Raw genomic sequence first — 67,899 nt, 5'->3', positions numbered from 1 at the left:
CTGCAGCTCCTCAGTCTGCCTTCCTAACCTCCCTAGTCTGGTCTGTACCTTCCTAACCTCATGTCCTCTTGCAGGTAAAAGCCACTGCCACTCCCCTGCCTCCTGCAATCCTGCTATCTCCTGCGCGTTCATGGAATGCCCTCTCCTCCCATCCACCTGCCTGAATCTTGCTCATCCCCTTGAAGCTCGTCTCCTTCTGGAAAACGCCCTGGTGGGCCTGAGCCCTGTGCTGGCTGGGCCTCAGGCCAATGCAGCCTGGTGTTGGCAGGTGCCTCTGAGGTCTTTCCCTGCTGGTTCCTACATCGCCTTGGCCAGGTGAAGCACACAGTAGGTGCTCTGTTCATGGCATGGTATGGGCAAGCCCCAACAGGGCAGCACTCAGCCTCTGCTTGTGGACAGCTCTGGGCTGGGGGTCAAGGTGGGGCTTCTGGGAAAACACAATGAGTCACTTTTGCACCATGAACAGATCCAATGTTGGTGCATGGGAACAGAGCACCAACAAACAAGGGAGACCTCAGGGGCTCAGGTCCACGCCAGCGTTCACCTCCTATTGCTGGGTCTGACGCTGGAAGGTTCGGGATGCCCCAGCCCTGGGTATGTCCTGCAGAGCAGAATGAAGGAATGTGTCCTTGGTCCAGCTTTCCTTCTGCTTCTAATGGCTCAAAGGACTTCAGCCTGGGCCCCACCCTGGTCTAGCATATGTGTTCTTTCGAAAGGTGTGGCCCAGACTTTGTCCCTGGCAACTGGAGCCTGCCCAGGGCTGGTCCCTCCAGCCCCACCTCATGCAGTCTTGAGTTCTCCCCACCCAGGACCAGCCCTGGCCTGACCACACCTCAAGTCCTGGGAGCCAGGACAGCAGTTTCTTGAGACAAGAATTGCCATGGTGGGGCAGGGAGGGAGGATGGGTTTGCAGGAAGGTAATGCTGTGGTTTAAGCCACTCTCTGACCCCTTTCTATCTGGAGGTTCCCCCTGCCTACTAGCGGGGCTCTCATGCAATCCAGCCTGGCTCACTGTCTTCCTCAATACTCACCCACACCCCCAGGGCTGGCTAGTGGCATCAGTGACCTCTAAGGGCTCGGCCCTCCACCAAGAAGAATGGTTCCTGAACACTGGGGTATGATCCTAGAACTGGGCCTAGGGGGATCCAGAGGCAGGTAAAGTGCAGGGACTACTTCCAGAAGCACCAGTGCTGGTTGGGGACAGATGGCAACCAGGGCCTGGGACTTCAGAGCGGACAAAGAGGGACAGGGAGGACTCCCTGGAGAGGGTGTGCTGGGCAGGAGACCTGAAGGGAAGTGGCTGAGGGAGTGCCTCAGGGTCTGCCCCACCAGATCACAAATGGTCTCCATAACCCAGAAGTCTTAATGTATTCAGGCACCTGCAGGCTAGTAGCAGGCAGCCTTTGGGCCCCTCAAAGGATGCTGGAGAGGTAGTATCCAGAAGGTGGCCATCAGGAAGTTACTTGAGGCAAGAAAGCTGTTTTGAGCCTTACTCTGGGCACACTTTGTTCCAGATATGGATGGTTACCCATGTTATTTCATTTCCTCTCCAGATGATTCTGTGAAGCAGGTACACCTCATTTTATAGATGAGGGCCAGAGAGAGAAGGGACACAGCCAGTAAGGGGTGAAGTTCATTTGGAATCCACCCACTCTCCATCCCATCTTCTGACAAAGCTGAGGGGAAGGGCAGGGGCCGGCTTGCTTATGTTTCATTGATCCAGCTGCAGGGGCAGCATTCCGGAAACAGAACGAGGTCTGAGCAGTGCGGCTCTCATGGGTGCAGCCTCTGCCAGGTCTGTGCTCCCAGGGGCACAGTGTCTCCGTGTGTCGTTCGGAGGGTCTTTCCTCCCCTGCAGCCCCCTTCCCTCTTCTCCTCAGTGAGAATCCCAGCTTGCAGCCATCTCGTCCTCAGGGCTGGCCCCAGGTCTGTGCTCTGAGGACCACGAATAGGGTCCAGATACGGTCGCTTCTGGACCTCAGGGGTATCCCCTGAGCCAGCAGGTGGCCTGGGAGGGTAGGGGACCACAGGGAAGAGCCTGTGCCCGAGGTGCTGGGACACCCAGCCCAACCCCAGGTGGAGAGAGGGAGGGCACAGAGGGAAGGATCAGCAGAACGGCGTTGGCGGGGCAGCTGGTGAAGGCGCCCTGGGCAGGAGGCCGCGCCCGGGTGTGTGGCCTCAGTGGTGTCAGACAGGCTGTGCCACCTGGGCAGAGGGCAACGCCTCTTTGGGCTTCAGCTTCCTCATCAATAAAATAAGTCTTCTACAACTGGATGGTCTCTCTAGTGTGATGGAGTTGGGAGGTGGAGGTTACAGGGACTTGGGGGAGGACCTGCCCAGCAACAGAGAAAGGGAACTGCCTCCCACACCCAGAAACAGGCTGTTGTTACTCTGCTGCCCCTTAGTGGCGACACAGAGAAACAGACGCACAGTCTCATGGGGATGGCAAGCTGATCCTTCTCCATCTCTTCTGCTTCCTGCGGGCTTCTCCCCAGGACAGAGGGGGGCACTCTTAGGGCGTCTTTACCACCCACCGGCTCCCTGAGGGCTGCGTACATTCTAGGTGGACAGAAAGGCAGTCACAGCCTGTGCACGGGATACCCACAGCTATGCACAGGATGGCAAGCACAATTCACGCATGTCTTCATTCTGCAAGCCTGCAAGTGCTGATGGAGGTTCTTTAGTATGCAGGGGCACCGTGCCAGGGACTGGAGATCCAGAGGCACTTGGCATGTCATTCCTGCCCTCAGAGAGCCTCTGTGTAATGGAGAGCAGACAGGTCAACCGCAGACTCTGGGGAAAGTGGGAGACTGTGGGGGCTGCTCAGAGGTGTGACGTCTTGTGTGAGTAACACTGGGAAACACACAGCCAGCAGCTGCTGGTACCCCCTGTATGACTGTTGGTTCGTCTGGGGCACGTACCCCTCCAGCCTGACGGACCAGAAGGCCTTCACCCTAGGTGAGGGGAGTGTGTTCCTGAAGGCCCTTCCAGAAGAGCTGAGTGGCCATCCCATAGGTGATGAGCTTGTGCCTGTACCTTTACTCACCTGCTGCTCTCTTGCCCCTGCCTTGTCTGGAAATGGGGGAGGTGGGTACACAGATCTTGCCTCATCCCTGTAGCTTCCTCCATCTACACATCTCCTCCCCAGACCTGGTCTGGGCCTGAGTTCTGAAGAGGCTGGAGAGCATTCGGTCTCCCTCCCCAGCAAGTGCTCCGCAGGCCTCCCAGCTCCAACACAGTGCCGGGCACGCGAAGGGAAGTTTGAGGCCTCTGGAACTCAGTCCACCGTGTGGGGCAGGATGCAGAGCGGGTGGGAGAAGGAGAGAGAGTGTGTGTATATGTGTGTGAGAGAGGCACAGGGCACAGAGCCTGGGTGCGTCATGGTTGCTGGGAGAGGTTGACGAGTCTGACTCAGTGGGGACATCCGGCAGGAAAGGAAGGGAGAGCACAGTGGCATTTGCAAGCAGGATGGAACTCTGGGGTGATGGAGATGGGGTGTGGGGCCAGGGGTGCTGTGCGAAGGCCTGGACAGGAAGGAGGCTAAGCCTGGCGGAGCTGGGGGAGGGAGTGGGGAGGAAAGGGCAGTTCTGGAGGGGTGGAGGTTGGACCTCTGGCTGCCTGGGTGGGTCTGGGAGGAGAAGGAAGGCAGCAGCGGTTTCTGCTCTGGAGACAGAGGGGACAAGTCGTGGCATCTGGGAAACTGGCCTGGTCAATCAGGGATGTGGGGAATGCAGGGGCTTCTGATTCTCACCTGAGGGCCTGGAGGTCAGGGCCTTGTAGCTGAGGAAACAGACTGCACGAATTCCAGAAAGACCACCCTCCTCTCAGCACCCCCAAGCCTTGAGTCCCAGAGGCTCTAGGGTGGCACTGCCAGGCAGACCCTCCCCCTCATACCAGCCTCAGCTGTATGAGGAAGATATGGGGGAGGAGCTTTCCGGAGAAGGGCTGATTCCTTTGCTGGGTTCAGAGAGGCTGAAAAAGCCAGTCTTGGAGAGCAAGGCCAGGAAGGGCCCAGACATAGGGCCCGAGGGAGGAAGGCTGTTGACCAGCTCTGAGCTGCCATGGCAAGGCTCCTGGAGGAAGGCCGGGCTTGCCATACCGAAGGGCTAGAGACCCAAACAACAGAGCCTCCTGGGAGTGGCTGTGCTTTAAAACATAGTCACGCGTCTCCTAATGACAGGGCTATGTTCTGAGAAATATGTTGTTAGGTGGTTTTATCATTGTGTGAACACCACAGAGAGCACTTACACAAACCTAGATGGTACAGCCTACTACGCACCCAGGCTGCATGGTGTAGCTATTGCTCCTAGACTACAGATCTGTACGGCAGGTTACTGTACTGCATACTGTAGGCAGCTGTAACACAATGCTAAGTGTTTACATATCTAAACATAGAAAAGATATAGTAAAACTATGGTGTACAAGGTTTAAAATGGCACACCTGTATAAGGCACTTACCATGAGTGAAGCCTACAGGACTGGAAGTTGCTCTGATGAGTCAGCAAGTGAGTGGTGAGTGAATCCGAAGGCCTAGGACATTACCATCTGCTATGATAGATTTTATAAACACTGTACACTTAGACTAAATTTATAAGAATGATTTTTTGGTCAGGCGTGGCTCACGCGTGTCATCCTAGTACTTTGGGAGGCCAAGGCAGGAGGATCACTTGAGTCTAGGTGTTCAAGACCAGCCTGTGCAACATAGCAAGACCCTCTCTCTACAAAAAAATTGAAAATTAGCTGCACATGGTGGCATGTGCCTGTTGTCCAAGCTACTCAGGAGGCTGAGGCAGGGGGATCCCTTGAGCCCAGGAGGTTGAGGTTGCAGTGAGCCATGATCGTGTCACTGACCTCTGGCTTGGGTGACAGAGTGAGACCCTGTCTCAAAAAATGAAAAATTAAAAAAATATATTTTTCTTTCTTCAGTAATAAATTAACCTTAGCTTACTGTAACTTGTTTTACTTTATAAACTTTTTAAGTTAAAAAATTTTTTTGACTGTCTTGGTAATAACACTTAGCTTAAAACACAAACACATTGTACAGCTATACAAAAATATTTTCTCTTTATATCCTTATTCTATACATTTTTTGGCTATTTTGAAACTTTTTCTTTTTTTTTAACTTTTTAAACTTTTTTCTTAAAAACGAACACACACACATTAGCCTAGGCCTACACAGGGTCAAAATAATCAACACCACTGTCTTCCACCCTACATCTTGTCCCACTGGAAGGTCTTCAGGGGCATTAACAGGCCTGCAGCTGTCATCTCCTGTGATAACAATGCCTTCTTCTGGAATTCCTCCTGAAGGACCTGCCTGAGTTGGTTTAACAGTACACTTTTTTGTTGTTGTTGTAAGTAGAAGAAATACACTCTAAAATAATGATAAAAAGTATCGTATAGTAAATACATAAGCCGGTAACATAATTGTTAATGATCATTATCAGGTATTCTGTACTGCGCATACTTGTATGTGTCATACTTTTGTACGACTGGCATGCCGTAGGTCTGTTTACACCAGCATCGCCATAAGCACATGAGTAGTGCCCTGTGCTATTATGTTATGATGGCTACAATGTCACTAAGCCATAGGAATTTTTAGCTCCATTATAATCTTATGGGACCACCATTATATATGTGATCCATTGTTGAGTGAAATGTCACTATATGGTGCATGACTGCACAGAGAAGACAATGTCCAACCTAAAAGAATGAATGACTAGTGTTGTCATTTTAGGGATGTGGTAGTACTTGGTGGTCTAGGGGAGGTGAGCTTCTTGATCCCTTTGAATTACTTAAACCAAGGCTGATGAGGAGAAGGAGCAGGAGAGGGGAGTGCATTTGTGTGCTGTAGGCCTTTTCTACTCATGGGAGGCACAGAGGCCTATGCTGGCTGCCCATCTTGTCTGCAGGCAGGCCCAGGCTAGGGTCCTGCTGGGGCCCAGGCAGCCAGGCCTCCTGTGTGGGCTTGACCCACCAGGGAGAAGTCCCTACCAGTCTGTCTGGGGACGCTGGGGCGGGGCAGGGAGAGGTGCTAGACAGGACCAGCCAGCTGCCAGTGCCCTGGTCCTCGCCCTCTGAGAGTGGAAGGGTGGGGGTGGAGGCCCGACGTTCCTGGCTGGGAGCCCAGAGGAGTCTTTTGTAATCACAACATGATCTCGTGTGTGTGCTGAGCAGCGAAGCTGGCAGGGAGAGGCCGGCAGAGGCCCGGCTCCGGTGGCTCCAGCTTTCCTCCCACTCTGGCTCCCCAGGGGCTGCTCTGGAATTCTCTCGGTGCCCGCCGTTGCCATGCACTCGGCTGTGAGTGGCAGTCTGCCTTTGGCAGGGGGCTTCTTGGGACTGGGAGGGGGCTGGGATACCAGGCAGCCACCCTTTGCGGGCAGCTGGGGACAGCTGGGGACAGCTGGGGCTGGGAGAAAGAGGGCTGTGACTAGATGGGTCACAACAGAGACCCTGCATCCAGACAGGGAGGAACCTGGAATCTTGATGCAGAGACATGGCTTGCCCAGGGTGACTCCCGGGCTGGGGCCGCCAGGGGAGCTGACTCTCTCCGCCCCGACTACCAGCAGCTTTCGGCCTGGAGAGGCTGGGCCCGTGGGAGCGGCTCTTTCCTCCAGGCTGGGCACAGGCCTGGGTGTGGGGTCCAGGGCCTGAGAGCCCAGGACGGAGCCAGGGCCTCTCCTTTTTCTCTGGTTGTGGATCTGGGAGTCAAAGAGCTCCCCCCTCGACCTCCCGAATCCCCTGGCAGCTTCCCAGTCACGGCAGGTTCCGCTGCCAGAGCCATTTATAACTCCCATTCCAGGCTCTGCTCAGCAGTGAAGCTCCCTGGAGAGCTGGGGGAGGGGCAGCCCAGTGCTGGGAGCTGTGGCTTGGGGTATGAGGCCCTGACCTGAGCCCCCCGAGGAGGTAGGGACAGGCAGACAGGCCTGGCTGGAATGGGGGCTTGGGGCCTTCTTTGGGCCATCTCCCTGAGCAATCCCCTTCCTTCCTGGGTGACCTTAGCTGTGGGTCTGGGATCTGTTCCTTGGGTGGTAAAAATGTGAAAGCTGGGGACTGGCGAGAGGGGGACACGGAAGTCAGGGGCTTGGGTTCCCTGCCTCCGCAGGGGCCTGCCAGAGCTGAGTCCCCCATGAGCAGGCAGGAGAAGGATGCGGACCTGGATCGGAGGATAGTTGCCCTGCGCAAGAAGAACCAGGCCTTGCTCCGCAGGTACCAGGTGAGGGGGCTGCCACAGGGCCGGGAGGACCCACTTGGCTGCCACTCCCTGGTTGCCGCACACGTGATGGTCTCTCCCTGCAGGCTCAGGAATGCGCCTCGGGCTGGGGCCAGGGGTAGGGTGGGTATGGTCCCTCTTAGAGGCTTGGTCAGGGTCCTGGGGATGTGTGATGTGGCGCCTCTGCCCCCTGGTGTCCCACTGGTGTCTCTCCGTGTAGGCCTGTCAGCGTCTGTGTCTCTGTGCACGTGGGGGGCCATGGCGTGTGCTGACCCCGGGCCCTCCCACAGGAGATCCAGGAGGACCGTCGGCAGGCAGAGCAGGGGGGCATGGCTGTGACCACACCAGCACTCCTCCGGCCCGATGGCCTCACCGTTACCATCAGCCAAGTTCCCGGTGTAAGCTTCACCCTGGGAGACAGGGCTCGTAGCAAGGAGGTGGAGGCCCAGACCATGTCAGGGGAAGACAGCTGCCTCTGTTCCCCTCTTCTACTAACTGTTCCGGGGTGCATCCGTCAGCTCCCAACCTCCTGCAGTAGAACCACTGCTGTCCCCACCAAAGGGCCACAGCTGAAAGCTCCCCTATGCCCAGTAGAAGCCTCCTTATACCTTTTCCAGTCCACAGCCCTGCGCCAACGCCACAAAGCACAGGCCATTCAGCACACGCCACTCCTAAACCTCAAGCCCCAGGGGCTAAAACCCTGCAGGAAGTGCGGGACAGAGAAGTTGGGGCTGAATGCCAGGAGCAGTGTCTGAGGGACAGAGACCCATTGTCTGAGTGCTCTGGGTTTCCCAGCTCAGAGATGACGGGGGCCACTGTGGCATCTTGGGCCTCTGGGTGGCCCTGGGCCCTGGATAACCTCATGCCATTGGCATGTGAACAGCCTGTGGGAGTCAGCTCCTCTGTGGGGAATGCAGGGAGGGCTGGGGTTGGCCTGGGGAACCACCGAGAGGACCCAGCACCCAGGTCCTGCCCAGCACTGCTCATGTGGCCTGAGGGTCTTCGTTCTGCAGGAAAAGCGGGTGGTTAGCAGGAACTGGGCAAGGGGCACCTGTGGACCCGGAGTGACCAACGAGATGCTTGAGGATGAGGATGCTGAGGACCACGGGGGTACTTTCTGCTTAGGGGAGCTGGTGGAGCTGGCTGTGACCATGGAGAACAAAGCAGAGGTGAGCAGGGTGGGTGGGGAGTGCAGGTATCGGCGGGCAGCCTCTTCTTCCCTGACTCTGCTGCACTGCCCATCTTCATCCTCCCAGGCCAAACGGATTGTAAGTGAAAAGCCCATCAGAGCAAGGAACCAAGGCACAGAGGGGTCACCTGGAGGGCATGGGACCCGGAGCCTCCCCATGCAGGTGGCCATCAGCTTGGATTCTGCACGGAAGGTGCGTCTTTAAGAGGGGATGGGGACATGGATCTGAAGGTCCTCACTTAGGGGAGGTAGAGAAGCTGAGTCAGATATGTCCCTCATCTGCAGGGACGTGGCTGAGGGAGCACCTGCAGGAGTTCCTGCTCCTCCTTCCTTTCTCCGGCCAGTCTCTACTTTGGGTGGGCCTTGAAGTGCGAGACAGTTTAAGCCAGAGATGTGATCCAGCCCCCTCCCCTATCTAGCCCTGCTGGTGGCACGGGAGTGGAGGAGGGGCCAGAGGGTGGAGTTGACTGGCCAAGTGCCAGGTGTGACCTCTAGGTGGCAGCAGCCCCTAGTCCTTGCCCTTGCTCACAGCCTCCAGGGCCCCTCCCACTCCGGCTCATCTACATATCCCTGCAACACCCCTGTGGGTTGGTGCTCTGGAGATCCCTATTTTACAGATGAGGAAATGAGACACAGAGAGGTTCAATTACTTGCCTAAAACACACAACTAACAAGTGGATGGAAGCCATTTCCATGGGAGAGCTGGAACACATCTAATTTTTAGCTGGAGATGTGGAAACCTTGAGAGGAAGCACCTGAGTCTCCAGACCCCACCCCAAACCTCTTCCTGCTTCTCCCTTTCGCTCTGAGTGTCTTCTCCCTGCAGGGTGCTTGGGAGCCCCGGAGCCGGCCGGTGGGGGAGCCCCCGGAGGCGGGCTGGGACTACGCCCAGTGGAAGCAGGAGCGGGAGCAGATCGACCTAGCCCGCCTCGCCCGGCACAGAGATGCACAGGGTGACTGGCGCCGCCCGTGGGACCTGGACAAGGCCAAGCCCACGTGGGTGGCTGGGTTGGGCAGCTTGCTGGGCTGGTGATCCTGTGGTGTGGGGTGGAGCTGGCTTCGGGCACTGCTGGGAGGGCTGCAGGGACTCTCCTCGGGGTGGAGAGGACCTTGCTGGGCTCTCTGGTCGGGCCCAGAGTTCAAGGCTCTGTGTGCACACTGGGTCTCCCATCTTTCTTGGGCCCACCATCTCCCTGTTGCCTTCAATTCTGGGCCTGGGCTTGGGGGAGAGGGGTGTCAGGGTGGGGCCCACAGCAGCTTCTGTGCACCAGCAACCTGACTCCATCTGTCTACACAGGCTACAGGACTGCAGCCAGCTGAGGGGAGAGGGTCCAGCCAGGGCAGGCAGCAGAAGGGGTGAGCTCACACCTACCTCATCTCTCCCCTCCTTGGCTTTGTTTATCTTTCACCCCCTTGTCCTCTCTTTCCTCTGTCTCTTAGTTTCTTACTTATTTTCAGAGCTGAAAGGAAGCATTGGAGAACATCTTCCTTCCTCTCCCTCACTATCAGAGGAGGGCACCAAGACCTCCTATCCTCCCCTCTGAGCCCACAGCTCTTGTCCAGGTTCTGACCAGGAGGCCCCGAAGGAGGCTCAGTGGAAGCCTGCCCAGGGGTCTCTTCAAGGCGCTGGTCCCTAATGGGTGAAAGTCCTGGTGGTCCTTCCCCAGACACACTGTAGAAACAACTGTGGATTGCTGGTCCCCTTGTTTTATGTGTAAAGAAGCTGTGGCCTGAGAGTTGGGGCCAGACACCTAGCCACAGAGTGGCAAAGCTAGCACAGGACCCGACTCTCCTGACCCCCAGGCAAGGGCGCTTTTGGGGAGGCAAAACCCACGACTGGCCCCGAGGACTGACAGCTTCCTGAGGCTGGGAGGACCAGTGTTCCTGTTTTGGATCCTTTGTCACCCCACCTTTCCCCACTTTTTTGTCCCCATCAGGTCCCAGGAGCCACCGGAAACTACAGCCCCCACCATTGCTCCCTGATGGAAAAGGTGAGTTGGGGAGGAGGAGGGGCCGGGTCTCGAGACAGAGCTGGCTGCTATGGGCCTCTTCTCTCCTTGGCTTGTGAACCATCTCTTGCAGGTCGGGGCGGGCAAGCCAGCAGACCCTCGGTGGCACCCGCCACAGGCAGCAAAGCCCGGGGCAAGGAGAGGCTGACTGGCAGGGCCCGAAGGTAACAGGTGGCAGGGGACAAAATCAAGATGGGCATCTGGACCAATTTCCTGGACCAGTGCAGGCCCAGGTGCCAGCTCCATCCCTGGGGCCCCTGTCTCCTGGCTGACTGCAGCCTGGCGAGAGGTTAATGAGATGCTGGGAGAGGCCATTAGCAGAGGCTGCAGCGAGAGCCTGGTGCCTGGGGAGGCTGGTGGTAATTACAGCAGCTCCCTTCCTGTGGGAAGTGAGGTATGCCTTTCCCAGGCATTGCAGGCAGGGACATGCCTAGAGTCCCCACAGAACTCAAGGTGCTGCAAGCTTGGCCATAAACAGCAGCTGGGGACCCAGGATAGGCCCAGAGTGCGTGGCATTCAGAGGAAATAGTTGGATTTAGGGAACAAGGTCAGGCTTGGGAGGGGGAAGCATCCTGGAGCCACATTCTGGCTCTGATCCCAGTCTGAGACCCTTGGGCTTTGGCTTCTCCCAGGGATTTCTTTGGCAAGGAGATGGAGGCCCAGAGGAGGTGGAGGCCCCTCCTCTCTGGTCCTGCCATGGCTGCTCCTCTCTGCTGAGAGCTGTGGGGCTCTAGGGAGAGTCTGGATCACCCCTGGGATTTCTCCACTGCTCAATGTGAGGCCTAAACCGTGAGGTCCCAGCTCAGTCTTCCTCACTGGCTCTCAACTCCACCCCACCCCTCTATTGAGGCAGGGGGACATGGCTCTGGAGTGAAGTGGGGTGGGGCGTGCCATGAGCTGTGTTTCCACAGGTGGGATATGAAGGAAGAGAAGGAGGAGCTGGAGAGTCAGAAGGTAGGTACTTGGGTATAGGATGGGGCAGGCTGGGGACGCAAGCCGTGGATTCATCAGCCACTGGGGCTGTTCTCTTGTTTCAGGGAAGCCAAAGCACCAGAGAGACTCCCAGTGAGGAGGAGCAAGCACAGAAGCAGAGCGGGATGGAGCAGGGCCAACTGGGGAGCGCCCCTGCAGCCAGCCCAGCCCTGGCATCCCCAGAGGGGCCAAAGGGGGAGTCAGTGGCTTCCACAGCCAGCTCAGTCCCCTGCTCTCCACAGGAGCCTGACTTGGCTCCTCTTGACCTCTCTCTAGGAGGGGCTGGCATCCCTGGGCCTAGGGAGAGCACGTGTGTGCTCAGTCTGAGGCCTGGGGCCCAGGAGAGCCCTGTGTCTTGGCCAGAGGGCTCTGAGCAGCAGCCCCTGGGGTGGAACGATCACCAGACTGAGCTGGAAGTCCAGACTTGCCCTGAGCCACAGAGAAGAGCAGGGCTCCCAGAGCCCAGAGAAGACAGGTCTGGCAAGGCTGGGGCCCAGCAAGGCCTGGCCCTGAGAAGCCGGCCCCCCAGAGGAGGCAGCCAAGGGCCGAGAGGCACAGCAGGTATGAGGCGCAGGACAGGGCGCCCTGGCCCTGCAGGAAGATGCTGAACACAGCTCTTGGGAGCTGGGGCACCCCGGGGGAGAGGAAGAGGGAAGCACTCCGTTAAGAGCCCTCCGCATGACGGCCATGTGGTTGCTGGTGGCTTGCGCCATTGTCACTGAGCAGTGTGGCAAACTCTCCAGCACGGTGACTGTGTGAGGGCAAGGAGTGGCCTCCCTGCCCCTCACATGCTCATCCCCGTGCACATGTGGGTTTTCACACACGGGCACAGCCCCTGGTCTATTCCCCTGGCATCTGAGGCTGGTGCACCCTGACCTGGGCCTACTGCTGCCCAGGCCACAAGCCCTCTCCACTATGACGAGAGAACAAGGCTTGGTGGCACCCAGCACCTGGCTCTCCTGGCTCCCCTGGCTCCCTGTCACCCCCCAGGGCCTGGCCTCCCTCTCCAGCTGCAGGCTTTCACCTCTTGCCTGGGCTGGATTCCCCCAGTCCCAGATTCCCAGGATGCCCAACCAGGGGAATCCCAGTAGCCAAGTGCCAGTCTGCTGCCTCTCCTGAGTGGTGGCTGAGGCCTGGAGGAGGGGAGGCCACACAGCTGGCAGGGTCTGGCCTGGGCAAAGAAGAGTAGTGCTCACGTCTTCTCAGTGAAAAGGAGGATCTCTGGAAAGTCCTCCTCTCTGAAATGGGGTGGGATGGGGAGGGACAACCTCCTTTCCCACTGCAGGATGGGAGAGCTTACTCCCAGGCCGCCACACCCAGGTCAGACACCACGTGCACTCTGAATGGAGGCAAGGGCCTGGCCCTCCAGCTCAGGGTCATTTCCTGCCCTTTCCACTTCCTCTTTCCCCACCGCCCTGCACTAGCACCAGGGCCAGGCCAAGGCAAGAATCAGACAGGGACTCCACAGACAGAGAAACAACTTCCAGCTAAGTATGACATCAGGACTTGTCTTTCCTACAAAGCCTCCATCCCCACCCCTCCCCTGAGGCCCACGTCTGCTGAATTATCCGGACTCCGCACAAGCTGTGGCTTCCTCTCAGTTCAACAAACATTTCCTGAGCACCCACTACCAGTAATCCAGCCGGTAGGCGACGGAGACTGCCAGCAGGAGCGGGGAAGAAAGCCAGTCATCCGGCAGATCTGGGCTGTTCTGGGCGGGAGCTGTTCTGGGCCATAGGTGCCCTACAGGGCTGGGGGCAGGATGGCAGTAGGAGCTCCAGGGGACCCTCCCACCTTTGCTTGGCACAAGCAGGTGCCCTTCTTTCTTGTTATGTGTGCCTTCTGCTCTTGAGCCCTGGTGTGGACCTCACCGCATGGTCCCCTCTGCCCCCTCCTCTCTGGTCCTGCCATGGCTGCTGTTCTCTGCTGAAGGCTGTGGGGCTCTAGGGAGAGTCTGGACCGCCCTGGGATTTCTCCACTGCCCAATGTGAGGACTAAACTGTGGGGTCCCAGCTCAGCCTTCCTCACTAGCTCTCAACTCTACCTCACCCCTCTATTCAGGAAGGTGAGGGGTGTCTCTTTAGCAGATGAGACTGTTTTGAGAAGTGTCTCTCATATTTTAACTGAAGAGTCATGCAGATTCTAATGGTCTGGGGAGGGTCTGAGAGTTCATCTTTTTTAAGTTAGGGTCTTGCTGTATCACCTAGGCCAGAGTGCAGTGGCGCAATCAGGGCTCACTGCAGCCTTGAACCCTGCAGGCTCAGGCGATCTTCTCACCTCAGCCTCCTGAGTAGCTGGGACTACAGGCGTGCCACCATGCCTGGATAATTTTTGTATTTTTTGTAGAGGCAGGGGTTCACCATGTTGCCCAGGCTGGTCTCCAACTCCTGGGCTCAAGTGATCTGCTCACCTTGGCCTCCTAAACTGCTGGGATTACAGGCATGAGCCACCACCCCTGGCCAAGAATTCATATTTCTAAGAGGCTTCAGGTGAAGCCCATGCTGGTTCCTGGACCATGCTTTTGAGTAGTCAAGGGCTTGGACTAGAATATATGAAGGGCTGGGAGTGAAGACAGACTCTAGACTCTAAAGTTTGGTGGCTGGCCATGTAGGGGATGGGAGAGTGCTAGCCCTGTCAGGTGGTGGGGGCTTCCTGGCTTCAGAGTTGGGTGGGAGACTTGGGGAAGATGCTTTGGAAGGCAGTGAGTGGGTGGTGTCAACTTCTGGTAGTGCAGTGGGAGAGCTGGTCAGAGATGGGATGGGATGGAGTGAAGGGGGTAGAGGCATTTGGTATGGGGTTGATCAGAGGAATTTTGGAAAGGCTTGGAAACATTCCTATATATGTGAGACACACCTATGCCAGGGCGAAGACTCCAAGCTCAAGTTTTTCTCTTGCCTTCTAGTCACAAGAACATGGCTTTGGAGTGTTACACTGGCCTAGGGATCCATGACTCCCAAAGGATGGGGCCAGGGGTAGAGAGGTTCAGGCAAAGACCTTGGATTTTGGAGACATCAGGCAGATGTTTCCAAAAACGATTGTGATCAAGAATCTGAATTATAAGATTCACAATCTGCTCCCCAACCCAGTGCTGCCAACTGTACAGCTGCACCTCCACGAAGGGGCATACGCCAGGCTCGTCTGACCCTGGGATGAGGATGTAGGAAGCAGGCAGAGCTCCGGTTCAGCCCTTACAACGGGACTGAAGCAGGAGGGAAGGCTGGGCAGAAGGGCTGTGGGGAAGTAGGGCTTGTCTCCGTGGAGTGACATCTAGAAGGATGTCAGGAGGAGGGGTGTCACAGGAGTTATAGGCATTGGAGGGAACAGAGACTGGCACAGGACCTCTTCATTGCAGGAAGATGGTAGTGCAGGCAGGTAACATTGAGCTCTTCTCAAAAAAGGAGAGCTCTTCTTCAAGATAAGGGAAGTGGTAGTTATGGTGGTAACCCCCAGCTATCTGTCCAGATGGGTGCCACCCCTCCTGCTCTAGGATGGAGGCAGCCATGGAGTGGGAGGGAGGCGCAATAAGACACCCCTCCACAGACCTTGGCATCATGGGAAGCTGGTTCTACCTCTTCCTGGCTCCTTTGTTTAAAGGCCTGGCTGGGAGCCTTCGTTTTGGGTGCCTTTCTCTTCTCCAACCAACAGACAAGACTACCCTTCAAAGGTGGAGGGTCTTCATGAAACACAGCTGCCAGGAACCCAGGCATAGGGCTGGGGGCCCGGAAAAAGGAGGGCACACAGGAGGAGGGGAGGAGCCAGTAGGGAGATGCTGGCTTTACCTAAGGTCTCGAAACAAGCAGGGCAGAATAGGCAGAGGCCTCTCCATCCCAGGCCCATTCTTGACAGATGGCGGGAGGGAAATGCAATAGACCAGTCTGCAAGAAAGACATGTGTTTTGATGACAGGCAGCGTGGCTGGGTGGAACAAGCACAGGCCTTGGAATCCGATGGACTGAATCAGAACCCTAGGTCTGCCATCTGTCAGCCGGGTGACCTGGGTCAATTTTTAGCCTCTAAAAGCCTCAGTCTCCTTATCTGCAAAATGAGGCTTGCGATACCTACTTTGAAGGGTTGCTGAGAAAATTAAAGATAAGAGTATCCAAATTGTCTATGGCCATACCACCCTGAATGCGCCCAATCTCGTAAGCTAAGCGGGGTCGGGCCTGGTTAGTACTTGGATGGGAAGAGTATGGAAAATGTACCTGCCCGCAGGTGGAGTTGGACTCTCTCTTAACAGTCGCCTGGCACACAGAAGGCACTCAGTGAATATTTGTTGAATAAATGAAGTAGCGATTTGGTGTGATCTCTGTGTTCTTTGTTTTCTACCTTTTCTTTACATTCTCTTCTAGCCTCATCTTTGCTGGGTGTGGGGGTGGGGGGCGGTCAATGCACTTTCAGGGAAACAAGGAATGGTCTGTAAAGTTTAGTTGGCCCACCAGGTGAGCTTCCTTCAGTCCCATGGCGGGGGGTCCAGTGGAGTCACAGCCTTGAGCAGTGCCCCTGCTTTACCAATGAGTGTTCTTTGACCTCCCTCACTGGCTCCATCACACTTACCCCCCTTCACCCTGCACGCTGTGCTGCGCTGGAGGCTCACAGGGGTTCCTCCTCTCTTCTGTCTACCTCAGTAGCAATCTCACACACTCACACCACAGTTTTTTGCTTATTTTCCCCAGAAACAAACCCCCTTGAGGAGTTTGCTCTGTGTGTCCCAGAGTTGTTTTGTCACCCAAAGGAGCAGCATGACTAGAGTTTGCTATGGTCAAGGGACAGGAACTGGGGATCCTTGGAAGCAGGAGAGCCTAGCTATCTAACAAGGCACAAGTTTGGAATGTTGGACCACCAGTCAGCTCCAGCCCCAACCCTGTCAGGGACAAGAACAACAGGAAAAGATCGCACTAACCCCCCAAAAGAACAAGGAACTGTCAAAAATCCTAATACGGCCATATTTTCTTATTTTAGGGACTAAATCAAGGGGAGGGGCCGAGGGAATAGAACTAAAGACACCACGTCACTTCTGTCTCAAGTCACTTATCCATGTCCACACACCCCACACACAACTCTTTCTGAGCAAGGGTTATCAGGGCTCATGCGGAAGGGCTGACAGTGGTTGACCACAACCCCACCAAAGGGGGAGAACTCAAGGCTGGGAGAGGGAACGAGAGCAGCCAGCAGAAAGCATGGACTGCAGCTGCTTTCTCTCAAGTCTGCTGGGCCTTACGTCACAGCTGCTCATTAAGCACCCACTTGACGCCGGGGAAGTGAAATAGCACAGACCTGGCACCAGAGAGAACAAATGTGGCACCCAGTGCTCCTTTTAAGGACTGGCTCAAGCAGCAGCAGGCCTCAGGGCAGGAGGTGAGGCAAACACAGCAGTACCTTCGCGGGAGAGAGACGGACTCACTCAGGGCTGCCTTTTTAACAAGCTCTCCAGGGCAAGTTCTGCGGCAACTGTCAAAAATAATGGACAATGCAGCCTTTTTCCCTTCTCTTACAAGCACTAGGGACACTGTTTCCTCTTCCCCCAGCAGGGCAGCTGGCTTTAACCGAGAGAAAGGGTCAAAAGGCACCTCGATGACCATCTGTCAAAACAGAAATACCCTACCCCTAACTTACAGCATCAGAGGAAAAGGCTGGGCCAGTGGTTCTGACTTCAGTGTGTATCAGCATCACCTGGAAGGCTGGTTAAAACAGAATGCTGGGCTCTGCTTTCTGAATTTCTTCTTCAGTTGGTCTGGGATGTGGCCTAAGCTGTCATTATTCTAACACATTCCTGGGTGACGCTGATGCTGCTAGTCTGGGCACACTGGTGTAATGTTTATCACCTACCCCCTTCACATTTCTTTCTGTGCAGCATCATATTGCCCAAGGGACAGACATTCCCTTGAAAATATATTACTTCATGTGTACACATTGTACTTTTATTCCCAAGATCTCAAAGCCCTTTCATATCTATAACCTCCATTTGCTCTCAGGAATTCCCATTTATTTAGCAGAAAAGAGAGAGGTCAAAGGCCTTAACTAACGCCATTGTTGAGTCCCCAGGCTTCCCATCTTCCAGTTCAGAGTCCCTCCCAAGAACACACAGTCTCCCTGCCCAGGGCCTTGTGATGCTGTGAGCTGTCTACACCTCTAAGCCTGGCTGCCGTGACTCTACACCACCCAGGCTACCAGCAGGGAGCTGAGGGAGCAGGTGGGTCTCCAGGACACAAGTGTGGGGAGACCTCAACTAACGACTCTGAACACTGAGGTAGCAGAGAAAGGTATATGTATTCCAAAGGAAATCCTTGGTAATCAATGCAATTGCTTTTTTTTTGGACAAGTTGGTTTTCGGACTTTTAAGGTTCACTTAGAACACTGTAGACACCAAATAAAGATCTAAACTAAACTAAAATTCTTGAATTAAAGGTAATGGTTTGTGGAAAACATCCCTGCAGATATTAGCTAAAATCTTACTGCTATTTAACTGATAAGCTATTGCAAAAACAGAATACTGAAGAAAACAGGGTAGTTTGACAAGGGGAGACTTGCGGGCATGACTGTAAATTCCTTGTGGATAATTTTCTGGTCCTTTAGTGGTCACTTAACAAAGGTTTATAGAATTGAATGAGGCACAGGATCCAGTGAGGAGCGCTGACTAGGTGGCTCCCATGCAGGGTGTTTCTGCACTCAGGGTGGAAAGCCTGGTAGAGTCTAGGTGAGTGGAAAAGAGAAGTTTGTTTGTTTGCTTTTTCAATTAGCTACTGGAGGGGACAAAAAGCATAACACAGGCTTTCTGGCAGCAGAAAATCACAGGCTATGTCAGCAAGTAAAACAGAGGTAACCAAAAAACTGTCGACAGAGCAGGCATGTTTATGGCTTAACATTAGGCTGCAGGAGACAATGAACGGGTCACATATCCTACGGCATGTCCATTAAGCACCATATGGAATACCACTGTGGACTTCCGGCACCCGGAAAGAACAGGAAGGCCAAGGCTGAGTCCTTCGACTTGGAAATAAAAAAACTGAGGCCAGAGAGATCAGTGCAGCTACAATTTGCAGGGGTTTTCTTTAGCAACCCACCTTCTTGAACCAGATTATGGGCTGTAGATGCGGGCATGCAAGTAGATTATGACAGGGACACCACAGTGATACTAAGGTTGATTCCATCAGCACCCAGCACTCACTGGGTGCTGATCAACCCAGAGATCAACAAATTCTGAGTACCCACTGCCAGGCACTAAGTGAGTGCTGGTCATGAGAAACAGGCAAAGCCACTGCAGTTTCTCCTTCCACTGAGGGAGATGGAAAACAAAAAGTACAGCTGTGGCCCTTTTGTTACTGAATTGCAATTCCAGAAATACCTCCATTCTCTGTAGACAGGAAAGAGAGGACAATTACTACCCCTTTTAAATAGCTGTGGTAGCCCTAAAGCTTGTGACCTGACCTTTCAGCTCTCCTTAAAGAAACATGTAGAAACAAGTAGATGCTATGCATTCAGCATTTCAAGACAGGATATAAATACTCCACAAAAGAACACACTATCTCAGAATTCCCCAGTGAAAACTGAAAAACAAGGTAGACAGAAAAGCTTCCAAAACATGGTCTCATACCATGTGGAAATCTAGGGCTGTTAGGAACAGAAATATTTCTTATGCTTAAAACCTCAGAGAAACACTTCATTGTACCTTAACATTAATGGGGAAAGTGAAGATACCCTCACAAATTCAGCCTAATGGGTTCCTTCCCTGATCTTCCACCCCTAAAACCTTCACTTTCAAAACAGGCTTATCTCTCTTCAAGTTCAGGCTGTCAGGGAATAAATGAATGCACACCGTAACTTCCAATATAAGCAAACACCTAGAAATGGTCTTGGTAGTTCCGGTGCAAAGCCATGGAAGGAAAGTAACCCCGTTTGCACAGATCTCTCCTTCCCGGCTTAAAACTTGATGGACAACTGTGCAGCCGATTTCTAACCCTTGGAAATAAAGCTATTCAGACCACTGCTTCTCAGCCAACCAGGCCCTGTCTCATCCGCTAAGCAGGCTCCCACTGTACATATTGCTGTATATGCCCAATATGTGAAGCCACCGTGGGCAGCTGTAGAAGCCACATGTCACTGTCTGCAAAAAGGAGGGGCCGACCAAAAGAGCCTCGGAAACTCTTTCACTCGCCTTCTGCTCTGCCTTACCAAGCCCTCTCTCAGAAAGTCATTGTGTAGGCTGAAGAGGGAAATAAAAGAAGGGCGGACTTTTTCCATGCCTCCCCGCAGACTACAAGGTAATGTGAAAGAACAGTAGCTACCCCCCAACAGCTCTGCTGAAGTGCAGGCCTCAGGGGGCCCCACCGACACTGGTTTCTCACTCCGGATTTGTACCGGGCAGCATTGTCTAATAACGAGCTGAGCTCAATTGCTTACCATGTATTTTGCAGCATTAACTAATCCCTTATATTTGTGCTTTTCACCCACATCTTTTTTTGTTTGCTTGAAAGGAAGAAAAGCGCCTCACCTTTGAAGCAACCTACACCTCTCAGCCATTTGGCTCTCTTACCTCCTCCATGGTAGACAAAGCTCTGACCAAGCCCCACAGATGCACACTTGCCTTTCTGGTATTAGCACTTCTTGAGTTATCTAGAGGCCAATGGTTGAAAGGTGAGGACAGTGATGCTATCAGGCAGCTTATCCTCACCTCCGTGCTTAGCCAGCTAAATGTTTGCAGTAAATCTTAATATTCATGCTTACTGGGCCCTTAGCTTTGTCAGCTAGGCATCTGCTCCTGTAAAGCGGAACTTTTTCTCAGCCTGTTTTAAGGTTGGCAAAAGGTGGCTGAGCTAGAGATCACTGTTCTTCCCACCCCAGGATTGCTTCCCAACTAAGATGGATTCTGCCACCCTTCACTAATCAATTCATTCCAGCCATCAGGCACTGAGAACAGCAGGGCAATTGTTTTTTCCTCCTCAACCTATTCATCACCATCCATCCATCACACCTCAGACCAGTTACTCTTCCAACCTCTACTCCGTCCCCTTGAAGCACAGTTTAAGAGAAATGATCAACTTACACAGGCTTAGGCAGAGTTCTTAGGATGTATTTTTGTTCACCTGAAAAATAAAACTTTTAAAAAATATACAGGACTTTTTGAGTACAGGTATATCTTAAATGGCTGAATTATAAATAATGTCTCTGGTCATGTTCACAGCTAGGGCTGGAGCAGATGTCCCAATTCCAGTGAAGGCTTTGGAGAGTCAGGAGGCCAGCAGCTGGAACTATGAGTGGCCTCTGTAGACTCTCTAATCCATCCCAAAGAGGATTTCAACAGTCCAGAAAGCAGGGATCAGGAAGAGGACAGGGAATGGATTCCCAGATGTTCTATAAGTTCAAAGGATTCTTGGAATAAGAGATCACTTTACAAATTATTAAAATATAGGACTAAAAATTCACACAGTAAATATAAATTACAGGCTATTATTGAAGTTATAAAGTGGCATTTTATGTTTCTTCCCCGTCTCACACCAAAAATGTAAAGGCCTCACAGGCTTCCCAATGACTGAAGTCCTAGTCAGCTGCTAAGAAATCTGCTATAGCCAAGAGACCCTGGAGGTGTTACCAGCCTGCTGGTAGGCTGTGACAGCTCAGTTGCTATTATCGTGCCCACAACAGGACATGGCTTAAAGCAAGGCTGCTGTCCTGTAAACTTGGCTCAGAGCTAACCAGAGTATAGGCCAGAAAACTGGAGAGACAAACTGTTTCAGGACTCAGGTGGGTAAGTTGTCTTTTTTTTTTTTTTAAAAAATAGTGCCTCATTTCCCAAAAAGGAAACACTAAGGGGTTTGATATCTCATCACTACCCACACTCAATTGCCTAAAAGCAAGTGGCAGAAGGAAATGGAATCCAAATTGACGAAGTCTAGTTCTTGCTACCCCAGAGCTACACACATGTCCACATATTTCTCTTGATGTTTCTCATCTCCTTTATACAATTACAGGCTGCATTTAAGTAGGGCTTCTCAGGAAAGGTAAAGAGAGCCAATTTAACCTTCCCTTGGCTAGTCTATTAGCTGGCTCTCAAAGCACAATCCTGAGTGTGAAGCCCACCTTCCAGCCTTTCTGATTCTGTAGTATAACTCAAAACCAGAGGATGTGTGTGTGATCAAAGCTCTGGGGTCACAACAGATTTCATCCCAAATCGCAGGGCTTTGTCACTACAGGCTCAGGAAAGAGGGAAGGCAAAAGTGATTGCCGGAACAAGACAACATTTTGAGGAGCAGGAAAAAAAAAAAAAAGATAAAAACACTTGCCAGTCACTCTACTTACAAAAGCTTGCTCTTCCTAAAAGAATTCTGTGAGGGGAAGGCCAGGATTGAAGCACAGCAGTATTGCTCTTTCCCTTCCTTCCTCCCTGGCCCATATTCAGATACTGAGGGCTGCAACAAGCCTCTTTGGTGGGGGCACTAGGATGGAAAGAGGGGATGAGTACATTCCCCACCCCCCTAAATTGCTTCTACTTCTCCTAAGGCTTTCCACAGCCATGTCAACAGTCTAAGAATGCTTATACTCTTTTGTGAAAGAACGTCATAAACTTATATTTCAGAAATAGGAGGGGAACAGGAGAAAGTGAGTGATTTAAGAAGCCGTGTTTGTGCCCTTCCGGCCAGGTGTACTTCGGGGGACAGCAAATAGCCCTTGCTTGACCCCTTCAGTCAGTAGCTACCCAGGGTGTGGGAGGATATACATAGAATTCTATGTGATTATAGCTTCTAGTGCATATGTCAACAACTATATACAGGGATCTAGAAATTTAATGCATCTCTGGCCACTGCAACTAGGTTGACGTACCTGAGCTCCACTACTTTTGGTGCCCTCCTCCTTTCGAGAGCTTCAGCTTACTTAAAAAGAGCCCCTACAGCTCCATCCTTCCCCTGAGTCTTGGGGGAAAGCCCCAGTCATCCCTGCATGTAGGATACACCAGAGCGAGCAGCGCAGAAGGGTTTGGTGTCGGGATCTCCCCACCCCTCCCCCCATCCCCCTACAGCTCAGGGCCCTGGTGCAGCACGGTCCTGGGCAGCAAACCCCCAGCCCCCCGGCGAATCGTGGTCCCTTGGCTGAAGATGTGGCTGCGGGCCTCCCGCTCCGGGGCCAGCCGGCGATGGTGGGAGTGTGGGGGGTGTTCACTCCCGTGGGGGTCACTCCCGCGGGCTCTCCACCCCATCCTGCTGCGAAGTCCTGCCTCTGGGCTTGGGGAGGATGGTTCCCGGCTGCCCCCTCCGCGGAGGGCTTCAACGACTCCCGGGCGCCGCCACCGCTTCCTCCTCGTCCTCGTCCGGCCCCCGAGGCCGCTCGAGCGGCCCGGCCAGGGAGCTGTCCGCAGGGGGCTCCGGAGGCGCCGGCCGCGCCGCCTGCAGTGGGGGAGCGTCGCGCGGCGCCTCGCGGCGGGACGACCCGGTGGTGTTGGGCCCCGCCGCCGCCGCCCCCGAAGTCCCAGACGGGCCGGTGGCGTTGGAGCCGCCGGGGGGCGGGCCAGCGGCTCCCCCCGAGGTCCCGGCGCCCACCGGCTGCCAGATGAGGCTGTAGTAGACGGCGAGCACGATGGCGGCCAGCGACACGGAGAGCACGTAGGCGAACACGGTGGCGAGCCGGACCCACTTCTTGTTGGTCTTGGCCGCCATCTTCGCCTTCTTGTCCCCGGTGTAGGTGGCCGGCTTGCCCCGCTCGGCCGGGGCCGCGTCGCGCTCCTTCATGGGGGGGCCCCGGCCTTTGCCCCGGTGCTCCACGGCCCCGGCTGGAGGGGGCCTGGCGGCCTGCAAGGACTGGGCAGGGGGCGGCCCGGCGCCCTCGGTTCCCGGCGGCCCCGCGTTCCGCCGCCGCTCCTCACGCTGCCCGCCCGCAGCCCGCCACCGCGTCGCTGCAGCCGCCGCCGGGGCCTGGACCAGTCACCGCCGCCAGCGCCGCCGCCGCCGCCGGCCCGTCAGCTGCTTCCCCGCCGCCGCCACAGCCACAGCCGCCACAGCCGCCCGGCTCCGCGTCCCCATCCGCCGCCACGCCGCCGCGCGCTCCGCCGCCGCCTGCCCGGCCGCCGGCCGCCTGGTCTCCAGTGGCCGCGCGGACCGCGCGCTCCGCTCCAGCCCGGCTCCCCCGCCTCGCGCGCCGGCAACAGGGGGCGGGGAGAGCGCTGCTGGGGGCTGCCTCTTAAAAGGGCGACGCCAGGGTCCGGAAGTGCCGCGAGGGGAGGCGGCTGCTGCCGGGAGCCAAGAGCCCCGCCGGGACGCCCCGTTAAGAGAGAGTTAAGGGAGGCTGGCTCTTAAACGGGCGACGTCGCCGCGGCCCCTTACTCGCTGGCGCGGCGTAGACTGGAGCTCCGGGCACTTCTTTAAAAGGGGGAACGGCGTTGTGTTAGGCGGAGTGCGGAGCTAGAAGGGGGCGGTCGGAGCGCGAGCTGTCAACTCTGGCGCCTCCCGGCTCCGCCCCGAGGCTCCGAAGTGACAGGTGGAATAGCAGCCCGGGCTTCGGACCCCAGGCCTCAGTTTATCCTCTGGGAGGGGACGGTAAGAGGGAGAGGGAGGATACCACGATCCAGCTCCCAGCTCGCGCCCCGCTCCGCGTACCCCCTGGGCGGGTCCCCCAGGCCCATTCACAGCTAAGGAACCTGGTTGACGCCAGGCGTAGGCAGGCAGTCCTGGCACCTGGAGCGCGCACTGGGGCCGCAGCTGCTTGTGTTGCTTCCACCTGGTCCATGCTGGGCTTCGGAACTCTACTGAAGTCTTCCCAATTTCGTACCCCAGCCCGCCTGACCCCCCAACCCTGAGCCTCCGGGACAGAGCCACGGGACTGAGTTTTTCTCCAGACTCGCCTAACACCTTAGTCCCGAAGTTCGCAGCAGGTCGCAGGTCCCGCTTTTTGGGTCTTCCAATTCCTGGGTTTGGCCTGAATTTGGACCCAAGGGACTGCACTGAACCTTGAGGAGTTTAACTCTCAGAGATCCTACAGCGTTTTCACTCTCAGATCCCCTCCAGACCTCAAGGCTTGGGTGGTTGTCCCCTCCCCACTTTCCCATGTGAGGTTTGTCTTCTCTGGCTCCAGGCCAGGGGCCAGGCAGTGGGCTCTGTGCCTGGTCTTGGGACCCCCTAGGTGCTAACAACCCTTCATGCTCAGACTCTCCTTTGCGGCTTTACTTTGCCCTCCCCCTCCTACCGCTCTCCTGCTCTCCCTGCCTTCTCTCCTCCCCGTTCCCTCTCTATAAGCCTTTCCAGAATTCTGGTTCCCTCCTCCTTGGATGCTACTTCCTGTGTTCCCAGAACTGGGCATGTGAACTGCCTGGGTGTCTGAATGAGTGAGGGAGACTTGCCTGGGCGTGTGTTGGGGAAGAGGACTGTAGTTCTGATGGGGTTCTGTGGGTGAACCTTCTCTCAAGCCCCTGTAAATGTGAGCCTGACCTCGCTTCTACCCTGTAGGGCAGGATCCCCTCTACCCTTCTCACTTCCCCCGCTCCTCCAGGAATCTTTGGCTTCCAGAGGACCCCCCTACACACACACACACACACACACACACACACACACACACAAACACACGAGGAAGCCCTCTCAACACTGCTGCCTTGCCACCTCAGTAGCACAGAAGTGGCTACCAGAACTGAGTGTGCTAGTGGACTGTTGGAACCACAGGCCTCTAACCCAGTCTCAGTCTCATTCCTGATTCAGGCCCAGGTGTGAGGCTGCCACTACTAATGGCTAGTCAGATGCTATTTAAAGGAAAAAGCTGCTTTTTTACTTTTCTGAGAAATTTCAAGGATATTGGAAGTGTGGAGTGTTTATGGCCTTTTGTGGGCTGATGGGGAAGAAACAACTCACTTCTCCACCCTGCTCCTAGGTCAGCCAGGGCAGCCTGTTGACTTAAAATTCTTGAATTGTCTCTGGAAGTTGTCTCTCTTCTCTCCCCTGCTCTAGGGCTTTCCTGGCAGGACATATCATACAACTATTCCATGGTGAATTATTCTTAACGATTCCAGGTGAGGCTGATACAAAGCTTCCTTCACTCCCCTTTCCTGAATGCACTCCATATTGCTTCTCCATATTTCTGTTGCAAATTAAATGCCTTTCTTCTTGCTTGGTTCCCAGTGGAGTGGGAAAACAGCATGTCATTCTTCTGTACCAAAGAATAATATACTTGAAGCCTTTATTCAATTCCTCTCACTCTATCTTCTCTAAACCAAACAGTGCCAGATTCTTTAACCTGTCATCAATAATGTCTATTTATTATCTGGATTTACATAGTGTCTTTTACCCCAGGAACTAAGAATGCTTTCAGATATAATTGAGCCTGATCTCCCTGGTGCCTGAGCCATTAAGAAACCATTAGTGTTCTCCTGTTGCAGAAAACTAAATGGCCCCCTAGTGGCCTGAAAGTGAATATGCCTCCCCCCACTAAGAACAGGCAGGGATCAGAGAAATCAGAGAATCCAGGCAGCTTGGGGATAGAATGGGCCCAGAAGGTCATCTTTTGTGAATACCCCTGTGGACCGTAGAGCCTCCTCCACAAAATCCCTGGGGAGCACTCAGCAGCGTCAGTCCAAAGACCATCTGGGATGGTGGCATACTTATTGTTTGCTCCCTGAGGCAGCCCTTTTTGGCTTTGCAAAGTTCTGACCAATTATGACAATAACAGTGCCCTTAGAATGTGCTATAGGCATTAGACCAAGCCCTTACATTCCTTGTCTTATCTGTCTACCAATGACCTATCAGGTAGTACTGTTTATCTTCGTTTCATAGATGAAGTCCCTGCCTCAGAAAGGGCCAAGAACCTGCTCAAGGTCACATAGCCCTAATGCCTTAGAATTCAAAAGTCCTGATGGAATTCAGACCCCTGACTCCAGGGCATTAGGCTCTTGATCCCAGCTCTGCTCTGCCTCATAGGCAAAGCTAGACTTTGTCTCTTCTCTGTAGTGGATATTGGGGGTTACTACCCAGGTCACCCTCAGGAGGGAGGTGCTCATTCTTCCAATTGTCAGGAGTGTTGGCTATGATGGCTCAGCTGCAACTGTCCCTGGGACTTGCCTTCTGACACCAAAGGAAGCTGCCGTTCTCTCCTGGCCTACAAGCCCAATACATAGAGCCAGATCACAATAAAGCCCAGTCAGAGATGTGCAGGGGCCCACTAGGGAAGAAGGCTAGACCATGAAGTCATTGTGGAAGCAGCCAGTATATACTGGCAGGATCCAGGAGCAAATGTATAGGCTAGATCAAGGTGGGGTGTGGTGCCAAACATTAAGTTGAACAAGGGAGACATCGTTGTTATAGGAGTATTCTTCTGTGAATCAGGATGTGATATCCCAACAAGGATCCTGGGAGACAGTAGAAAGGCAATGGCTACCAGAGTGTAATAGAAATGCCAGAACTACCACAGCAGAATGTGAAAGAAGGGTTCAAAAGCTCAGAGAAGTGGGTATATTCTATGTAAGGCCAGAAACCACTTAAGTTCTGCAGGAAGGCCCAGAGGATACTCTGGTCATCAAAGCAACAAGGATGACCTTGTTGAGAGGGGTACCAGCATCCCTGAGAAGCTGAGTTTGGACTGTCCTCTGTAAGCCATGCCTGACAGCAAGAGGCCATTCTGGAACTGGCTCCAGATAGCAGTGGGGATGATAGGATGGTGAAATCATAGAAGCTAGACAGCACAACTGTTGTAATAAGCAGCAAGTTGGAGTGGCAGTGGGGGCAGTCCTGGCCAGTAGAGGAGCGTGGTTGAAGATGGTTGATAGCATAGCATCCCTGGAGCAAGCTAGCTAGGCAGCTAGTAACAGTACTGCTCAGTCTATACCAGTGATTCTCAAATGTTTTAGTTTCAGGATCCCTTTACACTCTTAAATATTGAGGTCTCTAAGCCTGATGTGGTGGCTCACACTTGTAATCCCAGCTACTTGGAAGGCTGAGGCAGAAGGATCACTTGACCCCAGGAGTTCAAGATCAGCCTGGGCAAAATAGTGAGACCTCATCTCTACAAAAAAAAAAAAAAAAAAAAAGTTGAAAATTAGCTAGGCAGGTTGGTGTATGCCTGTAGTTCCAAATACTCGAGAGGCTGAGGCAGGAGGCTCGCTTGACCTCAGGAGTTTGAGACTGCACTAAGCCATGATCATGCTACTGCACTCCAGTCTGGGTGACAGAGTGAGACCTAGTCTCTAAATATATATATATATGTATGTATGTATATATGAGAGAGAGAGGTATCTAAAGGAATTTTATTTATGTGGGTTTTAGCTATTTTAATTTGACAGAAATAAGACCAAGGGTTTTGCAAAATATTTATTAATTTATCTAAAGAATAATAAACCCTACTACATGTTAACATAGATTTTTTTTATATATATATATATATAATTTATTTATTTATTTATTTTCCAAGACGGAGTCTCACTCTGTTGCCCAGGCTGGAGTGCAGTGGCACAATCTCGGCTCAGTGCAACCTCCACCTCCCAGGTTCAAGCAGTTCTCCTGCCTCAGCCTCCTGAGTAGCTGGGATTACAGGCGCATGCCACCACACCCGGTTAATTTTTGTGTTTTTAGTAGAGACAGGGTTTCACCATGTTGGGCAGGCTGGTCTCAAACTCCTGACCTTGTGATCCACCCGCCTCGGCCTCCCAAAATGCTGACATTACAGGTGTGAGCCACTGCACCTGGCCAGATAATATATTTTTATGACAAAAAATAGTGAAAAGAGTGGCTTTGCTTTGTAAATTTGCAGATCTCTGGAATGTGGCTTTATACTGTAGAAGACAACTGGATCCTCATATCCACTTTTTTTTTTTTTTTTTTTTTTTTTTGAGGCAGACTCTCACTTTGTCACCAGGCTGGAGTATAAGTGGCGTGATCTCAGTTCACTGCAACCTGCACTTCCCAGGTTCAAGCAGTTCTCCCACCTCTGCCTCCCAAGTAGCTTGGGACTTCAGGTGCGCACCACCATGCCTGGCTAATTTTTGTATTTTTTTGTAGAGACAGGGTTTTGCCATTTTGCCCAGACTAGTCTCAAACTCCTGAGCTCAAGTGATCCACGTGCCTTGACCTCCCAAAATGCTGGGATTACAGGCATGAGCCAACATGCCTGGCATCTCATACCTGCATCTACATTTAATCTGCTGGCAATTTGTTGTTATGGTTAAAATATATGAAGAAAATCCAGCCTCATATAGACGTGTAGTTGGAAAACAGAGGAGCATTTTAACAGCCTTTTCAGATAATTGTGGCTGTTTTTGTTTGATACTACACCAAAACCCAACAAGCAGTATTTTCTTAAATGGTAGTTGAAATGTAGACTATAAAACTATATCAGTGAACTTTTTTTGTATTCAATTACCTTAAAGTCCACAGATCTAACTTGCCCTTTGAATGGCACTTTTACCCATGCATGATTTTATAATATCCTGCTTTGGTCATTTGGAAAATATTGGTTCACTGAATTAAACATATCTTTGCAATATTGATACATTTCATTATATAATAGAAAACAATCACAGTTGATAATATTACAAAAAGTTTAAGTATTAGGAATCTAGGAAGCTCATGATAGTACATACATGCTTTCTAAAATTCTAGTTTTTACTTGAAAACTCAAATTTTGTAATTGGTAACAAACACTATCAGTTATTTTTTCTCAAAGTGACAGGCTCACTTGGTTCAAATGTGAGAAAACATCTGCCATGTAACCAAGTCTGCATAGCCATGGTTTTCCAGTTCTTCTTTCAAGTAAAACTGGTGTTCCATGAAAAAAGTGGCTAGTTGAGCTCCCAACTCAATCGCAAAAGTGCTTTTCCCCAAGAAAACCGTTATACTTCCATATGCAGTAGAGTACTTTTCATTTAATCACATGGAATATTAAAAAGACATCTATTTAAGGGTCATAACTTCATAAAATTTAACAATTGTTATTGTTTTGTTAAAGATATTCTAGGCCGGGCGCGGTGGCTCAAGCCTGTAATCCCAGCACTTTGGGAGGCCGAGGCGGGTGGATCACGAGGTCAGGAGATCGAGACCATCCTGGCTAACATGGTGAAACCCCGTCTCTACTAAAAAATACAAAAAACTAGCCGGGTGAGGTGGCGGGCGCCTGTAGTCCCAGCTACTTGGAGGCTGAGGCCGGAGAATGGCGTAAACCCGGGAGGCGGAGCTTGCAGTGAGCTGAGATCTGGCCACTGCACTCCAGCCTGGGTGACACAGCGAGACTCCGTCTCAAAAAAAAAAAAAAAAAAAAAAAGATATTCTAAAGTAAAATGACTTTCTCTCTTCCTTTTTTTTTTCCTTTTCTTTTCTCTTTCTTTCTGCAATGAACTACTAGTTCATTGGTGTCACTGCCTTGGTTGTTTAAGATGCCAGAGGTAGGCCAGGCGCGGTGGCTCAAGCCTGTAATCCCAGCACTTTGGGAGGCCGAGACGGGCGGATCACAAGGTCAGGAGATCGAGACCATCCTGGCTAACACGGTGAAACCCCGTCTCTACTAAAAAATACAAATAACTAGCTGGGCAAGGTGGCGGGCGCCTGTAGTCCCAGCTACTCAGGAGGCTGAGGCAGGAGAATGGCGTAAACCCAGGAGGCGGAGCTTGCAGTGAGCTGAGATCCAGCCACTGCACCCCAGCCTGGGAGACAGAGCGAGACTCCGTCTCAAAAAAAAAAAAAAAAAAAAAAGGAGCCAGAGGTTTTACTCACCATTGCTTTAGCACCTTCAGTGCAAATGTCAACACAGTTAAAAAGGTAAATAACATGTTAGTATTATTGTGAAAGGAATTTTGACCTTGTGAAACCCCTGAAGTGATCTCAGGGACCCCAAGGGGTCTGGAGACCACACACTGAGAATCGCTGAGCTATACAATTAAAATAAATCAAGGATGAAAGACCAGGAGGTTGATGGCAGCTGCTCCAATAAAAAGTCACAATATCTTATTTGGTTTCCAGCCTGATTCGCTTTTCAGTTCAGGTTCCCAGGAGAAAGGTTTCTGCAATACTATAGCAATACAGTAATGATTTCCCCACTACTTCCCCAAAGGGAACTATGCCGTTTACCTGGGTAACTGTACACTGGGGAGAGTAGAATAGTCGAAGACTTTAAGGTCTGCTGGATGCAGTGTCTGCATTGACATTGATACCTGACTGGGAACTGAATCATCAGCATGGCCCCTGGTAGAGTGGCCTGAGGTTAAAATGTCTATAGGCTCATGAGGTGTAAGCAAATGGCTTGACTAGTTGGTTAGAGGGCTAGAAAGAGAAATACTGGAAGATTGGGAAGAAGAAGCTCTTGGGAAGAGACATGTGGCTATATCTATTTGAGTGAGCACCAAAGTGTGAATATCTTTATTTTTTATTTTTTGAGACAGGATCTTGCTCTGTTGCCCAGGCTGGAGTGCAGTGGTGCGATCATGGCTCACTGCAGCCTCGACCTCTGGGGCTCAAGCGATCTCCTACCTCAGCCCCTGGAGTAGCTGGGACTACAGGCACACACCACCACATCAGGCTAATTTTTGTGTGTGTGTAGAGATAGGTCTCACTATTGAAGATCTAAAATTTATATTACATGTTAATACTCATCAGAGAGCACCTGCCACAGGGGAGACTGCATAACCAAGTACATAGAATGATGTGGAATTTATGTTAGCTTGCCTCTGTCATTGACCACCTCATGCTGGCACAATGGGCACATGAATAAAGTGGCCATGGTGGCATAGATGGAGGAGACCTGTGTGTGGTGGCAGGGGTGGCTTAACAGAATGGGCTCCCACTCACCAAGGCCAATCTAGCTATTGTCACTGCTAAAAGTCCAACCTGCCAGCAACTGATATGAGCCACGCAGTACCAAGCTGGCTACCTTGGACCTGTTCCACTCCAGAAGGGTGAGGGACTGATCTTGACCTGAATTGCCATATATTCTGGATATGGATTTGTCTTTTCTGCTCAAAGGCCACTGTCTGGGGGCTAAAAGAGTGTTTGATTCACTGACATGGGATCTCACATACCATTGCAGAAGACCAAGAGTCCCACTTTAAGGACAGAATGGGCACATGATCATGGGATGTTTTAGGCCTATTACATACTTCACCACCCAGAAGCTGAATAGAGCTGACAGAGTGATAGAACAGCCTTTACAAGCACAGCTGAAATACCATGTTAGAGATGATGGGACACCGTGCTCCAGGAGGAGGTATGCATCCTAATCAATAACTATCATATATGGTGCTATGTCTTAACGTGTAGAATAGAGGTTTAGGAAACTAGGGGTAGAAGTAGGAATGACTCCACTTACCATCACTCCCAGTGACCTTTCTGGAGGAATTTGTGGCTCCTGTTCCTGCAGTTCCAAGCTCTCTGGGTTCAGAGAATCTGGTTCCCAGAATGGGAACACTTCCACCAGGGACAGAACAAGAACCCCATAAACTTAAGTATGGCTGCTTTCTGTTCATCAGGCTCTTTGTGCCAAGAAACCAGCAGGAAAGAAGAGGAGTCACTTCCTGGAAGGGGCAATTGACCCCGATCCTTTGGAAGAGATAGGGCTGCTGTTACATAAGGGGGTCAGGAAAGAATATGTTTGGCGCCCAGGTGATCCACTGGGGTGTCTGTTGGTATGCCCAATTTTGGTGGAAGGTGGGCACATCAGCAGCATGGTCTGAAGGCCATGGTGATTGGTGATTGGTTACCCCAACAGGCAAGCCACCTAGACCAGCAGAGGTGCAAGTTGAAGGTAAAAAGAATCTAGAATGAGTGACAGAGGAGGGGAATGATGAATATCAGTTGTGTCACCAAGACTAGTTGCAGTAGTGGGGGCTATAGTTTTCCATTTAATTCTTGTAAGTTTCCCAGAATCCTGGAGGAGCTATTCCCAGGTAGAGTGAACTTACCACGTAAATCAAGTAGGTCTGGGCTATGCATGGGGGTACTGTCTAGGTTGCTGTGGTGCACCTCCCAGATACTGCCTTTAGGACCAAGGAGCTTATCCCCAAAGTTGCCAGAAGTGTTGGCTGCCAATGGCTCACACATGAGTCTCTCCCTTGGCATTTCCTTCAGCTGCCAAAGGGAGCTGTCTTGCTGGACTTCACAACCCTTCCCTAGGGGTCATCTGCCAAGTCAATGTGGAATTCAAAGGTACAGCCCTCTTATCTGAGTTGGGGCTAACTCTAACCGGCCAGCTCAACCCCAGGGCTTCCTGTGGAAGCATTCTGTGTTGTGACTGCATTGTTCACCAATTTCTTCCTTTGGCTTGATTCTGATTCTTTCACTACTCCGGAGATGTCATCTCTGCAAGCACCCCCAATAAACTTCCTACAAGCAAATCTCTATCTTGGCATGTTTCCTGAGAAACCTGACCTAAGACAGTCTCCTAAGATTCTAACTTTAAAAATATATATATATATATACTTAAAAAAATTTTTTTTTCAGACAGAGTCTCACTTTGTCACTCAGCCTGGAGTGCAGTGGCATGATCTCGGCTCACTGCAACCTCTGCCTCCCAGGTTCAAGCAATTCTCCTGCCTCAGCCTCCTGAGTAGCTGGGACTACAGGCATGTGCCACTGTGCCTGGCTAATTTTTGTATTTTTAGTAGAGATGGGGTTTCGCCATGTTGGCCGGGTGAGTCTTGAGCTCCTGGCAAGTGATCTGCCTACCTCAGCCTCCCAAGGTGCTGAGATTACAGGAGTGAGCCACTGCACCTGACCTAGATTCTGACTTTTGGGACCCCAGAGGACAAGTCTCATCCATGTGAAGTTGGGCCTCCTGGCCACCTGTGTCTTCTATAAAGTGGTTCCCTTCAGAGTGTTGCCTGCATCCTGCAGCCTGGCTGCTTTCCACCAAATATCCTTCAACTTATGACCTTCCCTGCAACAAAGCAACCTAAACTGAATTCCTCAAGTATTTTGGGTGTGGTCTGTTGTGCTGACAATGAGAATGGGCCTGAGTGTTCCTTGGTTCAAAAGCCCTGGGTGCATCTTGGAACAAGCGGGGATACTCTTTAGAGACAAACAGCAGTGACTCATGCGTATAATCCCAACACTTTGGGAGGCCAAGGCATGAGGATTGCTTGAGCCCATGGGCTTGAGACCAGCCTGGGCAACAGAGTGAAACCCATCTCTAAAAAAAAAAAAAAAATGCAAACTCCTCACCTTCCTTTCCCTCCCTCAACTCATCCCAGATCATGATACAGAGGGTCTTGGTACAGCAAGGAATATGCAGTGTTACCAGAGCTTTGCAGGTGGTTCTGGTGTGATATCAAGATGGAGAACCACAGGGCTCAGTACCTGACTTCAGTTCAACAGCCTGAGTCTGTCCATTTTTATTGGCAGCTCTGTCATTTGACTGAGATGGAGCTGGCTGTCAGCGAAAACCCTCAGTTTTATTCACACATGCTTCTGCTAAGCTGCCACTTCCCCACCCTGTCCTTGTACAGTTGGTGTCTTGGCACGAAGCCCAGATCTCTCAGTTAAGCCCTGTTCATTTCACCTTGTGAGGTTTAGGCCATCGCTCCAGAGGGTTAGGATGTTTTTGGATCTTGAGTCTGTCTCCCAACATATTCCTGTCCTCACTGACTCCTTGCTATTCACAAAGTTGAGGGGCTTGTTCTCTGTGGCTTTGCCCAGGTCTTGATAAAAAGGTGGATCAGATGCCAAGTTTAGTGGTACATGCCCATAATCCTAGCTACTGGAGAGGGTGAGGTGGGAGGATTGCTTGAGCCCAGGAGTTCAAGACGAGCCTGGGCGACAGGATGAGATCCCATCTTATATGTTTTGTTTTGTTTTTAAAGCTCTCTCTCTGCGTCCTTGTGAAAATGATCTTGTCTTTAAACCCTGCGTGGCAATCCTTGATGCACCGCCGTGATGCCCAGGGAAGACAGGGCAACCTGGAAGCCCAACTACTTCTTTAAGATCATCCAGCTGTTGGATGATTATCCGAAATGTTTCATTGTGGGAACAGCAATGTGGGCTCCAAGCAGATGCAGCAGATCCGCATGTCCCTCCGAGAGAAGGCCGTGGTGCTGATGGACAAGAACACCCTGATGCGCACGGCCATCTGAGGGCACCTGGAAAACAACCCAGCTCTGGAGTAACTGTTGCCTCATATCTGGGGGAATGTGGGCTTTGCGTTTACCAAGGAGGACCTCACTGAAATCAGGGATATGTTGCTGGCTAGTAAGGTGCCAGCTGCCACCTGTGCTCGTCCCATTGCCCCATGTGAAGTCACTGTGCCAGCCCAGAACACTGGTCTGGGGCCTGAGAAGACCTCCTTTTTCCAGGCTTTAGGAATCACCACTGAAATCTCCAAGGGGCACCATTGAAATCCTGAGTGATGTGCAGCTGATCAAGACTGGAGACGAAGTGGGAACCACGCTGCTGAACACGCCGAACCTCTCTCCCTTCTCCTTTGGGCTGGTCAACCAGCAGGTGTCTGACAGTGGCAGCATCTACAACCCTGAAGTGCTTGACATCACAGAGGAAACTGCATTCTTGCTTCCTGGAGGGTGTCCGCGATGTTGCCAGTGTCTGTCTGCAGATTGGCTACCCACCTGCTGCATCAGTGCCCCATTCCATCATCAGTGGGTACAAACGAGACCTGGCTCTGTCTGTGGAGACTGATTACACCTTCCTACTTGCTGGAAAGGTCAAGGCCTTCTTGGCTGATCCATCTGCTTTTGTGGCTATTGCCTCTGTGGCTGCCACCACCAGAGCTGCTCCTGCTACTGTAGCCCCAGTGAGGTTGAAGCCAAGGAAGAGTTGGAGGAGCTGGATGAGGATGTGGGATTTGGTCTCTTTGACTAATCATCAAAAAGCAACCAACTCAGCCAGCTTTATTTGCAAAACAAGGAAATAAAGGCTTAAATTCTTTAAAAAAATAAAAAAATAAAAAAGAAAGGTTGGACCAGGACAGGAGTAAGAACAGAGGCAATTGGCCAATACTGATGACATTCCCTATATGCAATGCACCGTGCCCACCCAGAGAAGGACATCACACTTACTAAAACTGGCCCATTTCACAGACAGATTGACAGAGGCAGAGGAGTGATTGTGCCCAAGAATCTTACCCTGGGGTGAGAGCTAAGCCTCTCCTGTCACCTACAGCTCTCATCTCTAGGTTTGTCATCTCTCAGAGGAAAGGCAGGAGAGAAAACTGACAAGATTGGACCTTCTGAGTGGAAAGAGATTTTTAGAGCTGGAAGGAATCTTAGAAATGACCAAAAGTTTGACAGATTCAAGAGCTCAGGTAACTTGCTAAGATTACAGAACAAATCTTTGCTCCAGTGGGGACTAAGCTCTGGGTTTCTTGAAGATGGACACAGGTAAATTTGATCCAAAATGGCACTTCAAAGAGAAACATACATGGACTGATGGTGTTCCACCTTTATTTATTTATTTATTTTGAGATGGAGTCTCATTCTGTCTCCCAGGCTGGAGGCAATAGCATGAACTCGGCTTACTGCAACCTCCACCTCCTGGTTCAAGCAATTCTCATGCCTTAGCCACCTGAGTAGTTGGGATTACAGGCATGCGCTGCCGTGCCTGGCTAATATTTGTGTTTTTGGTACAGACGGGGTTTCACCATGATGGTCAGGCTGATCTCAAACTCCTGACCTCATGATCTGCCCGCCTTGGCCTCCCAAAGTGCTGGGATTACAGGCATGAGCCACCACGCCCAGTTTGTTTTCCACTTCTAAGTCCCAGATGGTTCCTCCTGGGGTTCTAGAGGGGCTTGGAATGGGAGGACAAGCAACATCTTCCTCCCGAGCATCTACAGGAGCCTTGATTGCCTCTCTCCTCCCCGAGGGATCAGTGTTGGCCACACAACCCTGCCCATGCCTCCACTTCTGCTTAGCTCTCAGTACGCAGAGGGTGGCTGGAGCTGGGGCCACAGATGGACGTACAGCTGGGCAGCTCAGCACTCTCATCTGTGCCTTATCAGCTGGGGGGGCTGTGGTGGCATGAAGCTGGTGGGAGGCTGGCACTTGCCCAGGATTCTCGGAGCCCTTGTGCTCATCACTTCATGAGTTCAGGCTGCGTGGGGACAGCTTGCTTCAAGTCCACAGTCAGGCGCAACCCTAACTCAGTCTGCCCTGCAAAGGCGGGCCCAGCCCCTGATCCACATGAACTGCTGGAAGAAAAATCCAAAGGGAAAGTCAGTGAAGACATCTGTGGAAAGAACTGTGGAAGAAGGAATAAGAACCTACCATTTTTCCTGCCAGTGTCTGCTAATAAGTAATAATAAAATAACAATGATAACTCATAATGATAATGATAGTATTATTGAGCTCTTGCATAGGCACTGTATTAAGTACCATTCATTATATTATTTAATCCTTGCAACATCCCCATGAGGCATTATTATCCCCATTTTACAGGTGAGAAGGTTGAGGCCCAGGAAAGTTAACCAGCTAGTAAGTGGCTGGGTTCCTAGAGTGGTGAGTGTGGCTCCCTTTGCCAGACTGGGAAACACATACCAGAAGAGCCATCTTCCCTCCAAAAGACAGCCAGCCCTTGGCCAAGATGGACAACAGGGTTCCATGCTCCTGAAACCCCTGCACACATCCTGACCTCCTGCAAAGCTAGCTCCAAAAATGCAGAAAATCCAGGCAGTCAGGAGAGCTGCTAGCTTTGCAGGACTGCTTCAAAAGTCATGGCATCAGATAAGAAACCGACCTAGTCTGATTCTCTCATTTGGCTGGTAGCTGTGGTACCTGAAGGTCTGAGTTCAACTTCTGCCACTAAACTTCTCTGATGAGCAAACTGGGAAACCAACGCATGGGGTTCCCATATAGCACTGGCAAGTGAACAAATGAACTTGGGACACATGTGCTGGGGTCCAGGTCACAAGCATGCCCCTTGTGGGAGGGAGCACTTGATTGAATATAAGTTCTTACCACGTTCTATGGCCCAAGGCTGCCACCTGCCAATCTCTCTGGCATAGGTGTTCCCGTGGGTCACAAATGACAGACCCACCAGCAACTTCCAGGGCGTGCATACTTTGAGTGCACCCAGCAGGGGGCATCCTTGCCCTTCCACTGCCCGCCCTGGGGGTAAGGCTGGCCCACTGCAGGGCCAGCTCAGCCCAGGAGCCCAAGGCCACATTTCCCAAATGGGGCATTCATGTAACTTCCCTGATTTTCTCTACTAATATTTACATAACATTTTTCTTTGTCAACACACATTTTACAACCTAAATGTATTTTTTAAAAGAAAAAAGCCCTCTTTGATGAAGATTTTTGGCTCTCCTGACTGCCTGGATTTTCTGCATTTTTGAAGCTAGCTTTGCAGGAGGTCAGGATGTGTGCGGGAGAGTACAGGCCCCCACTGAAGCTACAACTGGGGTCCCAAGAACAGTGAAGGCAGTGTCATCACTGAGTAAAGATAGTCAAGGCTTTTTGTTCTGTGGATTTGGAGCTGGAGATGGAAAGGAAGAGTGAGGAGCCCTGAAATCCTGCAATGAGGAGAGAAGCCTGTCCCTTTCCTCCTCAGGCTGAGGGGGAGGAATGGATGGGTCTCTCCAGGCCCAAAGTGGAGAGGGGCCTGATGGCTACAGGACAGATGAAAGGGAGGGACTTCGGTGCCGGGACCAGGGTAGTGGCAGGTGACAGGTGCAGGGGCTTTGGGAAGGGACAGGGATTTGCCTTGCAAAATCCATTCAAACAGACATCCAGGGAACCTGACCCCAGGGAGGGACCCAGAACAGCATGGGCTACCAGATGGTCCCCCGAGGGGCCCCGGACTGGAGGGAGGGAGAGAGAAGAGATGACTCTGAGGGGTCGGGGAAAGGGAGGAGAAAGAGTCCTCCAAGTTGTTACCATTTCCAGGAGGCTTGGTCAGGCCCTGTTCCGGCTCCATCCCTCTGGCCCTAGAATTGCTCTTCTGCAGATTATTTCTGTGCTGGGAATTCCCTTAGCTCCAGCCTCCACTGGGCGGTTTATTGTCTTAATTCCCCAAGAAGAGTGTCCTCCCTCACCCTCCATCCTGCCCTGGACCAGACCTCCAGCCGAGACAATTCTAGGGCCTGGGTGAGGGTCTCCACTGTTGTCAGGGATATGCAAAGCCCCATGGCAGGGGACCCAGGGCAGAAAGCCAGGCCCCAGAGGGGAAGGAAGTCATGGGTAGAGCTCCCTACCTCCCCAGTTGGGCTAAGAAGGGCGATAAAAGGAGCAGATTAGGCAAGAGGAAGTGGGCTGGGTTGAGCTGGGCTGGTGCTGAACCCCCTGGGCCTGGGGCAGAGCGTGGGTCAGGCACCTGAGCAGCTGGGGCTGAGCCTTGCCAACCGGAGCAGCCATCCCTCCACCCCAGTCCCGCTGCAGGCAGGGGTGCAGAGCAGAGGCAGGCACCCGGAGGAGAGCGCGGTGGAGGCAGGGGCAGGGGCTGCTCGGTGGGGGTCCAGGCCCCAGGCAGTCCCAGAGGCCCAGAGGTGGGAGTCTGGTGAGGTGGGTGAGGGGGTGATTGCCTTGCCTCATGTGCACCTCATTTTCATGGAGAGGAAGCATTGAGAAAGAGGAGCCGTGTGTTCAGCAAACTTTGCTTATTCAAAACACTCCATTCCAGCTGGGTCCTGTCCCCACCTGACCCCTGCCTCTGCGGTGGTCCCAGCTTTTGGGGTCAGACCCCCATGCTCTGGACCCTGCCCAAGGAAGTCTTTTCTCCTAGTAAGCTCCCTGCGCCTTTCCTCCGTCCTGGCCTGGGCAGCAGTCTCCCCAGTCGATTTCCATGTCGTCCTTCTCCAGCCCTCCTGGGCCAAATCTGACCCGGGACCACCGCAGGGACTGAGAGGCCCTGGCTCCAAGGCGACTGGGCCTCATGACCACCTGTCCGTTGTAAGCAGCGCAGAGAAGGAAGCCCAGAGCAGGAAGTGCTGAGAGGCACAGGGTGGGGGTGGGGGCGGGGGCTTCCAGAAGAGGCTGGGGCTTCCTGCTTCTGCCTCCTTGGGCAGAAGCAGTGACCACAGGCCCCCATGGCAGGCAGGGCGAGTGGGAGGAGGGTGATTTACAAGGCAGATGGGTCTCTGGCTAGAGCTCAGCCCTGCACTCAGCCAGGGCCACCCCAGGGGCTATAAGAGCACCTAGATTTCTGGAGCAGCTCAGGGACGGGTGCCACGTGAGCCCAGCTTGGCTCTCCCTCCTGGCTGGCCTCCTTCCTGCCCTTCTTCTGCCCACCTGTGTCTGCCCAGACTCTCCAAAGAGGAACAGTTGGCACCATGTCTCTGCTCAACCCTGTGCTGCTGCCCCCCAGGGTGAAGGCCTATCTGAGCCAAGGGGAGCGCTTCATCAAATGGGATGATGTAAGTGGGGCAGGGGCCTTGGCTTCTGGGGCACTCGGTCATGGGGGCCGGGCTGCTCGGGGGCTTTGCCGGGGCGGGAGGATTGTTTTATGTCTCCTAGGACCCAGGCGCCTGTGTGGTTTGGCCAGGCAGCTGACACCACTGCCTGGATAAACAAACCTGCGGTTAAGGGTGTATGTCCCCGGCTGCAGGGCTAAGCCTCGGTGTCTAGGTGTGAGAAGTTGGTGAGCTGCCTGGTTGGTCACTAGAGGTAGTTTATTTGGGTCTGCATCTCTTCTCCTTCAAACCCTAAAGAGAACAGGAGGAAAGTACAGCCCAGAGCTGAGGCAGGCCAGGAGGAGAGGTGAGCTCGTCCCTGCTCCCAGCACAGATGCTTTGCCCTTGCTCTGGCAGGGCGCTTAGACCCAGCTCCTTCACCCCTCCATCGGGCATTGTCCCGTCCAGGGAAGCCTTGCTCTCCCCTGCGCTGCTGTGGGGGCAGCCACGAAAGGCCCCTGGACCTAAGTGAGAACTAGGGGCTTCTGCTTCCAGGGAAGGAACTGATTTGACTTCTGCTACCCCTTGCTGGACTCAGCATTGCTCGCCGATGCATGTCTGCAGGGAAGGGGAAGGCACTGCTGCACCCTGCAGCCGTCTCTCTGCTGTGTCTGTTCCTTCCTACACGGGGCTACTCCCAGCCTCTGGTTCTCCTGGCCCCTGAAAATGTTCCCTTAGGCCAGGGATTGTCTTAGGCTGGGGAGAACAATATGGAGATCCTCCTTCAGGAAGGGGAGGCTGCTGGGCTGGCCCAGTCTGAGAGTTAGAGTGCTGGGCTGGTCCCAGGAAGGGAAATGAAGGCTGGGTGGGGGAGGGAAGATGGCCCTTAGTGCTAGCTTGGAGGGAGGTGGGATGAGGGGGTCTGGGTCTAGGCCCTTTGGGGCTGGGCTAGGGGATCTCACTGCTCAAGACTACGGGTTGGGGCCCTGTGGTGAGGAGCTTCCTGCTTCCCTAGGAGCGATGTGGGGTTGGTGTAGCATGGTGGTGGTGGCATGCAGGTGACATGCCCCAGGAGCCTGTGGAATGAGGGAAGTGGCTCAGAATGAAAAGCGAAGTGGCCTCTCTCAGTTCCTCTGGGCAGTGTGTGTAACTTGACTGGGCAGAGGGTCACAGGGTGGCAGTGGAGGGGTGGGTTGGCAGCTAGTGGAGACTGTCCTTCTTCCTAAGCTGGCACCTGTGTACCTGGCTGTTCCCTTCCCCTCTCCAAGGTAGGGCATTGGATGTTCCCTGGATCCTGACCTGCACAAGCAAGAATGTCCCAAGCCTAGCCACAGGGCCCATGCTGCTGTGAGACAGGGCTCTGCTTTCAGGCTGCTTTCGGCACAGTTAGTGGATGACGTGGGTATGCTGTGCCATGTTGAATAGGCAGAATACATAGGATGTAACCAAATCCCCACTTTATTTCATCCCCACGGCCTCTTTCCAGTATATTTGGTAGGAGAAGCTCTCCTCCTGGCCATGGAAAGAAACTCTGCAAGGCCACACAATATTACATTTACTCTCAGGTAACACAGTCCAGTGGTCACTTTTCATCACAAAACCCAGTCCGATGTCAGAAACTGGCTATAATCAAAACTCCAACCTTTATTTACATTAATGTCTTCTACCCTCCTCCTGCTAGGAATGGTTTCAGGTAGGCTGCAGGCCCCATGGAAAGGGCCTTGGTGGGATTCCCTGCTGGTCCTGCTCAAGGCCCCTCTAGGCATGAGCTGTAGGGAGGGAGGTGGGAAAGGGGCAACCAAGTTCTATTTAAATAGGTGCTGTCATAAATTGGTTCATGCTTTCTGAGCCTGGCAGAAGTTTAAAGCTTATTCTTTCTCTGGAGGACATTTTTGAGGATTCTTGGGGGACCCTCCCCTTCAAATGGGGATCTCTTGCTTGAAATCACCCCAGCATTTCCATTTTAGAGGTCACTCACAACTATGTCTTCAGCCCCTTGTTACTACCTTCAGCTTCCTGTGGCTTTAGGCCCTTTGCCCCCACTCTCCCATGGGCCCACCCTGGACCCCAGCAAATACCCACGCATCTGCTGTCCCAAGGGTGCAGGCTCGTCTGACAGGCCAGCACCCCCGCTCTGCCTCGCACAGTTAGCCCACTGTAGCCCACTAGGTCTCCTGGGCAGAAGTCCAACCTCTGTCTGTTATGCCTACAACTTCAAGGATCACAGGGGCCTGTTGTGGGGTTGGGGGCAAGGGGAGGGAGAGCATGAGGACAAATACCTAATGCATGCGGGGCTTAAAACCTAGATGACGACAGGTTGATAGGCGCAGCAAACCACCATGGCACATGTATACCTATGTAACAAATCTGCACATTCTGCACATGTATCCCAGAACTTAAAGTATAATAATAATAATAATAAAATAATAATAATGATAATAAGAGATCACAAAAGCTCTCCAAGTGGAGTTGAAACTCCTCACTAGGCTTAAGGTGAGGGATCAGGCACTCTAGCTCTCCCGTGGGGAGGTAAGGGAATGGAGCTCCCAACACAGCTTTCTCAAAATTGGCTTCCCCACAAAAATTTTATCTTTCCCCTGTACTCTAACCACCCCTGATCTGAGAACATTTCTTGGATCATTTACTTTGTAAATGCTGCATTTGGTCTGTTTTAGTGTGTGGCAACTATTGTGCCTTGCTGGAAACCTTAATTTTAATATCTTGCTATATACACATACAAAGACCATTAAACTAAAAGGTAACCTATGTGCTCTGTGAGTGAGTGGAACAGGATTTTAGAAGGTGAGTTCATTCATTCATTCATTCACTCATTCAGCAAATACCACATTCAAGCGCCAAGCGCCAAGCTCCAAGCACCAAGCTCAAGGTCTAGCACAGGCTTGTTGTCCTGGAGTCCATGAGTCCCTGGTGATTTCCTAGGTGGGCTTCTAGGTCTGTGACCCACATCTCCCTGGTTACTATAGCACATTTCAGGAAGCGTTTTCGGAAGCTGGGAGGCTCGGGTTGTCCTCGAAGTTATTTCAAGCAGAGGAGATTTGGGCACTTAGGTTTGGAGCTGGGAAGGCTTGGTGTCTTTACGGCACAGTTGAATGGATGGGGTAGGAGGTGTTCATGGAGGGAAGAAGGGGCACATGGAATGTCAGGTGGCATCTGGATTGTGCAGGACCTTAGATGCCGGTGCAGGAGTTTGGACTCTTGGCTCTCGCTGTGTCAGTCTCTCCTGGGTGGCAGTAGGGAGTCTCTCTCTATGAGGTGAGGTAGGTGCCAAGATCCTGTTTAGGTTCTAGAGGGAGAAAGTCTATTTGGGCTTTAGAAGGGAAAACTCTTCTCTTCCAGAAATAGCATCCCCAAATCCTCTGTCCCTCCCGGTGCTTAGCTCTAGACAACAAAAGGAAATGCCTTCGGATTTCTGGGATGGGCACCTCCTGGGAAGATAATGAGCTCTGAAACCCCTGGCCTGGACCAGGGAGGCTTGGCCCGAGGTCTCGGAACAGAGTGCTGGCTCCGTCTCTCTGCAGGAAACTACAATTGCCTCTCCGGTTATCCTCCGTGTGGATCCTAAGGGCTACTACTTATACTGGACATATCAAAGCAAGGTGAGAAAACCCTTGGGTGCCATGGCCCTGGACTCCCGCTTATCCACTGAGGTCAGGCAGCCTCCTGGCTGCACTGAGGTGGAGGCATGGATGATGGGGAGTACGGAATGGCCTGGAAGGATGGCTCCAGGGGCTCCCCTGTGGGTAGGGGCTGTTTGCTCTGGAAAGGAGGATGCAGTCACTCCAACCTGTGGCTACCCAAATGTTCCATCCTTAGCATCCCTTGGGGAGAGAAAGAGACAGGCAAAAGCGCTGCTGCTGAAGGCCGATGCTCTGCCTGTGGCTGTGGGTTGACTTGGGGCTCTGGGAGATGAGAGATAGGCCCCAGCCACTGTGCAGGAGGACGGGAAGGGGAAGCCAAAGAGGGTCCGGGATGGTGGAGGAGACACTGCAGGCTTCAGCTCCCTGCCAGGGAGGAATGGAGAGAGGGGAAGGGAGGAGGATCTGCATGAATAGAGAGAACCTGGGCCATAGGAAGGGAAGGTGGGGTCCAGGTGGACCTGGGCAGCCCTGGCATCTAGAGAGAGGTGTTGGCCAAGATTTGAAGGGCGTGGAAACTCCCTTCTCCCTGTTGCTCATTCTTGACCTGGACTTTTTGTCCCACATCCTTTCTTTGCTCCCACCGGGATCCCCCCTACCCCCAGGAGATGGAGTTTCTGGATATCACCAGCATCCGGGACACTCGCTTTGGGAAGTTTGCCAAGATGCCCAAGGTAGGTGTGTCCAGTAGCAGTCCGGGTTCAAGCACAGCTACTAGCTCCATGGGGCAAGGGCAGGGGGTCCCTGTGGGGGTGGGAAGCCTGACTTCTGGAGCACGGGGAATGGTTCCTGGGCTGGGCAGCAAGGACCGTGGCCGGAAGCCAAGGAAGGGGAGCGGCTGCTCCTGGGCTCACCTGGGCTCTGAGCTTCAGAACTGGGCACAGTGAGCTGAGATGGCAGGGATCTGGGAGGAGGGGTCAGCTCCTGCCCCTAAAGCACCCCAGCTTGTCTGGGAGGGGTGGCTTACACCCCCACCCCTGGACTAGTTTGCCTATATTTGTCTAATGCTGGTAGGAAAATTGGAGGAAGGGATTGGTGGGAAGCAGGTTTTCTGAGACTGGGAGCTAAGAATCCATCTTCAAACAAAAGTGGCAACCAACATACACAGGACTCCCAGGCCTGCCCCCCCGCCCGCCTGCCACCGTGGCTAACCTTTTCCTCAGGGCCTCTCCTTCCCATCCCAGCCGCTGGAGTCAGGGACAGGAAGATGCTAAGGCCTGTGGTTCCTGGGATGGGGATGAGATTCTGCCCAGTGGGCCATAGCCCAGGTGGCTGAGGGGAGGGCCAGAGGGAGCCACACTGGGCAGGGAGGGAGCATACCTCCATCCTAACCATGCCACCACGTGCTGCAGAGCCAGAAGCTCCGGGACGTCTTCAACATGGACTTTCCTGACAACAGCTTCCTGCTGAAGACACTCACCGTGGTGTCTGGCCCGGACATGGTGGACCTCACCTTCCACAACTTCGTCTCCTACAAGGAGAACGTGGGCAAGGTGTGCCAGGGAACACCGGGCCTGGGTCTGGGCCCCTGGGATAGCCTGGACTTCCTGAGAGACACAGGCCTGGGCGGGGGTGCTCAGGAGCCTGACTGCTGCTCTCTGTGGTCCTGCAGGTCTGGGCTGAGGACATACTGGCCCTAGTCAAGCATCCGCTGACGGCCAACGCCTCCCGCAGCACCTTCCTGGACAAGATGTAAGCACCCCCTGCCTGGCCTGAGCCCTGGTGCTAAGCGTGCCAGCCCTGGGCCTTGACGGGCTGCTTTCTGCCCCCCAGCCTCGTGAAGCTCAAGATGCAGCTCAACTCTGAAGGGAAGATTCCAGTGAAGAAGTGAGACCCCCAACCTCTCCCCAGGCTTCCAGGGGCTCCCCAAAGCCTTTCTTCTCTAGTCCTGACTCCTCTCTCTACCTGGTGCCTTTCTCTGCCCCTTCAGCTTTTTCCAGATGTTTCCTGCTGACCGCAAGCGGGTGGAAGCTGCTCTCAGTGCCTGCCACCTCCCTAAAGGCAAGGTGAGTGGATCCGCACCCCCCCATCCCCCAGTATCCTTGTCCCCACCAGAAAGCAACTTGGCCAGGAATGGTGGGTCGGGGAGCAGAGATGACATCACAGCCCCAGCCAAGAGCCTGGAGAGCCAATCAACCCTGGAGCTGCTGGTTACTGACACTAGGCACGGGGGTGGAGCCAGGGCAAGGGGGTGAGACACTGGGCTCCAAGCAGGTTTGTCTGTATCCCTTACCCTGGGTGGTGGGGGCGCTGGGGCCGTGGTTGACGGACTGTGTTCAGGGCAGGCAGCAGAAACGGCGTGCATTCCCAGTCTAGTGTTGGGAATGGGAGCTGAGAGTGAATGTTTTCAGCCTGGAGGAGCGAGATAAGGTCTGCGGTGGCAGGCGGCAGTCTGCAGGGATCTGGAAGTCTGCAGGGTATCGGGGGTGAGGAACTGAACCAAAGGCGGAAGCTGCCAAGATGCAGACTTTTGCTCTGTACAGAAAAGCATTTTTTTCTTGTCTCTTTAGTTAAGTAATTAAATTTTAATTACAAGTTGTAAGCAGGGTCACCCCATGAGGCACCTTATGTGAATTACAAAAAGAAGTCCTCTGGGCTGATACGGCCCTGAGCCAGGGTTCAAGCTTGGCCAGAGGAAAGGACCTCAGCTCCTGTCCCTGCTTGGCCAGTCCTCTTGTGTGGGTCCCAACCTGTGCCCCATGGAGCATTTTCTCCTGGTAAGAATTTGGAACATTATAAATAAACAAAACTAAGATCCCCATTGATCACCTGCCCACATGAATCCCAGGACGAGCCTTTACCCCACAGCCACAGCTCTGCGGAGTTGGTGACTCCTTGATGCAGTCAGTCACAGGGATCCAAATGTGTCATTGGGGAGATGTAGGAATGGGCTCCTGCGGCTCCCCTACAGCCAGCGCCACTTACCCGTGGTCAGCACACATCCACCTTCCCTCTCTCCTGCCGCCTGAGCTCCTCCCTTGGCTAAGTCCTCCTTATCTATCTGCTTTCCTTGTGTCTCAGTAGAGGATACTGACCTAACTTTGCTTGGAGCTGAAGCTCCAGAGGCAGGGATGGGTCTGGGGAGATCCAGTTAGACTCGCCTGCTCAGACCCTCTGCTCCAAACTAAGACTGATGTTGACCTTCCAGTGTGATTCTGAAAGACATTTAATGTTTTTTTGTCGGCAAGGGAAGGAATCCTAAGATGCAGAATCCATGAATACCACAAATGTACTATTTGTTTCTATTTCTATAGATTTGCCTATTCTGGTGGTAAAGTAAATGAAATCATAAATATGTGCTCTTCAATGTCATAATTCATTTGTCATAATGTTTTCCAGGTTTGTCCATGTAGTAGCATGCATGAGTACCTCATTCCTTTTTATGGCCTAATAATATTCCATTGTATGGATATACCACATTTTGTTCATCTGTTTATCAGTTGGTAGATGTTTGGGTTTTTCATACGTTTTGGTTATGAATATTTGTGTACATGATTTTGAGTGAACATGTTTTCAATTCTCTCAGGTATATACTCAGTGGTGGAATTGTTGGGTCATGTGGTCACTCTATATTTAACATTTTGGGAAACCGCCAAACTGTTTTCTAAAGTGAGAGCATTGTGTGGGGATTTATTTATCTATCTATTTATTTATTTATTTATTTATTTATTTTTGAGACAGAGTCTCACTTTGTTGCCAAGGGTAGAGTGCAGTGGTGCGATCTTGGCTCACTGCAACCTTTGTCTCCCAGGTTCAAGTGATTCTTCTGCCTCAGCCTCCCAAGTAGCTGGGATTATAAGCATGTGCCACCATGCCGGGCTAATTTTTGTATTTTAGTAGAGATGGGGTTTCACCATGTTGGCCAGGCTGGTCTTGAACTCCTGACCTCAGGTGATCCACCCTCCTTGACCTCCCAAAGTGCTGTGTGGGGTTTTAGTTTCGTCACATCCCACTAACACTTGTGATTGTCTTTTATTTTAGCCATCCTGGTGGGAGTGGTATCTCATTGTGGTTTTGATTTGCATTTCTCTAACAACAAATGATATTGAGCACCTTTTCGTGTGTTTATTGGTCACTTATATATCTTCTTTGGAGAAAAACCTGTTCAAATTCAATGTTCATCTTTCAATTGGGTTGTCTTTTCGTTGACTTATCTCTTATCCGATATCTGATTTGCAAATATTTTATCCCATTCTGTGGGTTACCTTTTCACTTTCTTGATGGTGGCCTTTGAAGCACAAAAGTTTTTAATTTTGATGAAGTTTAATTTATCTTTCTTTGTCCCCGTGCTTTTGGTGTCTCCAAATATTATTGTTGAATTGTCCTGCTTTCAATTCTATCAGTTTTTGTTTCTTATATTATGGGGCTCTGTCGTTAGGTGCATATATGTTTGTATGCAAATTGCTTCTTTTTGAATATTTGTCCTCCACTTAAAAAAGACAGCCTATGACCCTGGCAAGTAGCACCATTTCTTCTGACCTCTTTTCTACCTCATTCTGGTCATTCTTAGTTCTGATCCTGCCCCAGCTGATGGAATAGCCACTGTACAAAATCAGGGTCAGAGCAAACCAGCTAAGCATGCTCTCTGCTCAGCAACCAGGGCCTTGAGAAGTGGGTGCTTGGGTGTCCTTGAAGTTCTGTCTGCCTTGAGCCTGCCTTCTGACCAGGTCCCCTTGACCAGGGCTGGGCCGAGTTTCTGGTTCTTAGCTCTGAGAAGGTGAGGGCAGGGGCAATAAGGTGACTATGCCCCTAGAATGACGCCATCAATCCTGAGGACTTCCCAGAACCTGTCTACAAGAGTTTCCTCATGAGCCTCTGTCCTCGGCCAGAAATAGATGAGATCTTCACTTCTTAGTGAGTTTGTTGGGTTGTGCTTTTCATGGGAAAAGGGTGGTGGCCAACAATCCCCTCCTCCCACCTGCCATGCTGGGAATCAGGAGGCTTCACTGTACAAGGGGGTTGTCTAAGCCTCTAGGCCCAAGGGATATGGACCTGCGCTCTTCTCTCTGGCCTGCAGCCATGCTAAGGCCAAACCCTATATGACGAAGGAGCACCTGACCAAATTCATCAACCAGAAACAGCGGGACTCCCGGCTTAACTCCCTGCTGTTCCCGCCAGCACAGCCTGACCAGGTGCAGGGCCTCATCGACAAGTATGAGCCCAGTGGCATCAATGTGCAGAGGGGTGAGAACTAAGGGAACCCCTTGTCCCCTGTGGTCCTGTCCTGCCTTGGCAGCGGGGCTGCAGCCCTGACAGCTATCTCCTGTCCCCCAGGCCAGTTGTCACCTGAGGGCATGGTCTGGTTTCTCTCTGGGCCGGAGAACAGTGTGCTGGCCCAGGACAAGCTGCTGCTCCACCACGACATGACACAGCCACTCAATCATTACTTCATCAACTCGTCCCACAACACCTACCTGACAGGTGGGCCCTGATAACCTCAGTGCCAACCTCTGCTTTCACAGGGGTTCCCTGCATCCTCCACAGGGGGTTGCCCACATGCTGCTGGCCCTGAGAATAAATCAGACCATGATGGAGTGGGGTGGGGGAGAGCTGGGCTGCCTTTGGGTGATGCCCTCACCTCTTCCCCATCCTTTGGCTCAGCTGGCCAGTTCTCAGGCCTCTCCTCGGCTGAGATGTACCGCCAGGTGCTGCTGTCCGGCTGCCGTTGCGTGGAGCTAGACTGCTGGAAGGGGAAACCCCCTGACGAAGAGCCCATTATCACCCACGGCTTCACCATGACCACAGACATCTTCTTCAAAGTGAGACCCAGGGCACAGAGGTGGTAGTGACAGGAAGGGCTCTGGGCCAGAAGCTTTGAGGGGTTGGAGGGCTGAAGCTAGAGAGGAGGAATGGCTGGAAGGCCTCAGACCAGTGGGGACCAGAGGGGATTGGGGGCCAATGGCGGCCATCCAGTTATATGTGTGTATTGAAACTGGGCAGGGAGGGAAAAGTGCCATCATGGGACAGGCAGTCAGAATGCTGACCTTCTGTTCATGGAGTCTCCTTCTCCTCCAGGAAGCAATTGAGGCTATTGCAGAAAGCGCCTTTAAGACCTCCCCGTATCCTATCATCCTGTCGTTTGAGAACCATGTGGACTCGTGCGTATCCAGGCCCATTTAGCCACATTCTCACCCAGTCCCCAGTCTCCTGCCTGCAACTGTCCTCCCCGCAACTGCCCCAGCCTCTAGCTGTTGCCTGCAGCTTCTCCCATGTCTCAATATTATCTCCCTAAGGCCCCATGTTCTCCTGCTCAAGTCCCTCCCTCCCTGACCTCCTGGCCCCTGATCTGGGTCATCAAGGGCACAAAAGGATGCATAATAGGGTTGGTGCTGAGTGACTGAACCCCACCCCCACTTTTGCTCCCTGCAGACCCCGCCAGCAGGCTAAGATGGCTGAGTATTGCCGGACGATCTTTGGGGATATGCTGCTCACAGAGCCCCTGGAAAAGTTCCCAGTGAGTGGGCTTTGCTGTGGGACATTTGGGCCTTGGGCCTGGGAGCCTGGGGCAGGGTGAGGACCAGGTTAGGGAGGGAGACACTCCCAAGGATGCTAGGGTTCACTTGGTTAGATGTGAGTCTGGGATCCTGTCACCTACCACGTGTCAGGCTCTGTGCTGGGCTTCAGGGTATGCTAGTGACAAAGACACAGTCCCTGCCTTCAGGTGCATTATTACCCTCTGGTGAGGAGACAGACAAGTAACCAGGCCATTACAACTCAGTGGTTGTTATGGGAGCACCTGGGGAGTTCTGATCTTGTCTTGGGGGATCCGGGAAGGCTTCCTGGAGGAAGTGATGGACAGGGCTCCTAGAGTAGCCTGTTAGGTCCTCCTGGTGCAGATGGCCTTGGGCCAGGGTCCTATACTCAGGGAGAGCTACAACAAGTGCCAGATGAGCCGCATTTACTCCAAGGGATAAGCTGGATTTATCTCGGTGAGAATGGGATAAGGAGCAGTAGTGAGAGGTGGATCAAGAGGAGTGGTGGACACCAAGGGAGCATGCTTGGCATTAAGGAGCTCAGGCTATGCCATGAAGGTGAGAAGATGGTGCTGACCTGCTCTCCACTCCATAGCTGAAACCAGGTGTCCCCCTGCCCAGCCCTGAGGATCTCAGGGGCAAGATCCTCATCAAGAACAAGAAGAACCAGTTTTCCAGCCCCACCTCCTCCAGTAAGGATCCTGGTGGGGAGGCTGAGGGCAGCAGCCCACGCAGTGCCCCTGCAGGTGAGGGCACAGGTGAGTCGGGGAGGACTCTGGTGGGGGTATTAGGAGAAGCTGGAACAGGAGAGGGGCTGGACCTGGAGGAGCCATGCAGGAGCCAGTGCCGACAGAGCTGTCTGTGGCAGTGTGGGCTGGCGAGGAAGGGACTGAGCTGGAGGACGAGGAGGTGGAAGAGGAAGAGGAGGAGGAGTCAGGAAACCTGGACGAAGAAGAGATTAAGAAGATGCAGTCGGATGAGGTGTGTGGGGGTAGCCCTGGGCCCCCCTGTGTCATCCTTCACTGCTGATCCCCTGGGTAGGGGCCTTGGGCCACATTCCTGGGCTCTACACCGTCCTCCTCTTCTTTGCCCTCCCCTCTCCTCCTTAGGGCACAGCGGGCCTAGAAGTGACAGCTTATGAGGAGATGTCCAGCCTAGTCAATTACATTCAGCCCACCAAGTTCATCTCCTTTGAGTTCTCTGCTCGTAAGTTAGCATGAGTGGTGTTGGCGGGTGGTCAGGCTAGCCTCGGGGGGAGCCTGTTCCGAGACCAAGCAGCTTGATGGGTGGGTAAGAGGAAGGGGGATCTCCCCCTTCCTTGGACTTGGGGCCCTGCCTATAAATACCCAGCCAGGGAGTCAGGCAAAGGGCTTGCTTAAGTGGCAGTGGCTCCCAGTTTCTCTAGTGAGGAACTTGGCACCAAACAGAATGCTCTGGAGTGTGTCGGTGACAGGCTGGGCGTTATGACAGGCCACCTTGGCTGGGATGGCCTGGGGCTCCTGCAGCTGCCTGCAGGCTCTGTGATTCCCAGGGCTGAACTGTGCTGTGGGCTGGCCCAAGTCCAGAAGCCCTGGCCCTGGGACATGAGACTTCCTGAGAGGGAGTGGAGGCAGAGAAAGTCACCAGAGCATACTGCGCCGTCGCACTCTTCCCCTTTCGTGCACACCCCAGCTGTTTACCTTTATCTTCTCTGGACACAAGCACAGTACGTTCCTCTCACTCTGTGCATGTCCCGCACACGAGCACCTCTTTCTGTCTCCTCCTGTGCACAGTTGGACTTCTGTAGCACCGACTTCTCATCACTGAACCCACAGCCTGCACACCTGGGCACACTCATGACATGTACTACACTTAATGTGCCCCTCTCCCCAGACGCGTTCAGCCATAGCTTACACACCTCACTCCCTGTGCACATCAAAGCACGTGTTCACATTTCATGTGTGCACAGCATGTTACTGAACCCCTAGGCTCAGCCTGGCATGTTCCCCATGCCCTCTGTGTCCATCTATGGCATGTGGGCCTCACTCTCCACATCCACGGCACACACCCCACCCCTGTGCATACACACTGAGAACACCTCTCACCCCAGCAGGCACTGTGATCCATACACTTCTCCCAGAGGTTGGTCCCTAAACCTCAGGCCTCAGTGGAAATGCTGGGTTGGAGGCATCTCCATAGGCCAGAGGGAGCTGCCCCAAAGGCGAGGCCAAGACTGAGGGAGGGGACAGCCTGATAAGACTCCTCCCCTCCCTTTCTCCCCTATATAGAAAAGAACCGAAGTTATGTCATCTCATCCTTCACAGAACTCAAGGCATATGACCTGCTCTCCAAGGCCTCGGTGCAGTTTGTGGAGTATCCTTGAGGCTTCCGTGGCCAGGGTCCCTGGCTGGGGTGGGGAGCTAGAGGAGGGCCTGGGGACAGGGCCCCCAGGGTAAGCTGTTAGGTCCTCCTGGTGCAGATGGCCTTGGGCCAGGGTCCTATACTCTGGGACAGCTACAACAAGCGCCAGATGAGCCGCATTTACCCCAAGGGAACCCGTATGGACTCCTCCAACTACATGCCCCAGATGTTCTGGAATGCTGGATGCCAGATGGTTGCCCTCAACTTCCAGACGATGGGTGAGGGCATTCCCAGGCCCCTAAGAATCCTTCCCTGGTCCCTGTGCCCCCTACCTTTATATCCCTGAGGAGTCTTTGGAAGAGCCTGGGGAGTCCTGCTGTTTGTGTAGACTCTGGGAACATGCCCGGGTATGTGAGAATTTGGGGGTAGAAATGCATTAGCCTGTGTGCCTGCGCATACGTGATGGATGTGAAGATGCCAGGCTGGCCGCTCCACCCAGGTGTGTCTGTGGGCCACCTGCCCCAGCTGCCCCAGCTCCCACCACAGGCGCTCGGCCTGGCTGTGACTTTGCTCCTTGCTGCCTTGAGGCTATGGACCCTGCCTAAGAGAGGAGACACCCCAAGGAACCAGACTGGGATAGGAGAAGCCCTCATCCTCATGGTCCACCCAACCTCCCCATTCACCAGACAGCAAAGTCTGGGAATGGAGGAAATGGAGACTGGGCACAGCCACAGAGCTGGGCCTTTCTCACTGAGTGTCCTTGTCCCTCTAGACTTGCCCATGCAGCAGAACATGGCAGTGTTTGAGTTCAATGGGCAGAGCGGCTACCTCCTCAAGCACGAGTTCATGCGCCGGCCAGACAAGCAGTTCAACCCCTTCTCAGTGGACCGCATCGATGTGGTGGTGGCCACCACCCTTTCTATCACGGCAAGGCCCTGGGACAGACAAGTGGCCGGGAGGCTGAGGTCTTGAGTAGAAGGGCACAGGAGCCCACCCCTCACTCAACTCCCAACCCCCTCCCCTGATATCCTGGAAACTTCAGCCCCAGCCAGTTCCTGCAGTAGCAAGTTGCCTTGGAAACTGCCTCCTCCTCAGCACTGGAGGCTGCCACTTGGTCCCCATGGAAACCAACGGGAAGGGCTGAGGCTGGGGTGGGGGAGGGGAAGAAGAGTGGGCAGAGTGGGGCAGCCAGAGCCCCAGGTCCTGGGGGAAGGCGTTGTTCCCTCTTTGACTGGGGAGGGAGGTGGGAGGCCCGCCTCTTCCCTTCATGCTAGAAGCACCCTGGTCCTCAGAGCTTAGCTGTGACCCGTGGGCTACACAGCCTCTACTCGTGGCCAGAGCTGAATGAGGTTCTTCATAACACCCAAGAACGAATGCTTCAGCTCTAGGGAGCCGGGGCCCCAGATGCTTGGGGAAGAGCCTGGGTGGGGATTTGATGCTGGTTTCCCTGGGCCTCTGCCCCCAGGTGATCTCTGGGCAGTTCCTGTCAGAACGCAGCGTGCGCACCTATGTGGAAGTGGAGCTGTTTGGCCTTCCTGGGGACCCCAAGAGGCGCTACCGAACTAAGCTGTCACCCAGTACCAATTCCATCAATCCTGTCTGGAAGGAGGAGCCCTTTGTCTTTGAAAAGGTGGGGGCCAGGGCATGGCAGGGCAGAGTCTGTCTAGTCCTTGGCCTCTACTTACAGACAAAAGGAAGTAAACAAGGCAGCTCCTTGACCTTCTTCCTCCTCCTCTTTCCACCCCTCACCCTGGTGCAAAACCCAAGTTTACAGAAGTTTACTTGGTAGGCAGAGAGAGAGAGAGAGAGAGAGAGAGTGTGTGTGTGTGTGTGTGTGTGTGTGTGTGTGTGTGTGTGTGGATTAGAGGCAGAAATGTGAACTCAGGGTTCAGGGTCCCATGGGGGTCTTTTGCCCCACTGGATACCCACTAGTAAAGCTGCCAAGTGCTGTCTGCACCAGGTCCCCTCAGCCCTGGGCTGCACATCTCGCCCTCCTTGCCTGTGTGGAACCAGCCACGGCATGAGCTGTGGGGATGTCTTTGTATATGGCCTAGAATGTGCTGTCTGTCTGTCCTCACCAAATCTGGTGACACTCACCATGTTCTCACAGTGATGCTGAGACTTCTGGAGCCAGGGAGCGGGGCAGCTTGGCTCCCTTTTCCCCTCCCAGCCTGTCATGTCCCCAACTCTCCCCAGATCTTGATGCCTGAGCTGGCCTCTCTCAGGGTGGCTGTGATGGAGGAAGGCAACAAGTTTCTTGGACACCGCATCATCCCCATCAATGCCCTAAATTCTGGTAAGGAGCGGGGTCCTTCTTCACTGTTCCAAGATCAGCAGCAGGAGCCTGTGCACAGGGTGGGGCAGCTTCTGGGAGGGCGCCTGGAGTGAGGCCTTACCTAAGCCCTCACATTTCAAGGAGTAGGGCAGGAACAGTACCTCTCCAGGAACCTGACAGAGGTGGGAACTCTGCCCACCTAACAGAATTGCTGTAATTTTCTGAAACGGCTGGGGCAGTTTCTCAAGTAGCTGACACTTATGGGCATTTAAAATGTGTTAAGGGCTTATAATACATTCTCACAATAACCACATGAGTAGACACTCATCCCCCCTTCACAGATGAGGAAAGTCTCAGAGAGTTAAAGTAACTGGCTGAAGTCACACAGCCAGGATGGTGCAGTGCCAGACTCAGACCCTTGGGTCCTGGGCTGTGTGTGCACAGCGCTGGCAGGAATGGGCTCTGGTTCACTGCCAACCCCATCCTGTCTGACAGGGTACCACCACCTGTGCCTACACAGTGAGAGCAACATGCCCCTCACCATGCCTGCGCTCTTCGTCTTCCTGGAGATGAAGGACTACGTACCTGGTGCCTGGGCAGGTAGGAGCCCATGGCATGCCAGGAGCCCCAGGGTGTCTGTTCCCCCTTCCTTCCCATCCAGCCAGCCTCCAGAGTGGGGTGAGATCCAGATGGGGCATCCTGGAGTGGGTGAGGACAGGGGAGGCTTCCAGGCACATCTCCATATACACCATGTTGTAATGTCCTGTGCACCCACCCAGATCTCACTGTGGCCCTCGCCAACCCCATCAAGTTCTTCAATGCCCATGACAAGAGGTCGGTGAAGCTCAAGGAGGTCATGGGAGGGCTGCCTGAGGTCTGTGTTGCCTGCACTGCTGCCAGAGGCTCACCAGAGCTCTGCCCTATTTGTGGGAGAGGATGGGGCGAGGGCCGAGTCCCAGGCTCGGGGAGAGAGGGCTGTCAAGCCCCCTTCCTAACCTGCTCTCCCTACACAGAAGCCCTTCCCACTGGCGAGTCCAGTTGCCAGCCAGGTCAATGGTGCGTTGGCCCCAAGGAGCAATGGGTCACCAGGTATGAGCTTCGTTCTGCACACCTACTGGGGGCACCTCCACCTCTGCACCCACAGACACTTCCCTTTAAAAAATTTCACCTGGGGAAGGAAGGGCTGTGTCTGAAACCTCAGTGTCAGGAAAGTGCGGGGCAGGGGGCACATACTGCGACTCCCAAGGGGCGGGATGGGGGAGGTGAATGGAGCCAAGGGGCCCCCCGGAGCACCTGCCAGCCCAGCCCATGGCTCTTGCAGCAGCCAGGGCCTGGGCCGGGGAAGAGGCTATAAAAGAAGTTGCGGGTAAGGCCTGCTGAGCGGGTCCGGGGCTCCTTGGGGGTTAGACGGGCAGGGCGGCCTGGCTGGTGGTGTGCCTCATCCGGGCCTCTGCAGAGCCACGGACCGCCAGCCTGGAGGAGCTCCGGGAGCTAAAGGGCGTCGTGAAGCTGCAGCGGCGGCACGAGAAGGAGCTGCGGGAGTTGGAGCGGCGCGGAGCGCGGCGCTGGGAGGAGCTGCTGCAGCGGGGCGCGGCGCAGCTGGCCGAGCTCGGGCCACGGGGCGCTGGGGGTGGCGGGGCCGGCAAGCTCGGCCCGGGCAAAGGCTCTCGCAAGAAGAGGTAAGGCCCGTGGCGGTGCCCTGCCCTCTGCAGCGCGGGCGGCGGAGGATCTCAGGGCCTGTCCCCACGTGGCCTCCCCAGGAGCCTGCCTTGCGAGGAGAGCGCCGGAGCCGCGCCGGGCGAGGGCCCTGAGGGCATGGACGCGCGCGTGCGGGAGCTGAAGGACAGGCTGGAGCTAGAGCTGCTGCGGCAGGGCGAGGAGCAGTACGAGTGCGTTCTGAAGCGCAAGGAGCAGCAAGCGGCCGAGGTGGCCTGGAGGGGCGGGGCGACAACCCCACCAGCCCCACCGACCCCACCCCCACCACCCCATCCACTCCTCCCACCGACCCCGCCTCCCTACCGACTCCCCCGCCACCGACCTATCCCACCCTCCCACCGACACCCCCACCAACTCCCTCTGCCCAACAAAGGGCTTCTCGCCAAACCTGCTTCCTCTCCCCGCAGCAAATCTCCAAAATGATGGAGCTGGCCAGAGAGAAACAGGCGGCAGAGCTGAAGGCCCTGAAGGAGACGGCGGAGATGTACGACTGCCTCCCTCCCACACCTGCCTCACCTCCCAGCAAGGGCTCGGCCGCCCAAAACAGCTCCTTCATGCCTGTCTCTCTGCAGCGACACCAAAGAGATGAAGAAAAAGCTGGAGACCAAGAGACTGGAGCGGATCCAGGGCATGACCAAAGTCACTGTAGATAAGATGGCCCAGGAGAGGTGAGCCCTGGAGGGGAGGCCCAGGGCTGGGCAGACCCCACTTCAGGTGGAAAGGGGCCTCTCTACAAGTGGATCCTGACTCAATTCCCAAAGATGCACCTGTCCCCTGGCTCTCCAAAAAGCGGATCCCACCTGTCACCTTTGACCAGAGTGTCCTCCTCAGACAAAACACGGAGGCCAACACTACATGGGCAGAGCCCTGGAGGCAGCCAAGCCTGCAGGGAGGGAGCTGAGGCCTTGGGACCGCAGCCTGTCCACTGTGGTGACACTGTTACCCACGGAAGCCTTAAAGGACAGCGTGTTTTGGTGGGCAAATGGTTCCCTCAGAGGGCCCCATGACTCCCAGCGGCCCCTACATACTCCTTGGGTCCCCACGCCTGCCCCCAGCTGGTTCCTGTCCTGTGTTGGATTTCTCATTTGCCTACACCCTGCGTAGACTGCATGTTACCCTACTCTCCCTAGAGGCTTTCTCCCTTTTCTAAAACTCCAATTACACCAACAGGTTGAAGAGAGAGATTAACAATTCCCACATCCAGGAAGTAGTGCAGGTGATCAAGCAGGTGTGTAAGGGCTGTGTTCTTCCTAAACACACACACACACACACACACACAATCTCTCTCTTCACGAGTGGGAAGGGGTGGCCCCAGGCCCTGACTTTGCCCTTAGGAGATGCACTGTCCAGCGCTGTCCATGCAGCTGGGGTGGAAGGGGACATCCTGGGGTTCTGGCCTGTATATGGAGGTTAGGTTGGGGTACCAGCCTGAAGGGGTCTGTCTCTGGCCAGTTCTCATGTGTGGAAATGATATGGGCTAACGCCTGTATCAGGGCCAGGGGAGGCTGGGACTGGCAAGGGTCGGGGGATGAAGAGGGAGTGAGGAGGCTTCCTGAGGTGCCAAGGAGTTAGAAGAGAGAATGGACCTGAAGCTCCCCTGGGGATCATTAACCACAGAACAGAGCTGCCACCTACTGGGTCCTGACCTGTGCCAGGCACTCTGCCAGGTGCCTCACATGAGCTGTCTTGTATAATCTTTTACAGTCCGGTGAGACAGGTGCTGCTATCCTTATCTTACAAATTTAAAAAACTACCTAAATGTTAAGGAATTTGCCCAAGGTCTTACAACTAGTTTGCTGGGGTTACAGCTGGATTCTGACCCAGCTTGCCTGTCTGTGCTGTCCTGATTCTCTGCCATCCACTCCCACCCAGATGACAGAGAACTTGGAGAAGCACCAGGAGAAGCTGGAAGAGAAGCAGGCTGCTTGCCTGGAACAGATACGGGAGATGGAAAAGCAGGTAACAGGTTCACTACTGGGGCCCCCAGCAGAACTGAATGGGTTCTGGGGTGTAAAGGGGCCCTGCCCCAGGGAGCTGCCAGTCAGAGGGCAGGGAAGGGGCCATCATCCTTCACTGTGGGGTCCCGAGGCCCTTTCAAATGAGGCAGCTCTCCAGATCTCTGCCTAGCTGGGATCCCTTTCTTGACAGGCTCCTGATGGGCTCCACCACTCCCCCACCCCGCCTCTCACCCCAGTCTCCTAGGAGCTCCAAACATGAATATTGGGCATCTCCTTTTCCCACTGTCCAGGGAGTGAGGGTGGACAGGGGGCCCTCCTGAGCCAGGCAGGCGTCCTTGCTGTCTCCACAGTTCCAGAAGGAGGCGCTGGCAGAATACGAGGCCAGGATGAAGGGTCTGGAGGCAGAGGTGAAGGAGTTGGTGAGGGCCTGCTTCAGGACCTGCTTTCCCTCTGAGACCAAGGACAAGCCTGAGAGGGACTGCGAGTGCCCCCCAGAGCTGTGTGAGCAGGACCCAGTCATAGCAAAGGCAGATGTCCAGGAGAGCCGCCTTTGATGCCTCCATCCCACTGGGACATTTAGCAAGGATGTTCAGCCCCTTCTCTGGGATGTGCTTCTATTCCCCCAGGAAAAAGGAGCCCCAGCCTTCTGAGGCTGTGGGAACCTGTGGCTGCCTTGGACGCTGCAGCCCCCTCCTCAACGGCCAGGCCAGAGGCCGAGACAGGACCTAGGCACCCTCACAGCAGGGCCTCTGGGGCCTAGAAGTCTTCCCAAGCTGACTTCCTACCCCAACATCTCTAGATAAGTGTCATATATTTGTTGAAGGCAAAAGACTATGGACTTGGAGGCAGAAAGTGGGGTCCTGGCCCCGCTCTGCCTTTCCTATTGAGCAACCAGCGGTAACCCACTCTAGGCTCAGTTTCCTCACCTGGAGGGTTGGACCCACCCACCTGGAACCTCCACTCTAGCCCCAAACCCTCCTGCCCCAATGTTAGCAGCTCTGCCAGGCTTCCAGGCCCCATCAGGCCTGCCCTGAGTTGGCCTTGTCCACTCCTAGAGGCAGAGCCTGGCACTACCTCACAGCTCCCTGGGGACGGCCACTCCCCGGCTGAGGGCCCTCCCCTCCCCTCTGCCTGTTCAGAACAGGAGGCTGAAATGGAAAAGCTGCCTCAGCCCTGCTTGGCTGAGTCATGAGGGGCAGTGGCCTCTCGGGTGCTCTTCCACCCTGAACCTGGCTCCCCCCCTCTTCCTAGGCCTGGGGGCAGACTGTTCCTAGCATGTACCCCTCTCAGGCTGCCTGCCTGACAATGTCAGCATAGTTTGCTCTCCTGAATTTATGAGGTTTATTTATTTTTCTCCTTCCTGCTCCTATTAAAGAACCTCATCCCAGTATTTCCTGCTTAAGCCTGGTCTCTATTCTACAGGTAGGAAATGGGGAGCAGGGTAGTGGAGTGTCCCTGAAATGAAACAGGCTGGGGAAAAAAATCTCTTGGGAGCTGAACCCAGGGTTAGGTCCTGTCCAGAGTCCAGTGAAACGGTCCTGCCTCTGGGCTTGAAGAGGATTCATTTCCCCTTCTGCTGGTCCTGATGCCACAATCACTGGAAAATTATGTCACTCCCTCTTTGCCCCCACACAGATGTGGCCCTTCATTGTTTCCACTCTCGGGGTTGGAGCAGAAGAGCTGAGTACAAAGATGTCCCCTATTTTGGGGGGAACTCCAAACTTTTAGGCAATCTAGGCCCCTTTACGAAGACAGAGTGGTTGGATGATCAGGCCCCTATAGCAGCTTTGGTTGACCTCAAAACTTGTTGTAGAGGGGCTGGTGGGCAGCCACTCACTGCACCGATGACATGATCTCATATCCCAAATAGGGACAGGCAGTGTCTTAGGAGAGGCAGAGGGGGTTGATTCTGGGAAGAGGTTGTGTTCTTATTAGAGAGTTACAGCAGATGCCATTAGCTGTGAGCACCTGTTCCTCTGGAAGGCAAACAGGTCCTCCTGCCCCCACCCTGCCATCCCATCCCTCTGGGAGTCTGACCTCTGGGATTCTGCCAGGCCCTGGCTGTAGGGTGAGGTGAGGGGGCCTGATCATTTACTGGGCTAAGGCCTAGCATTGATCAGCCTGCTCCCTACATCACTACAGACTGGATACACTGGGGCAGACACCTGCACCCCAGGGCAGTGCCTTATGTTCAACCTTTCTGCCGGGCACTGGGCCGTAAAGGTGAGGATTCAGGCCTAGAGGAACTCACTGACCCAGGCATGTGCACGTAAGCCAGAGCCAGAGCTCAGTGGAGCCCACTGGGCAGCCCCCAGATATTGCTGATGACTGTTCAGGAGAAGGAAAAGCTGCCTTCCCCTCGCCTCTGGGCCAGGTCATGCAGAGTCTCTGGGCTCCCAGTTTGGAGCTGGGTAGCCCAGGAATGGGGAAGGCGATGCAATTCTGCCCCTGGAGACAGCTCTGCACAGCAGACTGGGACCTTCCCATGTGGCCAGGCCTGGATACCCGCCTCCCTGCTTTCCTCCCAAAAAGGCAAGGTGTCCTTTGGACAAATGCCATCTCTGGGCCTTGGAGATGAATTAGTCTCTTGCTGCAGGTGATGTACAGAGGAAGAGCTGACGCCCTCCCTTGGGGTACTGGGGCAGGTGAAGGACACCTGGGTTCCCTCACTGCTATGTATCTATGGGACTGGGGCAAGGCTCCCTTTCACCCCTCATGCCTCAGTTTCACCTTTTGCACAAAGAGAAGGGTCTCTACCCTTTTCCCAATCCCATTGCTGACTCAGACTCGAGTCCCCTGCTGACTCACCCCGCCCCCTGCATCCCCTGAGCAGCCCTCTGGATCTCCCAGACACGTGCCACCAGGCCCTACCCTGCCAAGCTGGTGCAACGTGACAGCGTGAGGGGGCTGGTGACACTTGAGGAAAGAAGGGGCCCAGGAAGGAGGCAGTTGCAGACACAGTGACAGACCACACTGAGGTATCTTGGGGAGGGAGCCCTTTTGCCAGCCTGGGGCCTGCTGGGGGGACAGGCCCAGCAGGTGGGATGCGAGGGGAGAAGAGGGGAGGTGAGTATGACGTGTCTGCCTGCCCCCTGCCTGCCTGGGCTCCATCTCCTGTCAGCCTTCAGCTCCCTAAGCGACAGCTTCTAATTCCGGCTGTTGGTGCCTCTGTGCTCTGCAGCAAAGTCTCAGCTTTTTTTCAGCTTTGCTGTTTCTTTTCTGTTCAGAACATACTGAGCCCACAGGGAAGTCAGAGCAAAGGCTCCAGGGCTCGAGACCTGGCACCACCACCCCCTTCCTGCCATGGGAACCAACTGCTCCTTCCAAAGGGTACCCAGCACAGCACTTTCTGCCCTAACTCTTCTTCCCTGGAACTGTCTCAGTCCACCACGGGGAACAGGGACAGAAATGAAGCTCAGCTGTCTCAGGGAGGAGGGGCTCTTCAGGACCAAGAAAGTGCCCATTCTGGGTTTCTACTGTTTCTCTCCTCCACCTGGGGGGTGCGAGTCATGGCTTGTCAGGCTGGTGGGCCACACACAGGTTCCAGGGTTGCTCCCTCCTCTGACCTTGGAAATAGAAGGAAAGAAAGCAATTTCCCTCACACTGCTGAAAAGAGAAGTTGAGTCATAAAGGGAAGAAAAGCCTTTCTTCTGCTGAGTCAAGAAGGACAGCATTCCTGCCCAGTTATTGGGGGTGGAGAGTCTGTACCCATTTCTGGGGGCCACCCCAGAAGGGGGCCCTAGCTCTGGGGGCGGGAGCAGCTTTGAGGGCTGCACTCTAAATAACTATGCAGTTCTAGAAAAAACAAAACAAAACAAAAAAAATGAAATAACTATGCAGCTCTTTCCCTGACACTCTCTAACTTGTTCTTGTGTAAAGCAGGCAGGGCTGGTATTTATCAGTCTCATTTTGCAGCTGAGAATATGCAGGCTTGGAGCCACAATGCTAGTAAATGCCTTCAAGCTGGGACTTAACGCTGATGTCAGATCTGTGGCCTTTCTATGACACCAGGAAAGAAAACTGGCAGAGCCCTGACCAAACGCTTAACAAATGCAAAAAGAGAAAAGGGGGGCTTCATAGTGGGTGCAGGTACACATCACATGCTCCTCACGTGACAGAGGGGAGTGGGAGCCTCTGGTCCATGGCCTGGGCACCAAATTCAAGGTGGACATCACTGGAGCCTGGGAGCTGGAGAGAGGCAAGGGGCTCAGGGTGCAGGGCCGTGAGCCCACTTTGCCACGCCCATCTATGCCCAGTACCTTTCCCCAGGCATCTCCTACTGCAAAGCATCTGCTCAGGCTGAGAACACCATCATTCTTTCCTTATTTCCCCTCTCTGATAGGAAGGGAACCCTTAAAGCAGCCCTCAATAGTGTCCCCTGAAGGTTTATCCTGCTTCCAAGCCTTTGCCTCCAGAACCCGTTTGGAATTACTTCCTTTTTTTTTTTTGAGACAGAGTCTGGCTTTGTCACCCAGGCTGGAGTGCAGTGGCGTGATCTTGGCTCACTGCAACCTCCGCCTCCCAGGTTCAAGCGATTCTCCTGCCTCAGCCTCCCAAGTAGCTGGGCCTGCAGGCACGTGCCACCATGCCCAGGTAATTTTTGTATTTTTAGTAGACATGGGGTTTCACCATGTTGGCCAGGATGGTCTCGATCCCTTGAACTCGTGATCCGCCCGTCTCGGCCTCCCAAGGTGTTGGGATTACAAGCGTGAGCCACTGCGCCCGGCCTGGGATTCTTTCCTTGGAAATAGCCCAGATCCCGCACATCCTTGAAGTCCTGTCTTTAGAAGGCCCCAGAGCCCTCTCTTCCCCACAACTCCATCTTTTCATCCAAGGACTGTGTTGGTAGGTATTTAGCAGATGTATTCAGCCCTCAGAAGACAACGTCCACTTTTTAAGTCCCAGTGTTGTCTTCTTAAGAGGGGGAACGTCTCGCATCCAGAACCGAGCTTCTGTCTCTCTCTTACCGCTGCTGGCAACAAAATGTGCGGCTCATGAAAAGTCTCAGTCAATTCTGCAGCTGATACCTGCTTCACTCCTTTACAAATACCCATTCCAACCCTACTCACTCCCTCCCCACCACCCACACCCAGGCTCTGATGCGCCCTAACTCCGCTCCGCCCAGGCTTGTGTATCATCCCCCTCCTCCAGGACCGAGGGGGACCTGCTGGCCGGAGGGAGAAGGAGATGCAGCGGCTTCTCTAAGCATCTTACAGCAAATGGAACTTGTGCTCGCCTCCTGTCCTTAGGTGCCAGCCAGTGGTCAGAGCCAGAACCCTGTGGCCTGGGGGTTGTTTTGTGCTCAAGGGAGAAGCGAGGGGCAGGGAACCTCGCGTGGGTCCCTAGCTTGTTCCAGGGTGGCGGCGCCAGGGAACTCCTAACATGCCCGCGGCACTCCCGGATCCTAAGGAGCCCCTTCCTGGTTTGGGCGTCTACACTCTGCCCGCTCGGCAGCCACCGGGAGTTGGCACGCGGGTGCGTTGTCGGGGTTGGAGACGTCTGAAATTGGAGAGCGCACTCGGCCCCCACCCCTCGTTCCAGGGAGCGTGTGCGGGAGGAACAATTGTGTGTGAGTGCGTGATTCTCTGCACTTCGAGTAGCAGTTTCCAGCCAGGCTGAGCGCCGGGACATATACAACCCGCGGGACGTATACCCCCTCCCCCAAGTTACTCCTCATCCGCCTTTCGCTGCCACCCCTAGCTCGCGCGCGGTCTAGTTCTGCGCTCATGGGGTCCCATTTCCTTTCACCCTGGACTGCTGGGGGCAGCTCTCAGTCTTCCCCGACGAGCCCGAGTTCCCGCCAGTTTCTAAGGAGCCGAGGGCACGGACACGGGTGGGGGCGGAGGGCGGGGAGAGAAGACTGTGACTTTGGGATTGGCCCGGTCGGGTGCATGTGGCCCCCGGCGAGCAGCCCCCGCCCCCGCCCCGCAACCGCCGCCGCATTCCCAGGGGAGCGCGGAGGAGGAGCCGCTCCCCGACTTCGTGGGCCACGAAGGGGTGGGGGTCAGGAGCGGTCTTCCCCGCCCCGTCCGTCTCTGCCCTGACGGGGCAGTTGGCTTCCAGGGCAGCCATTGCCATGGAGACCCCCAAGGCTATAAAGTCAGGTATCCAGGCGGGCGGCAGCTCCCACGCCGCCGAGCCCCCCAAGTAAGGAGCAAGCGCCCCGGCGTGGCCCGGCCCCCGCGAGAGGGGAGGAGGCGGAGGAACGGCGCCAGCAGCTTGAGGAGCGGCGCGCCCCGCCAGGGCTGGAGGCAGGCGTGCACGGCGGGCGCCACCGTCGCTGCGGGGGAGCGGGGGCTGCCCTGGGTGCGGGTGAGTGGCACGGCTCCAAACCACTAGGACTGAGGGGCGCCGGACACGGGGAAAGCGGCGGGAGAGCCGGGAGAGGGTCGAGACTCGGCTGCCGACATCTGGTGGCGGGCCAGGAGCGGAGCCTGGAGTAGCGAGCAATCAACACCTCCAGGCGGGAGGCCCGGGGAAGGAGCGGCGAGACGCCAGGCGTACGGCCCAGCAGCGGCGGGGCAGTCGGAGCCTCCGGGACACCTGAGTAGGAACCTCGGGACCGTCGGCTGCAGCCGCCCACGCGCGGAGGGAGAGGTATCACAGCGCGGGCGGAGGCCGGTGCCCCGCGGGGCGCGAGAACAGGGGCGCCCCCGTGCGGAGCTGCCAGGCTGCCGGGGCGCGGCGGTCGGGGCCATGCTCAAACCCAAGGACCTGTGTCCCCGAGCGGGGACGCGCACCTTCCTGGAGGCCATGCAGGCGGGCAAAGTGCACTTGGCCCGCTTCGTGTTGGATGCGCTGGACCGCAGCATCATCGACTGCCGAGCGGAGCAGGGCCGTACGCCGCTCATGGTGGCCGTGGGGCTGCCGGACCCCGCTCTGCGCGCGCGCTTCGTGCGGCTGCTGCTTGAGCAGGGTGCTGCCGTGAACCTGCGGGACGAGCGCGGCCGCACCGCACTCAGCCTGGCGTGCGAGCGAGGCCACCTGGACGCCGTGCAGCTGCTAGTGCAGTTCAGTGGTGACCCCGAGGCGGCCGACTCTGCGGGCAACAGCCCGGTGATGTGGGCGGCGGCCTGCGGCCACGGGGCAGTGCTCGAGTTCCTGGTGCGGTCCTTCCGCCGCCTAGGCCTGCGCCTCGACCGCACCAACCGTGCGGGGCTCACTGCGCTGCAACTGGCTGCCTCCCGCGGCCACGGGACCTGTGTGCAGGCCCTCACCGGGCCCTGGGGCCGCGCCGCCGCCGCAGCCGCGGCCCGGGGCTCCAACTCCGATAGTCCCCCTGGCCACCCTGCCCCCGCGCCCAGCCCCGAGCGTCGACGACCCAGCCCCCGCCGCCTCCCGCGGCCTCTCCTGGCGCGCTTTGCGCGAGCGGCGGGCGGCCACGGCCACGGCGGCGAGGCTGGCTCAGCGGGCAAGAATTCGGGCCGGCACCGGGCGCAGGGCAGTGAACGGCCCGAGCTGGGTCGGAGCATGAGCCTGGCGCTGGGTGCGGTGACCGAGGAGGAGGCGGCCCGCCTGCGGGCTGGGGCCCTGATGGCCCTACCAAACTCGCCCCAGTCTTCGGGGACTGGGCGGTGGCGCTCACAGGAGGTGCTGGAGGGAGCGCCCCCAACCTTAGTGCAAGCCCCCATTGGCCTCAGCCCCCATCCGGAGGGCGGCCCCGGCTCCGGCCGCCTGGGTTTGCGCCGACGCTCCACAGCCCCAGATATCCCCAGCCTGGTCGGTGAGGCGCCGGGGCCCGAGAGTGGCCCTGAGTTAGAGGCCAACGCTCTGCCTGTCTCGGTGCCTGGGCCGAACCCTTGGCAGGCGGGCACCGAGGCCGTGGTGCTGCGTGCTCAGCGGTAAACGGCGCCAAGGCCCGAGGCCTGCTTCCCCCACCCTCCCGTTTCTACTCCACTGGTATTTCTTCCTTATGGGTCCCTCACCTTTTCGGCAGCCGCCCCCCGCAGCCCATTTTGGAACCTGCCTCTCTGCCAAGGCGAGACCTCCACCAGCCCTAAGGGACCTCCATCTTTTTTTGTGCTCCTCGGTATTCCCGGCCTAGGTCTAGAGGTGTCGATTGACTGGTTCCGCAGGCTACAGCCAGGAAGGTGGATTCCCCCTCCCCAGCCCTCAGGTTCAGTCCTGGGTCTGCCTAGCCACCTGTCGCTCCTCTCCGGCCCCCCTCCCCTCGCTGGGTTTCCTAACACCCGGGCAGCCAGGCAAATAGAAGGGTCCACCTTGGAGAATAAAGACCAAGCCTCCCCACTCTCAAACTACCAAAGTCTCCTTTCCCTCGAAGTGTGGGAGAAGGAAAGGACCGAGGGGGCCCTAGAGCCTTTCTGGACTGGAGGGTTGAGGAGGAAGGGGTCTGGCTGTTATGTTTTTCTAGGGTAGAAACTCCTGCCTGAAGACAATGAAACCGTATTTTGGGAGTGGGAGAGTCCCTAGTGTTGAACACCAATTGTCCCTTGAATCAGCTCCTGGGTAACTCCAGCTCCCTCTGTCTCTGCCCCAGGATTCAGCTTCATTGATAATGTGGGGTCACTGCTCCACACAACCCCTACCCAGGCCAAATCCGGGCTCCTGAGCCAGCCCGCTCTTCAGCGCGGGTGCATTTGAATTCCATCATCGAGGTTCAACACCTCACCCCTGGAGGCCCAAGCCCTATTTCCGCAGGCTCACAGAGGCCTGAAAGGGAAAGGACTGAGCGCTTCCCCGCCTCCCAGCTCCCCCGTCCCGCACGTGGGTGCTCCCGCGGGGTGGAACGGTTGCGAAGGCTGTGCTTAATTGTATTTCTTCCAATCCTCAAAGAACTCGTGTTTTAAGCCTTTGTATATGAAGCAGAAAGCAGCGGGTCTGATTCCGAGGCTTAAGAGCCTGACAATATCTCTTTAAATAGAAGCTCCGCGAGGGGGATAATTGACTGAAGTGTTTGCGACGTGAAACGGCGGCGCGCGGGAGTCGGGAGCCCACACGAGCCGCAGGCCCAGGTTTAAATTACATCAAACTCTGGCGAGAGCTGGAAGGGGCCTGTTAAACGGCTCCTGCTTCTCGCTGGGCCGTTAACGGAGGGCAGGGCGGATGATCGATGCTGTAGGTAGAGACCCGGGACTCCTGCCTTGGTCCCACCGCGTGGGAAGCAGGCCGGCCCAGGTTTATTATTGGGCAGATGAGTGAGTCAGAGGCCCTTTCCTCACATTGCCCCCTGCCTGCTCGCCCCCACCCCTCTGCCCCGTGCTAGCCTAGCGAGGCGGCGGGGTTGGGGGCGGGGGTCCGGCGGGGCGCGTGCGCTAGGACCCTGCGGAAGTGCTAGCACGTGCGTCAGTGCGCCTGGCCCGCGGGGAGGCGGCAGGTGGGGCTGTTTTGTGAACCCTGAGGGTGGAACTTGAAGCCTTTCACCTGCCTGCAGTCGGGTCTTTGCAAGACGTCGATCTGTTTGCCTTTGCGGTACGGAAGGTTTCTCGCCAGTAACCCCCAGGGAACTGCCCAGAGCGAGAATGACTGTGCCGAGATACTGCTGGGCCTGGCGGTGAGGGGTGGGGGCCCAGGAGTGGGCCTCGTGCAGGTGTCCGGACACCTACCCAGTCCTTGCACTCCGCAGCCCGCATCCGCTAGGCCACGCAGGCCGGCGCACTGGACGTGATCTCTGGTGCCCCCTGGTGGCAGCGTTGGGCCCTCCCCGCTGGGTCCCGGCTCGGAGCTCAGACACCTGGTTTTCTTTAGGATCACCCCTGTGTACTTCTTCCTCCATGTGCATTTATCGTGGAATCCTCTTCCTCTTGTAGAATATTAAATCCGGATACTTGAAGTCACTTCACAGCAGTGAAGCGAGGGAACAATGAACAAAACACTCGCATCGAAAGTAGCAGGAGCCCAGACCCTTCACTAAGGACCCCAAG

General features: G+C 54.5%; 4 protein-coding genes and 1 pseudogene across 16 annotated transcripts; 4 read left to right on the top strand and 1 right to left on the bottom strand.

The window, feature by feature from the left end:
- Window positions 1-5,453: 5,453 nt before the first annotated feature.
- On the top strand, window positions 5,454-15,682 carry CCDC9B (coiled-coil domain containing 9B). Of its 5 annotated transcripts, none has more exons than XM_008017034.3 (11): window positions 5,454-6,300; window positions 7,106-7,216; window positions 7,504-7,611; window positions 8,227-8,382; window positions 8,470-8,595; window positions 9,229-9,398; window positions 9,700-9,758; window positions 10,340-10,393; window positions 10,485-10,575; window positions 11,323-11,365; window positions 11,449-15,682. In XM_008017034.3, exons 1-11 carry the CDS (start codon window positions 6,289-6,291, stop codon window positions 11,989-11,991), a joined length of 1,473 nt encoding a protein of 490 aa, XP_008015225.2. In that variant the 5' UTR covers window positions 5,454-6,288; the 3' UTR covers window positions 11,992-15,682. The 5 variants fall into 5 exon arrangements, with proteins under 5 accessions (XP_008015225.2, XP_008015227.2, XP_008015229.2 ...); XM_008017036.3 differs by lacking the exon at window positions 5,454-6,300 and adding an exon at window positions 6,415-6,906; XM_008017038.3 differs by lacking the exon at window positions 5,454-6,300 and having other exon boundaries at window positions 7,101-7,209; window positions 7,434-7,611.
- Window positions 15,683-20,428: 4,746 nt separating this feature from the next.
- On the bottom strand, window positions 20,429-23,517 carry INAFM2 (InaF motif containing 2). The gene has a single exon (XM_008017042.3). The coding sequence runs from the start codon at window positions 23,097-23,099 to the stop codon at window positions 22,638-22,640; it is 462 nt and encodes a 153-aa protein (XP_008015233.1). The 5' UTR covers window positions 23,100-23,517; the 3' UTR covers window positions 20,429-22,637.
- LOC103245840 (putative ribosomal protein uL10-like) lies at window positions 23,517-35,135 on the top strand (annotated as a pseudogene).
- A 4,106-nt stretch (window positions 35,136-39,241) lies between these two features.
- Window positions 39,242-59,408, top strand: PLCB2 (phospholipase C beta 2). 9 transcript variants are annotated; one of them, XM_008017045.3, is made up of 32 exons: window positions 39,242-39,624; window positions 43,140-43,217; window positions 43,862-43,930; window positions 44,609-44,749; window positions 44,869-44,948; window positions 45,030-45,083; window positions 45,187-45,262; window positions 48,010-48,110; window positions 48,274-48,440; window positions 48,531-48,677; window positions 48,858-49,015; window positions 49,272-49,354; window positions 49,626-49,710; window positions 50,325-50,475; window positions 50,598-50,710; window positions 50,839-50,935; window positions 51,997-52,081; window positions 52,223-52,347; window positions 52,842-52,996; window positions 53,535-53,699; window positions 54,266-54,365; window positions 54,840-54,944; window positions 55,124-55,218; window positions 55,358-55,433; window positions 55,666-55,710; window positions 55,801-56,023; window positions 56,105-56,270; window positions 56,468-56,544; window positions 56,633-56,728; window positions 57,231-57,288; window positions 57,933-58,019; window positions 58,369-59,408. In XM_008017045.3, exons 1-32 carry the CDS (start codon window positions 39,541-39,543, stop codon window positions 58,570-58,572), a joined length of 3,546 nt encoding a protein of 1,181 aa, XP_008015236.1. In that variant the 5' UTR covers window positions 39,242-39,540; the 3' UTR covers window positions 58,573-59,408. The 9 variants fall into 9 exon arrangements, with proteins under 9 accessions (XP_008015236.1, XP_072868152.1, XP_008015246.1 ...); XM_008017043.3 differs by having other exon boundaries at window positions 39,243-39,624; window positions 50,325-50,487; XM_008017048.3 differs by having other exon boundaries at window positions 39,243-39,624; window positions 42,998-43,217; window positions 50,325-50,487.
- A 4,965-nt stretch (window positions 59,409-64,373) lies between these two features.
- On the top strand, window positions 64,374-67,205 carry ANKRD63 (ankyrin repeat domain 63). The gene has a single exon (XM_008017059.3). The coding sequence runs from the start codon at window positions 64,715-64,717 to the stop codon at window positions 65,861-65,863; it is 1,149 nt and encodes a 382-aa protein (XP_008015250.1). The 5' UTR covers window positions 64,374-64,714; the 3' UTR covers window positions 65,864-67,205.
- The last annotated feature ends 694 nt before the right edge of the window (window positions 67,206-67,899 follow it).

The sequence above is a fragment of the Chlorocebus sabaeus genome, chromosome 26, assembly GCF_047675955.1.
Source record: "Chlorocebus sabaeus isolate Y175 chromosome 26, mChlSab1.0.hap1, whole genome shotgun sequence".
In the NCBI taxonomy this organism is placed as follows: Eukaryota; Metazoa; Chordata; class Mammalia; order Primates; family Cercopithecidae; genus Chlorocebus; species Chlorocebus sabaeus.
The sequence above is the reverse complement of the archived record's forward strand: the minus strand, read 5'-3'. Positions and strand labels throughout refer to the sequence as shown.

Excerpts from the sequence above, each read along its gene's own strand:
- CCDC9B (XM_008017034.3), top strand. Across the intron at positions 7,217-7,503 it reads CCTTGCTCCGCAGGTACCAG|GAGATCCAGGAGGACCGTCG; the intron begins GTGAGGGGGCTG and ends GCCCTCCCACAG. Across the intron at positions 8,383-8,469 it reads CCATGGAGAACAAAGCAGAG|GCCAAACGGATTGTAAGTGA; the intron begins GTGAGCAGGGTG and ends TCATCCTCCCAG.
- INAFM2 (XM_008017042.3), bottom strand. The coding sequence starts at position 23,099 with ATGAAGGAGCGCGACGCGGCCCCGGCCGAGCGGGGCAAGCCGGCCACC.
- PLCB2 (XM_008017043.3), top strand. The coding sequence starts at position 39,541 with ATGTCTCTGCTCAACCCTGTGCTGCTGCCCCCCAGGGTGAAGGCCTAT. Across the intron at positions 49,355-49,625 it reads TTTGAGAACCATGTGGACTC|ACCCCGCCAGCAGGCTAAGA; the intron begins GTGCGTATCCAG and ends TGCTCCCTGCAG. Across the intron at positions 58,020-58,368 it reads TACGGGAGATGGAAAAGCAG|TTCCAGAAGGAGGCGCTGGC; the intron begins GTAACAGGTTCA and ends CTGTCTCCACAG.
- ANKRD63 (XM_008017059.3), top strand. The coding sequence starts at position 64,715 with ATGCTCAAACCCAAGGACCTGTGTCCCCGAGCGGGGACGCGCACCTTC.